At 38.9% G+C, this 72,089-nt stretch overlaps 3 protein-coding genes and 1 long non-coding RNA gene across 4 annotated transcripts; 1 reads left to right on the top strand and 3 right to left on the bottom strand.

Moving 5' to 3' along the window:
• Positions 1 to 42,064: 42,064 nt before the first annotated feature.
• Positions 42,065 to 46,190, bottom strand: LOC135074713 (chaoptin-like). Its single transcript, XM_063969080.1, has 6 exons — positions 46,016 to 46,190; positions 45,661 to 45,796; positions 45,475 to 45,585; positions 43,897 to 45,394; positions 42,432 to 43,617; positions 42,065 to 42,342 (listed from the first exon to the last, which is right to left on the bottom strand). The coding sequence occupies exons 1-6, from the start codon at positions 46,188 to 46,190 to the stop codon at positions 42,065 to 42,067; spliced, it is 3,384 nt and encodes a 1,127-aa protein (XP_063825150.1).
• A 6,824-nt stretch (positions 46,191 to 53,014) lies between these two features.
• LOC135074881 (uncharacterized) lies at positions 53,015 to 53,931 on the bottom strand. Its single transcript, XR_010257896.1, has 2 exons — positions 53,699 to 53,931; positions 53,015 to 53,177 (listed from the first exon to the last, which is right to left on the bottom strand). It is a non-coding gene; the product is annotated as an uncharacterized LOC135074881 (long non-coding RNA).
• A 5,499-nt stretch (positions 53,932 to 59,430) lies between these two features.
• On the bottom strand, positions 59,431 to 61,293 carry LOC135074880 (large ribosomal subunit protein eL38). Its single transcript, XM_063969260.1, has 5 exons — positions 61,225 to 61,293; positions 61,028 to 61,064; positions 60,872 to 60,932; positions 60,439 to 60,561; positions 59,431 to 59,496 (listed from the first exon to the last, which is right to left on the bottom strand). Exons 2-5 carry the CDS (start codon positions 61,028 to 61,030, stop codon positions 59,471 to 59,473), a joined length of 213 nt encoding a protein of 70 aa, XP_063825330.1. The 5' UTR covers positions 61,031 to 61,064; positions 61,225 to 61,293; the 3' UTR covers positions 59,431 to 59,470.
• Positions 61,294 to 63,227: 1,934 nt separating this feature from the next.
• Positions 63,228 to 66,546, top strand: LOC135074779 (NAD-dependent protein deacetylase sirtuin-7). Its single transcript, XM_063969161.1, has 4 exons — positions 63,228 to 63,680; positions 63,795 to 63,892; positions 64,902 to 65,787; positions 65,869 to 66,546. The coding sequence occupies exons 1-4, from the start codon at positions 63,438 to 63,440 to the stop codon at positions 66,544 to 66,546; spliced, it is 1,905 nt and encodes a 634-aa protein (XP_063825231.1). The 5' UTR covers positions 63,228 to 63,437.
• The last annotated feature ends 5,543 nt before the right edge of the window (positions 66,547 to 72,089 follow it).

Raw genomic sequence — 72,089 nt, 5'->3', positions numbered from 1 at the left:
TAGAGCCGCAATGCAAACAAACGCGAATCGGTTGAATGAATTCCTATTGTACTGCGGATGTGCGAGCCAACATGACTAATGTTGATTCAGAACTGTGACGAAACTAAATAGTTTACAATTTTGTAGGTACCTACTATTGACTACTATTTATAATACCTTTATCAAATGTATTTAGGTACTAACTATTTATTCGGCTGTGACTTTAGTGCAAATAATTGTTCATTGTGTTATGTTACAGGGTTGGCCTAAAATTTTTGCAAATAGCAACGATTGATTTCTCGAAAAAGTTCTCGAAGACGGCAGGGACGCATGGGTGATGGGAAACTGTGAATATATGAATGTTTAGTCACTATGGAGAGGGTAAAAGGTATTCTTTTTCCTGTTTTGTAATTTCATCTGATTTACTGGACCTACCGACGCAGTATTTTTAGAAAGCTATGAAAGATGCAATGTATAAATGACGCCCGCAGCAGGCGAGTGCAATTACCTCGCGACTTCTCATCGTCCTGCGCTAATTTACTTGAATAAGTGCCTTCAACGCGAACACCAAGCGGGCAGCGCTTGTAGAACTAGGTATTAAAACTTTCAAAAGTAATCCAAATAATATAAGTAAAATTTTAATTCTCATCTCGTGATGGGTCTATCTAAAACTAATAGTTTGCAACTTTATATAGCATCTTTATTGTATATGTTATACACTCAAAACTCATAATCGGTCATAAAATTATCATAATTATGTGGCGGTCAGGAAGAGAAAATCTGATATTCTTAAAGAAAACATAAACTGAAAAGTGGAACATTCTGATGTAAAAAGGAAAACTTGTTTAAAAAACTTCCAACCAAAAAAAAAAATATCCACAAACTACGTTGCAACTACTTATACTGTAACTCAACGGTAACCTCAGGTAAAAATGAAAGTTACTCCCTTAGTTTTAGCAGCTTTTTTCAAATAGAGCTGCTTATGCGCAACTTAAGCACTTGCTTAGGCTTTGTAGTTCTCATTAAAACGGCAATTTAGATATGCGCGGTTTGTTTTTAATTTATTTTAGTTGTGAGACCAACATTATGCTAATGTATGGTAATCCTAGTTTGCCGAGTTGTAGCGCTCCCCGCGAGATCCCTCTAGTTTGCCTGCAGTCTCACGGCGCGGCCTACGCGGCAGGCAAGGGGACACGTTAGTTAAAAGGTAATTGCAACTATGTATTACTCGGGGTACCTGGATGCGGGCAGCGCAGGACCGGTCGTTTTAGAAATCCTTGGGGGAGGCCTTTGTCCAGCAGAGGACGTCATTTTCTAAAACGAACGATTACGATTTAGGTAGGTACTTCGAAAGTAAGACTCATTCTTTACCGCTTACTACATGGTTTCCGATAATATTAGTTATGATGCTATATTATTATCGAAATCTTATCCGTTTTACGTGTACTTTAGAGTCTATACTATAACGTCAGTGTGAGTGTCAGCAACTCTGAAGCTAACACAGATAAATCCATCCACAGGATCAGTGTCAGTTTCGATTGCGGCGCTGAGAGTGCGGAGTGCGGGAGCCCGCGCCCCGACGTGATCGGATTGCACTACATCCCGATACCAACCAACATGATGAGTGAACGGAAGTAGAGAAGATTCGTTTATTTTTAGTGATTTGGCCTTTTAATTAACACAATATAATAGTTATCCTCCAAAACCATATTACATAACTGCCTGCATCTTATGCCCTGAATCTCAATTGCCAAGTTTTCTGGTTGTGCGTCTTCGTCTTGATTAGTGAGTTGCATTTCCGCGCCCCCACTTCAGCATAAGTCGTCGCCCTTGCCAGGGTAGTCAGGGATCCACTTTGTAGAGCAACTTCGATATGGCGGTACCCGTTTATTTGCTTTTTAGAAAATAGTGATTCTCTTAAATTATTTTAATTCTTGACAATTTGGATTCTTTTTTAATTCAATACATAATTTGTACTTTTTCCGTACACCTATCGTACGCTTCAGCCTCTCTATTAAGTATACTCGTATGTACTCGTACAAATCTCAACGTAGGTACGAGTAAGTAGGTGATATTTTTACTAGCTTTCCGCCCGCGGCTTCGCCCGCGTGGAATTTTGTCTGTCACAGAAAAACTTTATCGCGCGCGTCCCTGTTTCAAAAACCGGGATAAAAACTATCCTATGTTCTTTCCCGGGACTCAAACTATCTCTATGCCAAATTTCATCAAAATCGGTTGCGAGGTTTAAGCGGGAAAGCGTAACAGACAGACAGACAGACAGAGTTACTTTCGCATTTATAATATTAGTTGGGATGATAAAAGAAAACTAGTTTTAGCGAGTCTAACTATACTTTACATTGCTCCCTCCTATCTACCTTTCGCTTATTAGTGGTATGAAAATAAAGCAATACCTGTCTTAAATTTCATAGGTATAAAGTGAATCAAACTATAGGTATCTGATGCGGAATATTATCAATGAAAAACCGATAGTAATTAGCGAGTTTTTTGCGAGGCTTGGTAAACACGAGTGCCTCATCCCGCGCGGGGTAAAAATACATAAAACAAACTGCAATTTGAATCAGCGCGGAGGTGGAGCTGCCGCCACTCGTGAATATTCGCCGCGGTGTCGATAAATATTAATTACATCAAGCGTTATTTGTGTTGCAGCCCACGCTAAATAGACCTATTTAGCACTTAATTAACATTACACATAATTATACTATGTATTTATTTTAACATGAAATCGTGAATCTAGTAATATTTAGGTATCTACTTTGATATTATGAAGTAGTTTTGTTTCACAGCCCAGTATCGCACGACAGTAGCAGCATCATCCCTGCGGACTATCTCGGAGACGGTTTAAGTCATCACCTCATTTAGAAGCCTGGTTTGTAACTTGCGAAGTGTTCGAAGGAGTTGTAAATATGTACTATCAAATGAATAAATTTTGATAGGTACAAGTTACGTATTTTTGCAGTTGGTAAACTAATCGCGACCTTTTGTCGGCGGGCTTGTTGTGTAGAGTTTAGAGTCCTTATGGGGATAATATCATACTCATAAGTTTGTGTAGAACCCTCGGAGCGTACGCGAGTCCGACTCAAACTTGACCGGTTTTTTTATAAACAAGTGGCAAATGTGCATGTGGGTATTTCTCATCGCCACGGTGGTCATCGTCACCTTCGTGGCGTTATTTCTAACTTATTTCAACTTTTTCTATACAAAAATTGTAGCGCTTGATGTGAAGATTGTATTCTCAGTAAATCAGTCAAATAGTGAGTCTCGTTTGGAAGCTTTAACGTTTTGAATTTTTTGATGCCACGAAAGTGATTCTGTACTTCACAGCAATAATTTTTTCAAACTTTATTACTGTAAATGACTCATAAGTGTTTATAAAACATATATTTTGTCTTATTTTCATAGATAAATAGCAATAACATAGTATAAATAGGTACCTACTTAAATACAAGATAAAATTTTACCGATTACGTCACCTATTAAGTTACAAGATTCTACGCAATTGGTTTTAAGGTGATACTGGTGGCATTCTGAAATGCTAAAGAAGCAAAAAACGGATTATCAGTACCTCAATAAAAAGAACTCTAACTGATTATCAGTCCCTCAACAAAAATATTTTTTTTATTTAGGCCAGAGGGCCTCGTATTTTTGTTGTACAACTTTTAACTCAAACTTCAGATTAAATTTATCTTACAAACAGATACACAGTCACATATACAGACATACATACAGTCATACAGACAGATAACAAAAATACCCTTATTTATTTATTGATGTACTGATCTCTATTTACCACGTATAATTTATTAGTTATTAAAATATTGTAAAAACATAAACACCAGTCACTATATTTTAAAATAAACCAAAGCAAGAAATCACTTTCGTGGCCTAAAACCACCTTCGTGTATAAAACACCACGAAGGTGATGCCACGAAGGTGACGAAAATTTTAGTTTTTTATGAATTATCCTTAAATTTGAATTTAACGGTTCAAGTCGAATACTACACAAATAAATCTAATATGTTAAGTTTTCAATGGCAAAGTTTCAATTAAATTGTTTAAATTTTAGAGGTAGAAAATATTGTTCAAGCAAGCGACGGTATGTCTATGGATAATCACAAAAAGTTACGTATTTTTTTTCCGGAGCGACGATCGACCTATCTTACCTCCCCAATGGCCAGAGCGCGACTAACGTTAACCGAATAGAACACTGTGATTGGTTGCTGGTGTTCAGTTTAACGGCAATCTTGTATTATTACTCAAAATTTTAGGTACCTAAAATCGTGTGACCAACGTATTTCGCTTTCTCAATTCAAAATAATTATAAGAAGATATTTTTTTGACTATTGTGTGGAAAGTATATTTAATTACGATAATTTTAGTATATGCTACACACAAATTGAATGAAAATTGTGAATGCAGTAACCAAATGTTTCATTGCAACCGAAGGTGTGACACGATGAGAACGCGAAAAATCACCCCGTTTTTTATCGTTTCATGTGATGTTTTCGTATTATTTTTGCTTCTATTACGATAAAATTTATATTGTATGTAGCTAAATAGATATTTTATCATCTGATTTCAAAGTTATTGTTCTAACTTATACCGTTTATGAACTGTTATTGTGTGACCATCAAAGGACAATGTTCGTTCTCCATACATTGTTCGCCTAAAGAACCAACAATTTTGACATATTACTACCCGAAAGCGAAATAATACGATTCTGTGTGTAAGAACAATGATTCCTGATGGACACTTGCCATAAAATTAATGATTAAGAATATTAAATCACAGCGATTTTATAATAGGTATGTCGTTTATGACAACATGGCGTCTAATGTATTGTGTGAATGTATGAACACCGATTCGCGAAAAATGTTTTGTATTGTCGTCACGCCGAGTCGCAGCCAAATAGTATAAAATAATAGAACAAGTTTTAGAAATACAACTCGGCATTCCACTTTTACAATATGCCCACATATTGCACGTAAATAAACAACATGAATCGTAGGTTGTTTCCACCCTTGTCATCTGACACATGAAATAAACTCCTATTGTATTATAGATATCGAAGCCGAATCGTATATAATAATAGAATGGGTTTTGGAGATCACTCGGGGTTCCACTTTTATAAAATACCTACATATTACATAAAAATACCACGAATCATGAGTTTTCTTTTCACCATTTACATCTGACACGAGATAACAAACTCCTATCTCCATGACTACCATCGTAGTCTATGCCAAAGACTACAATATTTTAAGCAAGAAGTTTCAAACCTTAGCGGCTACGGTAACCCCTGGGCCACATACATCATGATAACATTCGGTCGACACCGGAACGAAGTCTTGCGATTATGCAAAAAAGCATCGTATTCTAGTGCGGCTATATCACGTTCAACCGGGGTTTTAATTCGACTAAAGTCCTGACTAAAGACTGGAAGAAAATACGCCGCATTGTATGAGCACTTCGTGTTCGTTAAAGCGGCTTCAGATCTAGAGCCCACATAGTTTTCTTTCCAATAATATCCGCAAGTAGCGCTGCATGATCTTTACAACAAAAACGGCAATAGTTATTAAGGTGCCAAAATTATATGATTACTTTGGCACGGTATTATACACGTGCGAAGATTTGTCATTTTCATTCATTTCTTCATCATCATCATCATTTCAGCCACAGGACGTCCACTACTGAACATAGGCCTCCCCCAATGACTTCCACATCGCACGGTTGGTAGCGGCCTGCATCCAGCGCCTTCCCGCTACCTTTATCAGGTCGTCGGTCCACCTTGTGGTGGGTTGACATTGCAGAATATGACTTTTGATAGGTTCATCATAGAATTCGGCGGGGATATCCTCACGGAGGAAGTTCGTAAAAGGGCGGAACAAGATCTTATAATAATGCAAGGCCGAAGCTGTTACGCGCGTGCTCCTACGTGTAATCCGGCGAGTATGCAATAAATAGTAATTTCTGGTAAATAGTGGTAATACGTATCGTTCGTTCGTTCGTTTCAGCCGAAAAGACGTCCACTGCTGGACAAAGGCCTCCCCCAAGGATTTCCACGAAGACCGATCCTGCACCGCTCGCATACAGGCACCTCCCGCGACCTTCACCAGATCGTCGGTCCACCTAGTGGGAGGCCTGCCCACGCTACGTCTTTCGGCTCGTGGTCGCCATTCAAGAACTTTCCTGCCCCAGCGGCCATCAGCTCTACGAGCTATGTGCCCCGCCCAGTCTATGTCTGTATGCGCTACGATTACAGGGTATCATTTTGCATAGTCGCAAGACATCACTCCGCTGCTGTCAAATCAATGTCGCATAATGTTATCGCAATGTGTGTGGCCCTTGGCCAAATCACAGAAGCCTATGCGAAGAAAGAGCACTTGAATGACAATAAAAATCAGGGTTACCATTTTATAAGATTTCCTCACTATTGAGGGTAACAAAGTAACATTAATAATCTAGCCATTAATTACATTTATTACCTATACGAGAAAGTAAAGCAACATGCGGTTTTATTTTAATTTGTAAAATATTAAACCCCTCATATTTGTAACAGTTTGTTCCAAGTTTAGTTTTACTGTTTTGTTAACAGTATTGCTGTTTCAGCTGTCACTGTGAAGCTTTGGGAAAATAAATAAATAGAAAAAATATTAACATAAATATTTATTTAAGTTTTTATGTTCATTATCATAATATGCCAATTTAAGTTACACTGTGTGACAGTCTTTGACACTAAACAAACTCTTCAGCTTAATAATACCTACCTACAGGGCGTTTTTATAGTTACTCTTGCTGATGAAACAAGAAGGGTTGATTCTACTACTGAAATACAACTACTTTTCTTACAGGACCAATATCAAATTCTCAAAAAAATTCACATCCTCGTGATGGTGATAATTTCTATGGAGAGGTTTTTTTTATATTCGGTCTCTTGGGATAAGTTATTCCATTTGAGCAGTAGAATTAATCCTTTTTATTCGATCACATATAAAAACAACACAAGTGTTTAGGAAAACTTCTTCTTTGGTATGGTATCACTACGGAGTTATAATGTCGGCAACTCTGTATCACTGACTTGTAACTTTCAAACAGCATGAATAATAAGGGCACCACATTGGTTTTCTTTCTGAAAAAAGGCTTTCAGTTTTAGTACTAACCCTTTAGCACTATTTCATTGAAATAAAAATACAATAAACGCACAGAAGACTGAAATTGAGTCAACTGACGTGACATTTATAATTTGTTGACATTATGACAGTTTGACAAGACTAGGGATTGAAAAAGTTTTAATTGAAAAAGTAAAATGACAATTTATTAAAACGATTCACATGGATATAATCGATTAAAAATATTTATAAAATGTTCTGATACTTGCCTGTAGCGATTATCCAATCCTGGTTTCTACTGAAAAACTACCTCGTGGCAAGATTTTAATAAAATAATAAAATCTTTATCTTCTCTTTCACAATCTATAAAAGTTCATTTGGTCTATTATTATACATGTGCTATGAATGAGGGTTTTCGCGATTGAAAAATCCGCGAGATGGCAATACGTAGACGCGAGGTCCAAATGCTGCATGATTGGTGGATATCTGTCAATGTCATGTCAAAAATAACCAATCATGCAGCATTTGGACCTCACGTCTACGTATTGCCATCTGGCGGATTTTTCAATCGCGAAAACCCTCATTGGCATAGATTATGAGAGACTGGCAACTATACTAGGTTGATATCAGGTGATCCGTCTGCTCATTTGCCTCCTGTCACATAAAAAAAAAATATATATGTTTCTCACACTTCAACTGGCATTGGATTCAACATCGGATTCTGACACTTTTACAGTTATGATACCATGAATATCAGTTTATGGTCCTAATTATTTTTATTTTATTTACGACCTTCGACCAGTTGGACACTTTAGATATCTTCTTGTAATAGTGTCAAACTGTCAATATCTTTTTAGCTTTTAACGCAAATCTAGTCTTCAAAGCAGTTTAATCGATTTATTTTATTTTCAAAATCGATATTTTATTGTCTATGATGGCCGCAGGAACATCACTATACATGGACTCCCAGCAATAAAGTACGGTAATGCCTCGTACAGATTTTATCGGCAAAAATTATGGAACTTGATAGGTTTTAGACCATGCCACGCACCAAAACGTCCGGAAGTTGTAATAGTATTATAGAATAAACGTTAAAAGACTTATTTATTTAATTTTTCAATGCTTAAGTGTCCATTAGAATGAAAGGGTGCTTAATGTATTAAAAAAAATAGAAAATAATTATGATGGGTTAATGTTTTTGGGCGGTTTTTTAGGCGGTTTCTGACAATGTCCTTTGAGTGTAAATGAGAAGTACCCATGTACCCTCTTATATTAGCCAAAGTGGCCTGCCGTAACAAAATGTTAAGTGTGGTAATAATTTATAAGAACATAAAGGCTGGGTTGCACCATTGGATCTCGCGACATTAACAAACGTCAAAAATCTGTCCAACTCCATACAAAAAACACCGGTCACTGTTATAGTTACGGTCAAAGTAAGGTGGTGCAACTCAGCCTAGAGCAGTTAGTTAATCTTAACACGATCCATCGTCTTCTTCATTTCCCTAACCCTTATCTCATTATTTTTGGTCGGCTGAGTCGGCTCTCCTTGTTCTGAGGCGCCAGGACAGTCTGTCCTGGGTTGTCGAAATATTTGTCTGGGCACGCTCTAAGTTCTTGGCCACCGTACATAACACGATCCATAGCTTCTTAATTATTTTGTGTTGGTGGAACTGGTAGAGAAGCCTCCTGTAGGCCTAAGATGCGCGCCGTGATAACTTTTATCGACGTCAATTTGTATGGGCAAAATCGATAAAATAGCGTGATAACGGCCTATCACGGCGCGCATCTTAGGCCTACTGGTGTTGAGCCCATGCACCAATTTTGACATATTTTTGATGCAATCACGAATAGGTAAAATAAAAATAATTATTGTGTAACATTGCCCAACATTAACATTTTTAAGTTTTCAGTGTTTTTATTAAACTAGCCAATCTACAGCATATTGTAGAAAATTGAATTTAATAAAAATAGAATTGAAAAATCCTTGTAAGGAACTATTAAAAGTTTAGATTGTCCGCCGCTCAAATAGAACTAATTTCACAGCTCAGTGGCGCCCGGTGGGACGACGTGACTTCGTCAGCGCGGCTTACGGCGCGGATGCTGACTCAGCACCGCAATATGATACGATATTTCAAGAGTAGGTACATTAGAGTCCCGCAGCTTAAGCTGGAGCGCTGCAATCGATCGCGGGCGCGCTACAGCCGCCGAGCTAAATAGTCAAACCTGCGATTTCATTATTTTTATACTAACATACGATACGCCATGTATTATTTATTTTATCCATTACACCTAATAAGATCCATGCTTCAGCTGAAAAGGTTGGTAGATATTGCTAAGGTAATTAATTATCACATTGCTCCTGAAATAATACGACAAAAGTACCAATGAATGTAGAGCGTATAATACATACAGAATACCAATGTGATTTCCAGGCGATGCGTCTGTCAGTGTCCCGTGGAGTTGTGGCGCGATAACAAGTTGCGGCAGATAAGGCACATAAATCTGCGTAGGCGCGGGTAGTAGTCTGTCTTCAGTCTCAGTTGTGTGTGACAGGACATATTATTATCATTGCTCAAAAATGTTATTTATCATGAGTTTAAATTGATTCTCAATAGGATTTAAAAGATTTTACATTTGTCAAAAGTTGTACGGTTTTATTTTTTATTAATGATTAAACGAACTTAAAAAGTGAAGTTCTATCATAATTATGCGAGGGCTTTGTCCGAAGAGATTAGAAATAAGAAATATGTAGTATCATGTACGGTGATGCCAGTTTACGCACTGTTAGTTGAGGATATTTTTTTGTGGGTATCTCACTTTACATCTTATTTGACATTGGCACCCGATTTTATATTTATCAAAAGTTGTACGGAACAATAAAAAAATCCGACTCAAGGACTTGAATAATGCGGCAGTTTTTGAAATATTTGGGAACCAACCAGTATACATACTCGTAGGTAACTCCTGTGATCACATCGCGCGACTGGAAGCGCGTCACGTCCCGGCGATCCGATTAGCGCGGCCATTACAAACTTCAATTTGTCGGCTTTCAATTTCGGCGCGAATAAAATTGGCTGCCAATCTAAACAAAATATCAGCGAGCGTTGCGCAGCGACAGCGACAAATTAGCGACGGCGCGCGCGATTGTTACGGGTTTGTAGTTTTTGCAGTTCACTGTTTGATGGATTTTTCAATCAGTAAAATATTTAATGGCCAGATCTGGGAGTTTGTTGTGTAAACTACATACATAATATCTAGGTAATTAATCCAAAAATTTTAATTGGAACTAAGTAGCTGTCGCGGTGTCAAATATCCAATGATATTTATTCCTGAGAATGATATTACCTCTATTTGTCTGTGACATTTGTCATTCTGCTTCATTTTTTTATCATTCTATTATAGAAAAGTTTTATTTAGGAGTCTAGTTTAAACAGCAGCAAAGTTCGTGAAGGTAGTACTGCTGAATTTGACAGGCACTTTAGTTGTTCCAAGTATCCGACACAATTCGGCGCGCCCGGCCGCGCTCCCGCGCCGAACCTCATTAATTCCCACAATCGCCCCATCACGCGGCAGACGCGGCTAAACACTGCCCGTTGTTTGTGTACCCTACGAGTATGAAGCTTTAACAAGTTTGAGCTAAGTCAACTGTTTGAATAATTACACGCGTTGAAATACGGGCGAGGGAAAATGGCTCATAAATTGTACAATAAAGTGTTACCTACTACTACTGTGACAAAAGTTTCTTAATGTATCTGCGTAGTATGCAGAATACGTCAAAGTAGTGTTGTTAACGCATTTATTTGTAGTGATTTGGGTGGCACGCCTCGATGGCCCTGGGCCCTGGGCGGGCCGCGGGAAGCGCCCAGATGAGCGCCGGCGCCGGACGCGGACTCGCAGACGACCGCCCCTCGCGCGTGATTTACGGGCGTTGATCGTCCTCACTTAAGTCAATTATTTGCATATTACTTACGAGTCGGTAACCGTTGAGATACTAGCTTCGAAAACTTAACAATTTATGTGTTCTGTAACAAGGACTCTAACTTTCTTTAAAACAACTATAAGGTTGTGCTTTCGCCGCTGTGATTTAGTGAACCTCCATTAAACTTGACGCCCTTTAGGATTTAATTCTTTTAAATAAATAAATATCCTTGGACATTTTACACTGCGCTTCTAGTCCCAAACTAAGCAAAGCTTGTACTATGGGGACTAGACAACGGATATAAACATACTTAAATACTTATACACACACTTTTATTTGTGAAACCGGCAGTTCTGTCAAACAAACAAAATCTACAATGGCAACCCACTAGACTACTTTTACCTACTTATTATTGTTTCAAAGTTTAATTTACTACACTATGTTTGTCATGAATCAAATGCATTTTATTATTGTTGTAGGTACATTATACGTCATAAAATAAAAAATGATACGTAATCGCATCTACTCCACGTGCGCTAAAAATAAAGAGAGAAATGTCGCAGCAGGAAAAACGCGCGCCTCAAATGTTATGCACATTTTATTTAAATGATCACGTGCGAGGCGCTGCATTTGAATACACGATGAAATGGTTTCATATTTTTACTATCGTGTACGCAAATAGCGCCATGTTTATTAAATTTCGTTTCAGGAATTTCAACGCATCTCTCATGTCAGGGCTCTACTGAATCGCGACTTCGTTACACACGAAGTACATATGTGTAACAAATGTGGAATCATTTTTAACGGGAAGGTTACTTTGAGCTTTTATGAAAATAGAATGGCTGTTGTGTAGCAGTCCTATAATTTCGCTGGAGAATTGACACATTTCTACGTAACAATGTTATTAACGCTCGAGCATCAACATTGATGTGTATTGGAAAAATATAAACGAGGGTTGTTACCGCGGTAAATAAGTTAACTTCGGTTGTCAATAACGAGGCGGCCGCAATCACAGCGCAGCGAAAATAAGAGCGCTTTAATTAGCGGCCAATGAGGCGGAGCGGCTGATCCGCGGGGCGCAGCACCAGCCACCGTTGGCCGGGCGCCCCGGCCGCGCGCCCTCGCGCCGGGGCTCAGGCGCGCTGGCCGCTTGCGCGAGCTGGAAGCCTCGGCAGCCGATGATCGAGAGCCCCATCCCCGTAACTGACATCCGGGGACAAAGGTCCGAGTCGCTGGTCAACTACATAAGCTCGAGCGACCGATTGGCAAGATCCCTCGCAGCAAGATTACTAGGTGGCTGTGAGGATCATCGTGACTGGACGCTTTGCTGACACAGCACAGTTCCGTTCCCGCCGCACTATGTCATACTTATTGCTTGCCACTGGGACAGAGGTCTGTGCTCAGTCGTTCAGCGAAAATTATCGACACAAAATGAGTTGATCAAATAACAAACTTTAGCAATGAAAATCTAAGGTGCAACTAAACGTACTTACTAAGCTGTTACTTGCTTAATGATATTATTATGTATCATTATAGACTGCATCTCACTTAACATCACGTGTCGCGATGTAAGCCGGGCTATTTGCTAAAACTTTCGCTACTATATACTATAGCTGTTTCTCTCTATGACCTGATAGTGAGTGGAAGAATCTTAGAGAGCTGGCTGTATTGACTGTGCAGAGCAAACTGCCAGCTCGACTACTTACTCAGGCGCGTCCCAGGACCGGCGGGTTCGTGTGACGTATCCAAATCACTAAAGCGACAAAAGCCCAATAGTGTGAACCAGATTAAAGTTTTTAACCTGGCATGAAATACGAGAGAAAAAAGCAGTGGTTATTAGTCTGTTATTGTTTCACTGTATGTTTTCCGAACAAAATAAAATGACTTCGACAATATTTCTAAACAAGAACGCACCATTCTTACTTCTATCAAACATATTTTTACGCGGCCTTGTTGTTGCCTTGATTGAACAGTGTTACTTTGATTGAGTGCTACCTCCCTACAATCTCCCGGCGCAGGCAGGTAGCGGGGGTGCACACGGCTCCTAATTGTTATTTTATCGCGAGTGGGCCCGCTGCACGAGCTTTCAAGCTCCCCGTAAGAGCGAGGCGCAGTCTACAGACAAATTCGTCTTTCAAGGGTATGATGTAGCAACAAGCAAACTCGTTGGGCACGTAACGACTTAGGAACTTGATAACAGTACAATAGAATAAGTAGTGTTTTTTGGGTACAAATAAATAATTAATATTGCATTGTATTGTTTAACTTTTGAATTTCATCCTTTTACCACGTAACCGATGTACACTCAAAGAAAAATGACAAAATCGCTTTAAAGGCAGAGTCCGTCATGGCTGTTTGACGAAACAAAACAAGATAAAATGTTCAGTAAGTAAGCGGAGCGCGCCGACGCGGCGCAAACTGTAACAAACGGCGTGACGACACGCGCTGGCTCCCGCAGACCGCCGCTCCGCAGACGCCGCGCCCACGCTGTCTGTGCCTTCTTCCCTCTTCATAACACAAGCCTCAACAGCATTCACTTTCGAAATTCGCAAAAAAATGAACTTGCTTATTTATCACAGCAATGACACGATTTTAATGTACTACACTAAGAAATGGTGCTTAAATGTACGCTTAAGGTGCTTCTATGTGTACTGCAGTCTATGCGAATGAAGAGTAAATCGTCCAGTGCATAGCGCGCCGCTCCTCGCAAATAAATCGGGATGGCCGCGAGCCCGAGACTCCATCGAAGCGAAACGGTTAATTTGCGAATCACTGTTGGTTGCTGATCGATTTCACGCTGTAATAGCCATTATAGAACTGGTTAGTAAACTGTACACACTAGTTGTATAGGCCCTTCTGGCGTTATGGTGTATGGAGACAGTTATATCAAGCTAATTGCTAAAAACAGAAAAAAGAAACACTAGAAAAATCCTAAAGTAGTGCTTTACAATTTCCTAGATACGGGCAGCGCAGGCGTAATCAAATTTCTTGTGCACAATAATATCATCATCCTACATGGCTACTGTGTAAATTTTAATTACGTACAGTGTCTTGTTAAATAAGTCTCTAGGCACCAGTGTCAGTTACTGGAGACAATTAAATTTACAAACTCGTGCAGGCTTTGAAAGCATACATATTATTTGTTTTAGAACAAGGTACTAAGTTGTTCGCGAAAGCCGGCTGCCCCCCGGCTCCACTTTGACTGCATATCTTATATATATAAAAATGAAACCCGTTTCGCGTTGTCACGGCATCACGTGTGAACGGCTGAACCGATTTCGATAATTCTTTTTTTTAAATGTTTGTGGAAGTCCAAGGATGGTTCTTACGGAAAAAAATATTAAGAAAATCTCTACGCTAAGGCGTTACGAAGTTCGCCGGGTCAGCTAGTTCTAAATAAATTAGGTGCACAAACGCTTCTGATCTTTTTTATATGATTAAAATTTAATGAAATTGACAAATGTCGAGATACTGGCCACTAACTGCGAAATGCTCAATGAGCTAAGCACGAAACTCAAAACTAAATAATTGAGTATTTATTGCATCCATAACTGCGATGTCTCTACTGTTGTGTAATGTGGTTACCGACACCACAATTTCCGAAGAACTGTTTTTTGATTTCGATTTGGAACCAAATCACTGAGTTCGTACCTACTCTTAATCAGCCTGTGGCCTCTCCACCACTTCTTCTCAGCACAAGCTGTTGTCCCGAAGTGGTGGTAGGGGAAGCTATATTTAGGACGTGTAAAAGCGCTTTTTGAAAGCCTACTTGTAAAAAGTAAATGTGTTTGTGAGTTTCATTCTTAATAATAAGGTGCTAGGTTGCCAATTGAATTTCATATTTCCACTTTCGAGAGTGCTTCTTTTCGTTGCGCTGTGGCGTGGCGCGCTGTGGAGAATAATGCATGCTTCGATGGGCCTCAAAATGAGCTATAAAATTTTAATTTATGTCCTTTGTGCCGGTCTAATGAACTCCTGCAATTGTACAGCGTTTACATTAATAACAACTTAATTTTCATTGCTCATAATGCCTTTTCCGTAACTATACCTATAATTGAAATAACGTCATCAGGTTTAAGTAGGTATTTTATTAGCGTTATTCGTATACTTGTATGAAACAAGTTGTTATCTAAAATATTTATTTTACTCAAGTAAATAAACATCTCTCTAAAATCGCTTAGGTTTAGTAACTTGATGCAAGCCCAAGTCCTATAATTATTTTTTTACTATGCTTTTTTTATCTAAGTAATAAAATCGAATAGTGGATGTAAAGTGATTTGAGTGAACTAATTTTAGGGTTCCGTACCTCAAAAGGAAAAGCATCTGTTCTAACAAAGAAAACCTCTAAGCAACTGGAGGTGAGAGGACTGAGGATTGGAGGTCCCCTCGAAGACGGAGTGGCTCGCTTGCGGATGAATATCCAACTCGCGGCTCTAATTTCTCGACGTAAAAAAGGTGGTTTTTTGAACGGTAGAAAATAAGTATGATCGAAAAAAATATCTGATATCACAACCTTCTTTTTGACTTAGCAGTGGTCGGTCAAAAAGGACATAATTCACACTCTTTCTACTTCACTGCCCAAAAAATGGGAAAATTTATGTTGGCTCAGCGAAATAATAACCGACGAATGGTGGGCCGGCGTATACTCGTGCCATTCGTAAAGTAAATGTGCAGGAAGGCAGGTGCGAGCTGAGGCCGCCGCGGCCGCTGATTTATCGCGCGCCGCGAATATTAAAAAAGTTGCCGCGACGCGCGTGACGCGATGCTCACTTATTTGTTCAATGTTATTACCATAATTCTATTACAGCTATCGCTTCTCGGCCTTTTGGCTAAGATCAAAGTGTGTTCTTTAACATCTCCTTGATTTTGTAGATTAAAGCAATTGGAACTCTAGAACTCTAGAAACCACTAAACAATTTTAAAAACATAAACTCATGGACCAATTGTATTCTGATCTAATAAAATATGATTTTGAAATTTGAATAACTTCTCAAAACGAACATTGATTCTGTACCTCTAGCATGAACAACTTTCGTCTTCGAATCGTTTGCGTTTCCACAAAATTCGATACTCAACCTAACGTGACAATTTTTATTCTCAAAATAAGTTTCATACAACCACATCTCATACTAAATTCACTTTACGACACGTTCACAAGGCCGCTGTTGTAGTTTTTGTACTAAATCTTTTGATGGCGATTCGAATACGCAAACGATTCGAAGTCGAAAGTTTTTCGTGCTAGAGGTACTGTACCTAGAAACACGATTAGTTTTCATGATTCGTTTTGACTGGTTATGAGTTTTGACTGTAACATAATATGCAAGAACAGCAAACATCACTGGACGAGTAAGAAAATAAATTCTCATCTGTTTCTGACTCTATATTCTAAGATTATGCCTACCTAAGAGTATACCTACATTACCTACTTTGTTATGTATTGTAAAATAAACTACCAAATAATTGATTTTAAAATAATTTAACGTTTAGTGTCTTACAAACTGTACCTTCTTTCAGTTAATATTGTGATCATCACTTAAAATTGGTCAACATATTTTGTTTATACGAAGCGCACCTGCCGTTGAGAGTGGACTACTATTTACTTTTAATGCAGGAACAGATAAAAATTAAATTCTTTTGTGCCTCGTGCAGATTGAATTAAAATGGCATTGGTAATGGCTTTTAACAATATAATCTTATACAGTAGAATTGCATGCGCTTCTCGTTAATTTAAATTCGGTGGAGCGTATCGTCATTAAGTTCGGGGCGGTGCGTGGCTGGCTCGGCCTCTTTATTTTCGGGGAGCTAACCAATTAAGCATATTTGATAATCAGATTTCAATGTAATGAATTCTTGATATCTTAATTAGGTACACTAATAGTGATAGCGTAGTGAGCAAGTTGGGGTTGTTAGGAACTCGCCTATATTAAGTAAACTGATTGCGTCACCGCAACATCGTTTGTAGTCCTCCTCATGAACCCAAACACGTGCACAGCGATATCAAAGGCCAGTCCAGTCTGACAGCCAGTTAAAGTTTGTACATTCAATTCGCAGTTACACCCTTAAGTATAGTGTGACACACAGTTACACGCCGCTAGGTGGCTCCGGCTCCGCGCCACATTTCGTTGACAAAATATGTGGCTATTTCCTCTGCTGCAGCAGTCGGCAAAGGAAATAACTACATACATCTTCTACTGGAGCACCTCGCTCGTGTAATAACTGGCTATCGAGCAACACATTAGCCATGTACACTTGCAGCTACATTAACTTGTGGTAACACTATTTGTGCATACGTTCTGGTAAAGTTTACTATGACGTAATGTTTTTGCTGACATTGTGCTCGATGAGAATTAAGAAACTTGAAGATATCAATTCATGAGGGATCTTAAACACCGATTGGAATGCAAAAGCCGCGCAGCGCGGGAGTTGGGACACGCTAATTAATTCTCAAACAAATTAATTAAGCTGCCAATTACGAGTGCGAGGTGTTTTGTCTTCGTTGTTTCAAAACTTTGTTATGGCTCCGTGGAGAGTTCTCATGTTTGTTCCGCCAGCTAGTTAAAGCCATCCATGCGGATATGTTTTGTACTTAACATTTATAATTACACTGGTTTATTTATTTATTTATTATAAGAATTTATAAAGAAATATTCCAAGAGCGCGGTCGCGGTCGAAAGGGTGAAAAAAGATGCCTCTATTGTAATTTTATGTTTATGGTAGTTACTAATAATAACTATAAATTTTATTTCTTTAAAAAAATACACTAGATACCTATTAAGTCTACGTTTTTAAGGTTGTTTTAGGGTATTTACATAAACTGAAGTTAAAAAACTTAACCTTAACCAGACATTAAACACGTCATCAGCCATAAAATAAAAAACAAAAAGTTTTTGCGCATCTTTGTCTTTGAGAAACGCACCTTCGCGGCACGGCCTTCGGATTTCATTGTGTTTTCAACAAGGTGTCAAGATTCTTTGGTGTCAAGTGTCAACAATCATACTTTATTGACATATCGATGTCAATATGAATGCATCTGGCTGACAGCTAAATAACTCAGATGAAGGTTTCAAACTTTTAATTTTAATTTGTTATGCATATTTTCACTGATGTACTTTTAAAATTAAAAAGATTCCCATCTAAACCTCGTCGCGTAAGGGTGACAAACTTAATATTCTGTTTATGTCTCCTGACGGGGCTGTGGCTGTGCTGGGTCGCCGAGGACCCCGGCTACGTCCCTCGGCACCTGCGCAGGTATTTGCAGTTTCCAGAAGACTACGAGATTGCAGAGAAGAAGTTAAGCGAAGACAACCTCAAGAATTTAATCCTCAAAGTGGAGCGATTAAATGCGCAGGCCGATGTGGTGAACTGGGACGCGCGCGCGCCCACCGACGCCATGGTCGTGGTGCTCGTGCACAGGGACGTCGAGCGATTGCAGCACCTCATCATATCTCTGGGACAGGTGCGCTTCATCGATCGAGTACTACTCATATTCTCCCACCGCTATTTCGATGAAGAAATTAACACCCTCGTAAGAAGCATTCACTTCTGCCGTGTTCTGCAATATTTTTATCCCTACTCCTTGCAATTGTATCCGAATACATTCCCCGGCGTAGACCCTGACGACTGCAATGCGTCGTTGTCCGCGAGCCCCGCGACGCGAGAGCCCTGCTTCGTGCGTGACGCGCGCCGCATCCAGCCCAAGCTGCACTGGTGGTGGACTGCCAACTATGTGTTCGAAAGCGAGTGGAGATCGGACAAATGCTTGACCATCTTTTTGGAGGAGGACAGCTACGTTTTGCCGGATTTGCTGCACATGTTGAAACTCTCGAACCGCGTGCTGCCTTACTTCCCGAGTGTGCAGGTGCTAGCTTTCGGCGGCCCGTACACACAGGCGCCCGAATACGACCTCCTGACGATAGATGCGTGGTCGCCGCCGTACGATAACGGGTTGGCGTTAAGCCTGAACACGTGGCGGAAGATTTCTGCAAAGTCTTCATTCTTCTGCTTCTTCGAGGATTGCAGGTGGAGTCAGTCGCTCGCATCCGTGTTTGGTAACTTTTCAGGTGGATTCGTAGACATGGTGGTGAGCTCGGCTCCGCGCGTGCTCCGGACGCGCGCGTTCCCGAGCGCGCGGCGCGCGGCGCACGAGGCGTGGCGCGAGGCGCGGCGCGCGCGCCTGTTCCCCCGGCACGTGCGCGCCGCGCTCACGGTGCGCGCGCAGCCCCGCGGCCGCGAGGGGCGCGGCGAGGGCGGCTGCAGCGACTTGCGCGACCAGGTTCTTTGCCTCGACCCGCTGATGACAACCACCACCGACGTCACAACTGACACTACCCTGTACCCTATTTATGAAATTAAAAATATTTCTCGCTCCAGATAAATTTTGTATTAAGTATTTTATAAATAGGTACATAACGTTCTTGATATTCGTGTTTGCTCTGGTAGACGACAATATTGCATTCAGAATGCATTTGATAGCCTGGGCTGCATGCAGGTGGGCGGCTGGGCGCGCCCGCAGTCGTTTAACATTTGCATCGCACACGCCGCGGCCGCGCTGGCCGCGCGCCAGCCCCAGCCCTCGCTCGGATGGTCCTGTAGATGCCGACTGAATGCTTACGTTGCTGATAAATCATGTCAATGTGCGCTATTCGACAAATTAATATACATCGTCAACTACATTACATCTTATTTTTGTTACGATAGATACCTACGCACTTTTTGCTACAGACAGAAACTGTGTAACTTTCACTATACAAAGTCTCCAAACTGATGATGCAAGTAGAGGACGCGGGTGACAGCGGCGCAATAGATGGGCCAATAGACTGAAATTGTTACGAGTGAAATGAAACACTCTTGTAGGTTGTTCTAACTTGTATTTCAGCACCACTGATTTACACAATTCCGACATTATGACGTCATCTTAATAGTACCTCTTGCTTTGAACGCTCAAATCGAACTGACTGTCCAGCGGCATGCCAGCGATAAGGTAACTTCCCCTTCCATCAGTGAAAGTCGACCGGTTCAAAACGACTTATCGACGACATGCTCCGGAACTAGTCAAATGCAATACTTATTTCATAATTAGCTGTTTTCTTAATTTTTAAAATACTAAAATGTATACAATAAAAATCTAAAATAATTAAATTAAATAATAAATATGAAATAATTGGATTTAATACAAAATAAATTCTAAAATCATTCCAATGTCTGCAAAATGCTTAGGAAGTAATCAAATAAAGTATTTTAATTTAATAATGGGTTTTTGGGTTCTTCTAAAATACAATACAAATACTAAAATTGTTGCAATAACTATTTAAAAGTAACCAATAATCGTATAAAATACAATATAAATTCTAAAATCATTACATTCGGCCATCCGACACCGTGATGCCTCCCGGCATTCACGTCTAATAAGGATTTATTCTAAAATCATTAATATTACTTTTCAAACAATATTACAATATGAAGCATATATATAGTAGAATGATAAACAATTCTATGACAACTTGTTAACAAGTGTTTTAACATTAATAATGCATTTTAGAAACTATTCTTCATATTAAACCAGTAACAAATGTTAAGGGAGAAAAATCTTGTAGGCACTTATACACACTATACATTTTCACCTAATCTATATTATTCGTAATGACTTATTTTATAACCAATAACGGATATTTGCATGAAATTCAGATATTAATCGTTTTACTTTATAATTTTCTCAAAACTACCATAATTATCGAATATATTGGAAACTTCTCTTTTTAAATCCAAATTTTTATTTCACATAAATACACGTCCATTAGATGTTAGTACATAATCAATTTAATTACAGTGTATCTTGCCATGACTGCTATGTGAAAGTTATTAAGTTTATAAGAACATGTCAAAACGTTAATATTAAGTATATCCAATTATATCCATTTGTAACCGTAATCTGGCAAATAATGAATTGTGGTCACGATTTATGATTAACACTAAAGGCACTTTCGTCAGAATTATGTATTCCTAAGGCCTTAACATAATTTTCTTCTTTACAAATTTTCCAAGTTTTTGAAACCAATAGGTACAATTACAGTGTCCTTATATTATGTGTTTCTGAATGTCTGTGATGCTCGATTTCATCACGATAAGCGCAACATATTTGCCATCTAGCTGTACGTGGGACCACTAAAAATAATTTGATAACCTTACTGTATCTGCTATTTGAAGAGATTACGATGTTTGGATGGGTTGTCGTCAGATTCTATGCTGAATTTTGGTATTTGGACTATTCGCGGAACTAAATTTCTTCTCCTTTTTTTTTAACGTGGTTCTTAAGGCAGCATAACCAGTAGAAACTTTTAAGTCGTAAAAGACATACCTTTTTTTTTTAGCACACACACCACAGCTAGTGTCTCTAACTCATAGAAGTTGTCTTTCATTGAAGATGTCTTTCCTCAGGGGTCGTCTGTCTGTGGGTCGACTAAAGTAAGCGACTGCTACAGAACTTTGAAGACTTTTCTCTTTATCATCAAGATCTGACTTAAATATGATTTAGAATCCTGAATAATATTGATAATCATAGCATTGGATCAAGTTAGTCATCTATGGTTTTCTGAACCCTTTTCCCTTTTGTAATGAGATAAGTGGTAATGGTGGTATTTGCACATTCTTTTTCATCCTGACATCAAAGACTGCACGTGTACGTCCTATCTCAGTCAGATTTATAGCAATACAATCGCGATAATTTCACAAAAGAGTATAAAGCTTATCTAACTAACCAGAACATGTCGGAACTAAGTCCGGGCTTAGTCATAATATCAGCTCTATCGAGAGTATCCATAGCTGAGGGGTCTTTTACAATTCGATTTACATGACATATTGGACATGCTCCAAAATGCATTGAAGTAGCTATTAAAATATTTGCTTTAAGTGTTATTGGACTAGGAGACAAATTACCAAAAACGATTTCACCTTTGCCGTTGTGAATTAAAAAGGCTCTTTTAAACACCCGGTACTTGGCCCCCTGTTTAATTTACATACATAACATACAAAACAAACAACTGTGACAAACAAAATTCCACGCGGAAGAACCCTCGGCGGAAAGCTATTCGCATTATAAAATATCACTTGAAAATATAGAACCGCCTAAGGCGGGAATCGAACCCACGGCCTTAAGCTCGCCAGGTGTCAAGTTATTTTAAAAATTTAAATCGAAAGGCAACTGTAAACGCCAGAAACTATCCTCTGTAAAACTAGAAATTTATGTTAACTGGTATTCACTTGTGTCCGTCATTTTCGTGGCTCTCGAAAATATTCTGACCAGGAATTTTATAGAATGTCAGTATTCAAAACCGTGAGAAATTGCAGTTGCGTGAAGTTTTGACCAATAGACGTGTTGACACCGCCAGTTAATTGACGTACTTTTAAAAACTGTTAAATCAAACTCCCATAGATTTCGTATGGCACGACAAGCAAGTGACGTCGCTATTTTGTGAATTTAATCAAACTACTTTTCTTAATTACAATCCGACCAAAAATGATAATTAACAGATTAATTAAGCTTTCAAGATCAGAATGTCTTTAATAAATTGTAATATCGAATCAATATCGGTGTCAAATCGTCCATTGTCAGTGAAGTCTGCTATACATCATCAATCACTAACACTTCTGTAACAGCGTCAATCTCATCAACATTTTTGTTTATATTAGCTCTATACTTAGAGGAATGACTGATGATTGACCACAACTTTTACAATTGGAATTGATATTGAAATGATCTGCCAAACTATACTTAGTTTCAGCATCGGTTTTGCGTCAACAAGTGCACTCACTACCAACACTTAAAAGGATTTTTCATTTACCAAAACAGTCTCATAGATTTTTTTGTCATAAAAATAATTACGTAAACTGTTCATCCTTTCAAGTAGCAGGATTCAAAATTTCCTCTAACAGACGTCCGTAGTTCTCTTAGCTAAGCCAATTAACTTTTGTAATGTCTAAGTCAAAGACAAAATTCTCTTATTTGCATTAGCTATTATAATAGCGCTCACAAAATTGTCATAAAATGAAAGACTACTAAAAGAAAAACTTTAAACTTCTGCTCATTATGGAACCTTGACGTTTCATATCTTTTGCTCTACCAAAAAAATGACTAACCTAACCTATGAAACCTTGGTACAGGTACTAAGTTCTTTTTATAGTTACAAATTGCATGACTTTTTTTTTATGACTTCTTACAGTAATATAATACCTATTGTGTTTATTTGAGCTCGCTAACTGATGTAGTTCTTTGAGAAAACTAAATTAGAAGAAAAAGCTTAATTCAACTAGAAACTACCTATCTAGGTCAGACTAATGTAATCAGAGGTCAGAATAATTCGAAACATATTTTTGAAGTGGAATTATAGATCTATAGACAAGATATTGTACTTGGCAAAAGAACCTACCGAAAGTCCGAACCGACGACAATTTTAAAATAAACGAATCATTAATTAATTCACTTTACTTGTGTAAAAATATTTAAAAAAATATTATTTTTTTTAGCACATTTACTTTAACGTTAATTTAAACGTTATAATCGAATACTTTATCATTACCTTTAATTATTACTATTAAAGATTTACTACATAAGCTAATATTGCCATTTTACTGTAGGTATGCGTAATATTTCATAATGTGTGCGCAATAAAAAAAAACTACCAATAAAAAAATAGGCACTTTTCTTCACTAGAGTCTACCAGAAATTTTACGAACCTCATGTGGCACTGCTCTTTCAGTAGAGCTGGAAGAAGATGAGCTCCTTCGCGTATTTTTCTTCAACCTTGGCCCCATAGAAGACGATCGTGGTGGCGCCTTCTTACTGGACGACGACGACAACTTCGTCCGCTTAGCACGCTTATTTCATCGTCAGCTGACGGGTGTCCCTGGCGGCATACGAGCTCCATCTTCAGTAGTCGTTGTACTCAACTGTGAAATAAAGTACTCGTCGAAATAAACTGTGTCTGACCAGCATCAACTCAACATCATATGGAAGCTATGTTCATGTTATATTAAGCAAAAGTTTGATTTGTGTCTTTTCCAAAAATCTAAATCTCAAAAAATAAATCTAAAAAATCTTTTGTTTGACAATTAATATTATGCTCCCTGAGCAAAGTGTAGTAAAATACCATTGTGACATGTTTCTATTATACATAATTATGCATCACAAATAAAGATTTTGTATTTATCGTTCGTTTCAGCCAAATGACGTCCACTGCTGGACAAAGGCCTCCTCCAAGGTTTTCCACAATGCACGGTCCTGCGCTGCCCGCATCCAGGCTCTTCCCGCGACCTTTACGAGATCGTCGGTCCACCTAGTAGGAGGCCTGCCCACGCTACGTCTTCCAGCCCGTGGTCGCCACTCGAGAACTTTTCTGCCCCAACGGATTTGTATTTATACTTGTATTTTATTCAGTGCGACCTTCACACACAACTCATGTGACAACTGGACGGCTTGCTTGTTATGTCAGTAATAGAAGGCTTTTCATTCTAGAGACTATCCTAAACAATGGGGCCCTTAAGGCGCATCTAGCCTGATAAACTGGAGGCGCGTCTAGCCTCGTCATACTCAGTCATAGTCCAAGGCGCATGTAGCCTGATGAAACTGGAGGCACGTCTAGCCTCGTTATACTAAGTCACAGTCATAGTCCAAGGCACATCTAGCCTAATAAACTGGAGGCGCGTCTAGCCTCGTTATATTTAGTCATATTCAAAAGTGCATCTAGCCTGATAAACTGGAGGAGTGTCTAGCCTCGTTATACTAAGTCATAGTCATAGTCATAGTTATATTCAAAGTCAAAGTCAAAGCCAAAGTCAAAATATCTTTATTTGTTTAGTAGACTAATTAATAGCACTTACAAATCGTCAAATATTTTGCTCATAAGGAGCCTCTACATGTCTCATACTTAGTCATAGTCAATGGGGCATCTAGCCTGATAAACTGGAGGCACGTCTAGCCTCGTTATACTAAGTCATAGCCATAGTCTAAGGCGCATCTAGCCTTATAACCTGGAGGCGCGTCTAGCCTCGATATACTAAGTCAGTCATGGTCATAGTCATAGTCTAAGGCGCATCTAGCCTTGTTATACTTAGTCATAGTCAAAGGCGCATCTAGCCTATTAAACTGGAGGCGCGTCTAGCCTCGTTATACTAAGTCTTAGTCATGGTCAAAGTCATAGTCATAGTCTAAGGCGCATCTAGCCTATTAAACTGGAGGCGCGTCTAGCCTCGTTGTACTGAGTCATAGTCAAAGGCGCATCTAACCTCGTTGTACTGAGTCATAGTCAAAGGCGCATCTAGCCTTGTAATACTTAGTCATAGTCAAAGGCGCACCTAGCCTTGTTATACTTAGTCATAGTCAAAGGCGCATCTAGCCTTGTTATACTAAGTCTTAGTCATGGTCAAAGTCATAGTCATAGTCTAAGGCGCATCTAGCCTATTAAACTGGAGGCGCGTCTAGCCTCGTTGTACTGAGTCATAGTCCAAGGCGCATCTAGCCTTGTAATACTTAGTCATAGTCTAAGGCGCATCTAGCCTATTAAACTGGAGGCGCGTCTAGCCTCGTTGTACTGAGTCATAGTCCAAGGCGCATCTAGCCTTGTAATACTTAGTCATAATCAAAGGCGCATCTAGCCTGATAAACTGGAGGTGCGTCTAACCTTGTTATACTAAGTCTTAGTCATGGTCATAGTCATGGTCATAGTCATGGTCATAGTCATAGTCATAGTCTTAGTCATAGTCTAAGGCGCATCTAGCCTGATAAACTGAAGGCGCGTCTAGCCTCGTTTTTAAAAATAACTATTTCATGCATTAAACGAAATATTCATACGTTTTTCTACTTGAACTTTTAAAATCAATTACTTTTTAACCAAATAAATAAAAACGTACCTTATGAGCTGTAGATCACGTACCACTTCTGAGTTGAAATGAAACACTCTTGTAGGTTGTTCTAACTTGTATTTCAGCACCACTGATTTACACAATTCCGACATTATGACGTCATCTTAATAGTACCTCTTGCTTTGAACGCTCAAATCGAACTGACTGTCCAGCGGCATGCCAGCGATAAGGTAACTTCCCCTTCCATCAGTGAAAGTCGACCGGTTCAAAACGACTTATCGACGACATGCTCCGGAACTAGTCAAATGCAATACTTATTTCATAATTAGCTGTTTTCTTAATTTTTAAAATACTAAAATGTATACAATAAAAATCTAAAATAATTAAATTAAATAATAAATATGAAATAATTGGATTTAATACAAAATAAATTCTAAAATCATTCCAATGTCTGCAAAATGCCTAGGAAGTAATCAAATAAAGTATTTTAATTTAATAATGGGTTTTTGGGTTCTTCTAAAATACAATACAAATACTAAAATTGTTGCAATAACTATTTAAAAGTAACCAATAATCGTATAAAATACAATATAAATTCTAAAATCATTACACGAGTATGTACCATATTACTACTTACAATGTTACATAGTTAAATTCACCCGCTGACCTATCTCTCCTAGAGTATCTGTGAAACATTCGATTCAGACCGACATTGCTGAGCTTTTTTGTGTATTATAATAATTGCCATAAAAATCAAAATTGCCATAAAATAATTGCCATAAAAAAATCTCCGGGGATTATGATGAGACACGTGCTACAAGTTGCGGATTTGTAAGAAAAAACGAGATTTTATTATAGAATAGTTACTGACACGTTTTACAGAAGGTTTAATCAAATAGTCTAACAACACAAAAATTGATCTTGCTTGTAATTCCCTGGTCAGTTCAAAGCAGCAGATGCAACGCACACTTCGGAGCAGTCTTGGAGGTTGTTTGGCGTAATGGCGTCGCTCCTGAACTCGCAACTTTGCTCAATTTACATTATGAATTTATGCTCGTTTCTGTGCCACCCTTCAAGCTCAAAGCTTTGAAAATCATAACATCATAGGTAGTCACTTGGTCAGTAGACAAATCAGTCTAACTTCACCTGGAAGTTGTTCATCCACCAACGTAATGTGTACAAACAGTCGCTACAACAACTTTTATTTGGTGCTCTAAGTCACAGGCAATCTTCGCCTACATTAGACACCAGTCTTTCACAATCTTAGTTGTAATATAATGATATAATCTAGTTGTACCAAATACACCTTTGTACTATGATATTGTGATGAGAAAAGAAACTTATTTATTATTATTATTTGTAAGTTCCTTAATTGTCTGCTCTTTGACAGCTCTTTGGTCTATTTGCATCTAGACTTCCATATGCGATTACCTTTAAATAGCTAAGTAGATATAATTTAAGTTTTCATTATTTTATTGGTTGCTCTTGGTAGGTATTCCGAACAAAATAAAATAAAATAAAAAATAAATTCGACGTGTTCAACACGAACTCGCAAACGATGCTTGCTTAAGTGAAGCAGTAAATCGAACGCACAGCATTGAATAAAGCTTTGTGATTGGTTCTTGTGTCACCCTGTGCGTCCACGCGCACTGTGAGACCTCATAGTAATATTTGTGAATACGGGCTGTAGGTCTTATACTTATTATTGCCTCGCAAAGATCAACATGAGCGGCGCCCGCGCAGCAATCACCCCGACACGGCCGCCCGGCCCTCGCCGCCCGCCCGGCGCTCACCGCCCAGCCCTGGCCGCGCGCCAGCGACTAATTACGGCCGTTTCGACTAATTAGGCTGGAACTTGCATATTTAGGTATTTCTCATCTCTATGCAATCAGTTATACTTACTATAGCGACCGCCAGCGACTTCGTACGCGTGGATCCCGTTTTAACCCCTTCATTTATCTTACGCGGTTTAGATTTTTTCATACAGTGTGAGTCACGTTAAAGTGTACATATGAAAATAGATGAAACTAGACCTATTTTTATCGACAAAAAAGAGGTCAAAATTTTTTTGAGATTTTTTTTTAATTTTTTATAGAATTTTTTTTCTTCCAATTACTTATTGTAAAGAAAACGTAATAACTTTTAAACTAAGCGGTATATCCTGATAAAATAAAAAAAGTAATAATGCTAAATAACAGGCGATACTAAAAAAATACATAAAATACACAAAAAATGCCAACAAATAATAAAAAATGATACTTTTTGAAAAAAATCTGCTTTTAAATTCGTGTTTTTTTGGTTATTTGATAAATTTCTCCAAAAAATGCCCCTATAACAGGTGATTTTTATTACTTTGTATTATTCTCTATCGTATTATCTTTGTAAAACCAAAAATCGCATGTCTCTATCCCTATCACAACATTTGCTATGACCGTTTGAACAAAGGCCTGCCACAACATTATTCTCCGCTACAGGTAGAGACAATTTAAATTTTAACTAAAATGCTTATTTTACTTCGAAATCTTTTGTTTTTATTTGAAATCTAACTTGTCTTTATCAAAATTACAAATCTGGAGCCATTTTCAGTTTCGTTGTTAATGAAGCGTTGAATGACGCGCCCGGAGAGGCTTAGTTTAAACGATCATTGCAAACGTTTTGATAGGGATAGAGACATGCAATTTTTGGTTTTACAAAGATAATACGATAGAGAATAATAAAAAGTAATAAAAACCACCTGTTATAGGGGCATTTTTTGGAGAAATTTATCAAATAACCAAAAAAACACGAATTTAAAAGCAGATTTTTTTCAAAAAGTATCTCATTTTATTATTTGTTAGCATTTTTTGCGTATTTTATGTATTTTTTAGTATCGCCTGTTATTTAGCATTATTACTGTTTTTATTTTATCAGGATATACCGCTTAGTTTAAAAGTTATTACGTTTTCTTTACAATAAGTAATTGGTAGAAAAAAAAATCTATAAAAAATAAAAAAAAAATCTCAAAAAAATTTTGACCTCTTTTTTGTCGATAAAAATAGGTCTATTTTCATTTATTTTCATATGTACACTTTAACGTGACTTACACTGTATAAATGTTTTTTCCCGCTAACTCCCGTTCCCGTGGGAATTTTGCAATATCCTGTTGTAACTAAGCCTTAAGTTTACTAAGGTACCTGCATGCCAAATTTCAAGCGTCTATCTTACGCGGTTTAGATTTTTTCATACAAATGTTTTTTCCCGCTAACTCCCGTTCCCGTAAGAATTTTGCAATATCGTGTTGTACCTAAGCTTTAAGTTTATTAAGGTACCTGCATGCCAAATTTCAAGTCAAGCGTCTAACTTAAGCGGTTTAGATTTTTCATACAAAAGGATTTTCCCGCTAATTCCCGTTCCCATGGGAATTCTTAAGTATACTATAACCTGTCCAGGTGTATGATAAATATTTTTACTAAGTTTCGTTAAAATCCGTCGAGTAGTTTTTGTTTCTAAAGGAACATACAGACAGACAGACAAAAAATTTACTGATTGCATTTTTGGCATCAGTATCGATTACTAATCACACCCTGATAGTTATTTTGAAAATATATTTCATGTACAGAATTGACCTCTCTACAGATTTATTATTTATTTATTTATTTATTTATTTAATTAGGACAACCAACAAGACAGACACAAATTCAAGCAAAGGGGTTTACATAAATAATTTTGTCTTAGGACTAGGTGCTATCTTAATTACAGGCTGCCACGGCATGCAAAAGTGGACTTCGACATAATGTGAAACTTAAACGTACAGCTGATTTTGACACAATATTCAATTTAATTTAATCTATTTCTATTTAGAACAATTTTAAACCTCAAATTTAACTGGCAGATCTTGGCTAAACGGACACATGTGCAAATGAGAGTTGTATTTTTTTCTTAAATTTAATTAAGAGTAATTTAATTATAAGTATAGAATAGATGACAGAACCGGCTTCATTATTATGAGGGACACATTCAACAGGCTATAAAAATTACATCTAAGTAACGTTAAGTTTTATTGCTGTGTAAATTGATATTGTGATTTCTGAACTTTGTGTCTATATCAATCTCATTGTGTAATGTACTAATTATATTGCGGACCCTCAAAATTATAGCGGAACCACTTTCTTTGTAGTGAAATGGTTTGGACGTAGATACATATTTCACATGAAATACTTAGTAGTAAAAATCTGGTGTGGTCTCGTCATTTTGACGTTTACATAACTGTTGGCGTAAGGTAAAGATCGAGACAAGTGGGTGTAGATAGATACCAAAGATTTTGGCTTTAACATTGATGGTTGTTTCCCTGGCCGTGATCCACGACACGAGGCGCGCCGCTGGCCGGCCGCCAGCGTGGGCGCAGTGCCTTCTGCCCCGCACTAGTTGAAACGTGATTGCGTAACGAGCTTAGTGAATACCAAATGTGAAATTTTTGTTACGTACCAACCTACAGCGCCGAGGATTTCAGTTTGCATTTCAAATTGTGACTAAACTTTATGTAAATTTTCATCAAACGATACTTTTGCATTTATGGAGATCTCTCCCGTATTTGACTTATAATATGAGATACTAGTACAAATTAAAAGCCATTCCTTTTTAACATTTCATCTTAAGATGTTTGTAAACTCTGTAATATGTACCTATAAGCTATAAGTACTTAATAGTACCTACTCAAGTTTACTTTTTTAACATACTCCCAAATTAGCGCCTAAACTCTATAGCAGCTGGTAAGAGTTGTCTCGTACGTACAAACAGCTTTTTGTATTGTTTTCTTTTGTAAAATGCAAGAAATCACAGAACAAGCAGTCAATGGATCCACCAACTCTCTCCCACCACAAACAACGTAGATAGCCTCGCCTGACACACGTTGAATTGATATTTCATTTTTTATTATAACAGAATCGGTAAACGTGATTAGAGGCCGGCCCGGCCTCGGAATATTGACGGCACGCGACAGCTCTACAAACAGCGCTTACGCGATGAATTATGAATGAGAGCCGGTGGCCTGGTGGCGCTTAGGAGCAGAGTACCTGGTTCGAGTCCCATCCCACCTTAACTACGCGAGTGATACCTGTTTATTAGTGTTTATAGGTGTCGATCTTCAAAGCATCTTAAACTGTGAACTTGTTTTTGTTGTGAGAGTGATAATTAGTGCATAAAAATTCTAAAATATATTTCTTTCTTTCAAGTTACGAGACGATTAATACATATGCCGTCCGACAAGCCAGATTAATGTATGTGAGCCGCACGCAAGTTCCGGGTCGCGCGGGCAGACGCGGCGCGCCGGACGCCGGGCCCCAGACGTTGGCCCACAAGACTTGTTGCTTCCTGGCAAAACGACACGGTTACACTACACCTGACCTGACCTACAGAAATAAAATTTATTATTATGCATCAAATAATATTATCACCATTGCATTCAATTATGACAATTAGTTAGAGTAGGTACATATAATTGTAAAATTTACTTTTGTCTATATTCTGCAGCACTTTCAAATAATTTCTTTTGATTTTTCCTTTACTTTAAATTTATTCGCAATATCGAACAACGGTATACCGCGTAACTGTCCTCACGTTCGAAGCACATTGTCATTATAGATTGCGTCCGATGTGGATCGTCAGCAAATGCCACAAGGCGTCATTAACATTTGCAAAAGGGCAGCGGCCGCGGAGCCTGCAGCGCCGCGCCCGGATTGCCCTTTGGTTCGCACTTCACACTATACAAGTGATTGCGTAATTCAAAACCAGAATTTATAATGTAAATAGGTACTCATATTAATCACTAACCACAATATGACTATGTACTCGTATAGTATGAGTGAGTAATTCAGGGATACAAGTGAGTAGGTCCTGTCATGGTGTACCTTGACTTCGAAAGTTAGCTTGAATCTGTGTATGGACCATGGAATGAGGAAACCCCACACGACGCCGAGACGGCTGCTTAGCTCGCAGTGCACGAACCGCTGAATGCTGCGCTACATGTCCGGATTGATCTGGGATTGACCCGGATTGATCCGCCTTTTAGAACGTGTCTTGCAACGCGATCACCCCAAAACATGCGCCATATTTGGTATAGCCGCGTTATAAATTCAGGGTCATAACAGAAGGAGGCTGACAGGCATCGCTCCATAATGCAATCTAACTCGGGTATGAATAGAGTAATCGTATTATTCAAATCCAGCTCATTAAACTGAAATGAAGAAATAACCAGTTTTACTAATAATAACAATCATAATTTCAGCTACAGGACTTCACATCTGCGAAAACATGTAAATGGTTTAGGTATAGTTTCTTAAGCAGTGGTTATTAGTCTGTTTTTGTTTCTCTGTATGTTTTCCGAACAAAATAAAATAAAATAAAAAATAGAGTTAAAAGTGCAAAGATTAAAATTGGAGAGATCGTTTAGTTATTACTTAAGAACTTAAAAATTGTTTATTTATTTATTTATTTATTTATTTATAATCTGCTTGAAGGCTTACAGAAAGTCCAACCTTTGTTAACCTTTTGTCTGGTGGCGTGGTCAGGACTTTGATAAAGTTAATTAAAACTTCTTTATCTACGCCAAGACTCTTAAACAATCTGTTAATTAATACTGAAAATGATGTAATCTCGCATAATTTGCATAAAAAACAATCGACTTATTATGATAAGTAACTACCTAGTAGCTGTAGCTAACAAGTACGAGTTGAAACTGACAGGTAAATATTTTGATTAAATGTTTATCGCATCCTATGCTACTTAATACAATGTACTGAACTGACTGACTGACTGAACGAATTTTGATAAAACTTTACAGTAAGCATTATTATTTATGCATAAGAATAACAAGGCGTTAATTTAACTATGATCTGTGACATACTGAATCTCACGCGGCTGAATCCGCGGACTAAAAGAAGTTTCTATAATGGTATAATAATCTAACGGTCTTATTCATAATAAAATGCTAATATAGGTTTAAAACCTACATTAGCTAAAACGTTTGATAGGCTTAAAACACTCTTATAAACCTCTGATAAAAAACGTTATTCATAATCGTTTATAAACCTTTGATAGCTAAAACAGAGTTTAATATTTTCTTTCCACAGACTATACAAAAAGAATGAACGAAAACAGCTTTTTTGGTGATTTAACTTGATGGACCATGTAAAATCATAGACAAATCGCAGAAAAAAAAAACAAAAAATTGGCAGCTGTGACGTTTTACTTACTGACATTGACATTTGGCACGAAAATTTAATAAAGTTTTCGGTTTTTTCGATCAACTCCCAAGTTTTATCAAACTTTTATAAAACTTGGGATTGTATGTTCTGGATTCTGTACCTCTTACCCTGTACTCTGCAATAAGCTCTTACGACGACCCGGCTAGTTACATCGGATACTAATTATGTCCATGACGAAGGAGAACAGACCGCCTAAAAGGCAACGATCAGAAAACTGGTTGGAGGAAGATAAGGTAGTACTTATTTTTAGCCTGATAAAGTGCCTACTAATTTTTGTAGCATGGTTTTATTTATGTTTGACGCCTAGTGTTTGCTTTTCAGTATTTGCTGAAAGAGTTGGTGAAAGAAAGAGTAAATGCAATCGAAAATAAAAATACAGACACTAACACGAATAAACGGAAGGTTGCGGCTTGGGCTGATTTACAAACAACGTTGGTACATCTTTTGATTTCTGCCTTCAATATAAAATTTTGCCTTTACCTGTAATTCAAAATCCTGTCATTTCTTTTTCAGGTTTAATTCAATGTGCGCTGGTATGAACCGCTCCATTACCCAGTTAAAATCGCAATGGAGCCTCATAAAAATCAGTGCGAAGAAAGACAAGACCATTGCTAGGCAGGCTCAAATTAAAACTGGCGGTGGTCCACCATTATCAGTGCCTGACGATAGGGCTGATGATATAGCATCTTGGTTGCCCAATGAATTTGTAGTCGATGTTAACAGATTTGACTCGGACTCAAATAAAAGTGAATTAATTAACATTCAAGAGGAGGAATCAACTCAAAATACGCAAGATCAGGAATTGATAAATAATGAAGAAATCCAATATGAATTGGTGGTACTTGATGAAGAAATAGAAGATACACATGCTTGTACTACTAGAGGCATATTGGAAGATAAAGAAAATAAAAAAGTAGAGGCAAAAGAAAATAAAGCAAAACCTAATTTTAAAGCACCAGCAATCAAAAAAAAAAGGAAACTGTTAAACAAAGAAGGCTTAATTGATTTAAGCAAAGTTAGGATTTCCGAAATTGCAGAAACAGAATCAAAATGCCGGATTGAACTGCATGAAGTTCAAATGGAAAACGAACGGAAGAAAGGGAGAAACTTGGATCTTGAGCATCAATTATTACAGGAAAAACTTAAATATTACACTCACATTAATAAAGAATAATAAGTCTTTTGATGTTAAAGTTTTTCAAGTACTAACAGATTCTAAATAATAAGTTAGTTCCTCCCTTACTTCTGTTTGTTTTTAATTTGTATTTTATGCAGTTCCAATCCGCATTTTGATTGTGTTTCTGCAATATATTTAGACGGCTATGAATATGTTTACTAGTCATAACTTAATAAGAGTTTGAGATTACTATTAACTAGCTGTTGCCCACGACTCCGCCTGCGTAGACTACTATTTCTGTAACCTACAGGATCTGTGCATTTTTCCAGGATAAAAAGAAGCCTATATGTTATTCGAGACTATATAATCTATCTGTTTTAGCAATTTATTTGTTTATAAGAATTGAACTGTGATTTTTAGTAAGTAAGTTTAATAATTGTACTTAAATTAGTGATATAAAGTAAATACACATATGCCTAGTCACAAACATTCGCCTTTATAATAATAGTGTAAATTATGGTTATTTTGTTTTAAATGTAGAAGGTTGATAACCTCCGAATAGAAACGTTTATACTTAAGCAATTTCTTTGTTTTAAAGAATTGAACTGTGATTTTTAATAAGTAAGTTTGTTGAAACTAATTGTACTTAAATTAGTGATATAAAGTAATTTGTTTTGAATTTTTGCAGAATAATTGCTTTTTTAAAGAGAACTACAGGTTTTGTTTTTGTGATAGTAACAAATTGGACTGAAAATTGAAATACAGGTATTTTTCAATCAAATATTCTTTTTATTTTCATTAAGATGCCAGGAACAGTATCTGAAAAATTAAAATACAACATTTTCATGAACTCAAATGACATTACATAAAAGTAAATCGTTGGAATTTATCAAAATGTATTTTAGTACCATTCAAAAATGTTGATTTATAAAATTTTGTAGTATCAACTGCGACCTACGCCTCAACAATGAAGGTCGGTTGTCGTGAACACTGTTCTCCGTCGAAAGTTGCGGAGTTACAGGGACCTGCTCCATATGTTGTTCTGAAAAATATTATGAATTTGTCAACATTTTGTCATAAAGATTTGTATTCCTTATGTACAGTCAAATTGATAACATTTACCTAACAATGTGTCATTCATATCAATGGCTATATTATGTAATACAGCCAATGCTATGATCACAGCTTTTCCATTTTGGAGGCTTACTGGTAAGCCATGGAGTAGGCATTGGAACCGCTGCTTCCACACCCCAAAACACCTTTCAACAGTGTTCCTAGTTGAGATGTGAGCATTATTGTATGCTTCTTCTTCTGGACGACTAGGCCTTAAAATAGGTGTAAATAGATATGGCAGAAGAGGGTAGCCCGAATCGCCAATAAGGCGTCCTCTAAACTGCCTATCCTCAAATCGTTGTTTTATATTGCTCTCCATAAAAATTCGACTGTCATGTGTACTGCCTCGCCATCTAGCCACTATATCCATTATTTTGAGGTCAGCATCACAGACAACCTAAAATAAAAAAAACAGTATCCTGTAGGTAATCCATCCAATAATATAGTGTTGAATGTTGCTAAAATTTAGATCATACAAAGTAAAAATTATAGACATTATTAAAACAAATCTTTCTCTGTTGTAAACTGTATAAAATCAAAATATATTTTACCTGAACATTCAGGGAATAATAGCCTTTTCTATTAATATAGTACTGGGCCATGTCACCTCCGGTTTTTTTAATTTTAATGTGGGTGCAATCTATGGCTCCTATCACCCCAGGAAAATTTTTAATTGCTCTAAATTTGGCACTAATTCTTTCCTGCTCTCCTATAGTGATAGGCATTTTGATGAAGGAATTTGCCTTATTCGCGATTGCATGCGCGACTCTGGCGCATATCCGGCTCACTGTCGGCTGACTTAGGCCATGGAGGTCACCAGCATCATCTTGTACCTGAAAATGTATGAAAATAATTATAGCAGCCACGACAAAGGGATAAAATAAAACACTTTTTTGTGCTTACCTCACGACGTCCCCAACATCTTATGGCCACTAAAACTTGCAGTTCAGGACACGTGCCACCACCTCTAGCGCTCTGAACCAGATCATCTTCCACCAAATCTATGATGGTGCGCACTGTGTCCTTATTGAACCTATATTTTATTTTAAAATTTAGGTCCCGCAAATCGAATGGGTTGCTTCGTTGGCGGTAGAGCTTTCTACGTCGCGCTGGGTCGGCATTATTGGCTAAATGCACAATTGCATTTATAGCATTCATTTTCACAAGCAAGGATCACAGCAAGGATATTTTGAATAAATAAACCAACGAAGTGACATTCATATGAAATGACATTTATAAAAGTTAGGTTAAAATAGGTTTATTAGAGCTTTAAACAAGGCCCGAGCTCTCGATAACTTATCACACAGTTATAAGAGGATTTTAGCGCTAAATGACGATTATGAATAACAATTTTTATCAAACGTTTTATAAACCTCTAATAAGCATTTGATAAAATGTGAAAAATGATTATGAATAAGACCGTAAGTAATAATTCAATTTACATACTTCAAAGCTGATTTGAATTAAATACATTATGTACTACAAACCTTACCTAAATAATTTATTACACATTGTGTCAACACTGTCAACTTTGTCATTATAAGTTAAACCGGATAAATGAAAACATTACGCATGTGTCTCTGGTGGAGCGTCTTCAAAAGGACATTGTCAGAAACCGCCTAAAAAACCGCCCAAAAACATTAACCCATCATAATTATTTTCTATTTTTTTTAATACATTAAGCACCCTTTCATTCTAATGGACACTTAAGCATTGAAAAATTAAATAAATAAGTCTTTTAACGTTTATTCTATAATACTATTACAACTTCCGGACGTTTTGGTGCGTGGCATGGTCTAAAACCTATCAAGTTCCATAATTTTTGCCGATAAAATCTGTACGAGGCATTACCGTACTTTATTGCTGGGAGTCCATGTATAGTGATGTTCCTGCGGCCATCATAGACAATAAAATATCGATTTTGAAAATAAAATAAATCGATTAAACTGCTTTGAAGACTAGATTTGCGTTAAAAGCTAAAAAGATATTGACAGTTTGACACTATTACAAGAAGATATCTAAAGTGTCCAACTGGTCGAAGGTCGTAAATAAAATAAAAATAATTAGGACCATAAACTGATATTCATGGTATCATAACTGTAAAAGTGTCAGAATCCGATGTTGAATCCAATGCCAGTTGAAGTGTGAGAAACATATATTATTTTTTTTTATGTGACAGGAGGCAAATGAGCAGACGGATCACCTGATATCAACCTAGTATAGTTGCCAGTCTCTCATAATCTATGCCAATGAGGGTTTTCGCGATTGAAAAATCCGCCAGATGGCAATACGTAGACGTGAGGTCCAAATGCTGCATGATTGGTTATTTTTGACATGACATTGACAGATATCCACCAATCATGCAGCATTTGGACCTCGCGTCTACGTATTGCCATCTCGCGGATTTTTCAATCGCGAAAACCCTCATTCATAGCACATGTATAATAATAGACCAAATGAACTGTTATAGATTGTGAAAGAGAAGATAAAGATTTTATTATTTTATTAAAATCTTGCCACGAGGTAGTTTTTCAGTAGAAACCAGGATTGGATAATCGCTACAGGCAAGTATCAGAACATTTTATAAATATTTTTAATCGATTATATCCATGTGAATCGTTTTAATAAATTGTCATTTTACTTTTTCAATTAAAACTTTTTCAATCCCTAGTCTTGTCAAACTGTCATAATGTCAACAAATTATAAATGTCACGTCAGTTGACTCAATTTCAGTCTTCTGTGCGTTTATTGTATTTTTATTTCAATGAAATAGTGCTAAAGGGTTAGTACTAAAACTGAAAGCCTTTTTTCAGAAAGAAAACCAATGTGGTGCCCTTATTATTCATGCTGTTTGAAAGTTACAAGTCAGTGATACAGAGTTGCCGACATTATAACTCCGTAGTGATACCATACCAAAGAAGAAGTTTTCCTAAACACTTGTGTTGTTTTTATATGTGATCGAATAAAAAGGATTAATTCTACTGCTCAAATGGAATAACTTATCCCAAGAGACCGAATATAAAAAAAACCTCTCCATAGAAATTATCACCATCACGAGGATGTGAATTTTTTTGAGAATTTGATATTGGTCCTGTAAGAAAAGTAGTTGTATTTCAGTAGTAGAATCAACCCTTCTTGTTTCATCAGCAAGAGTAACTATAAAAACGCCCTGTAGGTAGGTATTATTAAGCTGAAGAGTTTGTTTAGTGTCAAAGACTGTCACACAGTGTAACTTAAATTGGCATATTATGATAATGAACATAAAAACTTAAATAAATATTTATGTTAATATTTTTTCTATTTATTTATTTTCCCAAAGCTTCACAGTGACAGCTGAAACAGCAATACTGTTAACAAAACAGTAAAACTAAACTTGGAACAAACTGTTACAAATATGAGGGGTTTAATATTTTACAAATTAAAATAAAACCGCATGTTGCTTTACTTTCTCGTATAGGTAATAAATGTAATTAATGGCTAGATTATTAATGTTACTTTGTTACCCTCAATAGTGAGGAAATCTTATAAAATGGTAACCCTGATTTTTATTGTCATTCAAGTGCTCTTTCTTCGCATAGGCTTCTGTGATTTGGCCAAGGGCCACACACATTGCGATAACATTATGCGACATTGATTTGACAGCAGCGGAGTGAAGTCTTGCGACTATGCAAAATGATACCCTGTAATCGTAGCGCATACAGACATAGACGGGGCGGGGCACATAGCTCGTAGAGCTGATGGCCGCTGGGGCAGGAAAGTTCTTGAGTGGCGACCACGAGCCGAAAGACGTAGCGTGGGCAGGCCTCCCACTAGGTGGACCGACGATCTGGTGAAGGTCGCGGGAGGTGCCTGTATGCGAGCGGTGCAGGATCGGTCTTCGTGGAAATCCTTGGGGGAGGCCTTTGTCCAGCAGTGGACGTCTTTTCGGCTGAAACGAACGAACGAACGATACGTATTACCACTATTTACCAGACATTACTATTTATTGCATACTCGCCGGATTACACGTAGGAGCACGCGCGTAACAGCTTCGGCCTTGCATTATTATAAGATCTTGTTCCGCCCTTTTACGAACTTCCTCCGTGAGGATATCCCCGCCGAATTCTATGATGAACCTATCAAAAGTCATATTCTGCAATGTCAACCCACCACAAGGTGGACCGACGACCTGATAAAGGTAGCGGGAAGGCGCTGGATGCAGGCCGCTACCAACCGTGCGATGTGGAAGTCATTGGGGGAGGCCTATGTTCAGTAGTGGACGTCCTGTGGCTGAAATGATGATGATGATGAAGAAATGAATGAAAATGACAAATCTTCGAACGTGTATAATACCGTGCCAAAGTAATCATATAATTTTGGCACCTTAATAACTATTGCCGTTTTTGTTGTAAAGATCATGCAGCGCTACTTGCGGATATTATTGGAAAGAAAACTATGTGGGCTCTAGATCTGAAGCCGCTTTAACGAACACGAAGTGCTCATACAATGCGGCGTATTTTCTTCCAGTCTTTAGTCAGGACTTTAGTCGAATTAAAACCCCGGTTGAACGTGATATAGCCGCACTAGAATACGATGCTTTTTTGCATAATCGCAAGACTTCGTTCCGGTGTCGACCGAATGTTATCATGATGTATGTGGCCCAGGGGTTACCGTAGCCGCTAAGGTTTGAAACTTCTTGCTTAAAATATTGTAGTCTTTGGCATAGACTACGACGGTAGTCATGGAGATAGGAGTTTGTTATCTCGTGTCAGATGTAAATGGTGAAAAGAAAACTCATGATTCGTGTTATTTTTATGCAATATGTAGGTATTTTATAAAAGTGGAACCCCGAGTGATCTCCAAAACCCATTCTATTATTATATACGATTCGGCTTCGATATCTATAATACAATAGGAGTTTATTTCATGTGTCAGATGACAAGGGTGGAAACAACCTACGATTCATGTTGTTTATTTACGTGCAATATGTGGGCATATTGTAAAAGTGGAATGCCGAGTTGTATTTCTAAAACTTGTTCTATTATTTTATACTATTTGGCTGCGACTCGGCGTGACGACAATACAAAACATTTTTCGCGAATCGGTGTTCATACATTCACACAATACATTAGACGCCATGTTGTCATAAACGACATATTATAAAATCGCTGTGATTTAATATTCTTAATCATTAATTTTATGGCAAGTGTCCATCAGGAATCATTGTTCTTACACACAGAATCGTATTATTTCGCTTTCGGGTAGTAATATGTCAAAATTGTTGGTTCTTTAGGCGAACAATGTATGGAGAACGAACATTGTCCTTTGTAATTAATGTCTGTATCCCTGTGGAAGTTCGCGCACAAGGGGTGCCACTCGGAGTGGTTGTAAGTTGAAATTAGATTTGAGCGCGTACACACTTACAGAAGCAGCACAAGACGTCTCCAACTTTTCTCATGGCAGCTGTAGCTACGGCGTAATATCGTAGCTACGAACATACGTAGCAGCTGCTAATGCTACGAGTACACTACGCCGCCGTAGCTTTGAATGACACACTTGTATTTACCTACGTATGTATTGGTGTTTTTTTTTCATGACAAGGCATTTTATTTGACCGCAATCGCACCTTGTTAAGCGTACCTCGTATGGCTATAGAATATGCGCCACGATAAAATTTTATCGATTTTAAACGATAAGCATACCATATTTATTATATTTACTCACCAACGCTAGCCTAGTCCAGTCATTTGGTAGTTTTACCTCGAAAGTTTTCCGGGAGTAATGAAAATTGGTACTTTATAGATTTCGATGTGCTCTTTACAAATTTCAACTTTGCGACCTCGTATGGTTGCCGCTCGCGCCGCCATATTGGAAAACTTTCCAGGTAAAGCCATATTTTGTACCAAATGACTAGACTACGCGTCAAGTACCCAATTAGAGATTCAAATGACACCATCAATAATAGATTACAGTAGTCATAGTGAATTTGAAAATTATTTATAGTTACAGGTCGCATAACGAGAGTTGAGGCCATCTCGCAAGCAAAGATTGACCTGTATGTATACGTTTGTTGAGTGATCAATACCAAATAATGAAAATGAATAAACATTTTGTATTTATAAAAAATATTTATTTAATGTCAATACTGCCTCACATCACATTCTCAAATAGGTATAATAAAGTACGCAGGTATTTATTATTTACAACCATTTACAAATATCTGATGAGAGAATTTAGAACACAAGGAATATCGCTTGTCCTGCTTTTGTAATTTAAAATTAATAACTTATAATTCGTTGTTTTATACCTATTTTGATACAGAAAGTTAAAACCTTGAACTTAATAACAGTGATAAAAACAATGGACAGTGTATTGGACGAAACAGGGCACAAGCACCATCAATAAATCTTTACAATATTGCAGAACATAAGAATACACTAATGTTGTAAGTTCCAATCAACATTATTATTGATGTCGTTTGCAGGCAGGTAACAAATTTAAAAAAATCTATTTCATATTCCATTAATAATCATGTTTATTTTAAATTTAAAAACACTATTTCTTTAAAGTAAATACATTTTTTACACTAAGACTTGGCAAATCTTTTCAAGAGACCGTCAAAACAGTAATATTCGTAAAATCTTGTCAGATCACTCACGTAAAACATAGGTACCTAACATTTACTTTATAGCTCAAGTTGTGAACTCTACCACCGCACGCCACTCGAAACCGGTCACTAACTGACAGAATGAAGAAGCACGATCCAGAAGAAGGCGGGCGGCGCCAGCGCACGCGCGTCGCTGGACAGCGCGCTGGCGTGGCACTCCGCCTCGTCCGCGTCCAGCGCCAGCAGCGCGCGCCGCCCGCCCGCCGCCACGCACTCGCTGCGCACCGCCGCCGCGCGCGCGCCCGCCGCGCCGCCGCCCGCCTCCGCCGCCCAGCGCCGCAGCCACGCGCCCACCCACGACACGCTGCACCCGCAGCGCAGCGGGTTGCCCGCCACCACCAACCCACCTGAGAAACGTACGCTTTCGTTCATTTCTTTCGACCGGTCGGGACTTAGAACCTACGTAGGTATTTTACTGCGGTGGATGTTGAGTTACCCGAAGCGAGTTTGGTGGCGAATCGGTTCCAGCCCGTCAGGTTCGGGTACAACGTCGCCGGGCCGAACGCGACCAGCCGGTTGTCGCTGAAGTCCAGCGCGAGGTGCGGCACTCGCGCCAGCGGCCGCACCAGCCCCGCCGGCAGCGCGGTCACGCCCGTGCCGCTCAGCCGCAGCGCCAGCGCGCGCTGCCGGCCCAGCGACGCGAACGCGTGCGCCGACACGCGCCGCAGCGCGCCTCCCCGCACTTCCAGCGCGCGGAGCTTGGGCGCCCGCAGCCCGTGCAACTGCTCGTCGAGCGCGCTCGATCTCACGTGTAGCACGATCGACTCGAGACCTGGAACGTAGCTGGCCACCGCCGCGATAGATACGCCTCCAGTCGGAGATTCTATAGCCACCGACCGCAGGGATGCGAGTGACAAAAATGCGCGCGGTTCGATTGCATCCAGATGCCACAGATGTTCCATCCTAAGATGCATCAATTTATCTAGACCCTCGAATGATCCTCTTGTCACTCGAACCAATGGATTATGTGATACATCTAAACTAGACAATCTAGGGAGACCCGTCCACATCGATGGATGGAGCGATGTCAGTTTGTTGAATGATATGTCAAGTGAACGTAAGTTTGTGAGTCGGCGGACATCTGTTTCGCGAAAAGAAGCAATCTGATTTACGCTCAGATCGAGATGGGTCAGATTAGCGAGTGGTAGATGGGGGATAACCTTCAGTCCAGAGCCGGCCAGTGCCAGCTTTCTGAGTCTGGGCAGGTTGTGAAAGAGCTCCTTAAAGTTGGTTTTTATAGAATTATGGGAAAGGTCGAGCCGAGCGAGTCGAGAGAGGCCGGCGAAAGTGTTGTCCGAGAGCACCGTGAGAGCATTGCTCGCGAGCCCCAGCTCGTGCAGGAAGGAGGTGGCGTGCAGCATGGCGGCGTCCAGGTACTCCAGGCGGTTGCGCGCGAGCTCCAGGCGGCGCAGCGTGAAGCCCACGTGCGCCAGCGCGCTGCCGGGGAACAGCCCGAGCCGGTTGTCGCTGAGGTCCAGGTGCTCCAGCACCGTGTTCTTGAAGCAGTCCCGCGGCAGCGCGCGCAGCTCGTTGGCGGCCAGCCGCAGGTGGCGCAGGCACCGCATGTTGTGGAACTGCTCGATAGACAACTGCCCTAGTCTGTTATGGGAAAGATCGAGTATCTGCAACGAAGACAAATCAGAAAATGATCGTTTTTTCACTGAACTAATATTGTTATTGTTTAAACTTAAAATTTGTAATTTTGGTAGGTTGCTGAAACTGTAGTTATCAATGTGCAATAGTCTGTTATGCGATAAAAGTATTTGTCTAATGCTTGCACCCAAGGAATCAAAGAAACTTTTGGGCAAAGTTTCGATCGAGTTGTAAGATAAATCCAAAATACTGATATAAACGGCGGGCCCCCCGGTGAGTGTTGATATTTGGTTGTGGCTAACGTTTACGGCTAAGTCTTTTTCTTCACTAGATACGTTCTCAAAATATTCAGTAGAGAACTCGATCAAGCGGTTCTGCTGCAGGTCGAGAGCTTCTAGTCTTGGTAGATCACTGAACGCTCTATCGGCCACGAACTCTACGAGGTTTCCGGCTAAACTTAAATAAACCAAGTTCCGTAAACTCGCAAAGCTATGCTCGCTGATATTGAGCATACGATTGTACGACAAATCTATGCTTTGCAATTCGGACAAATTCATAAGAAACTTTGAGTTCACTTTGCTTATGTAGTTGTATGACAGTCTCAGTTCCTTAAGCCGAGAAGCACTGTTCGTTTCATTCATTTCACTAGGAAACTCTACTATCTTATTAAAATCTAAATTAAGAAATTCCAAAGACGGAAAATTATAGATATCGTCCGACGACACTCGATGAATATTATTATTATCTAAAGTGAGCCACGTCAAGTTCGTCAACAGTGATTCCAGAGGGAACTCTCCGCTGAAGAGCGTAGAGGATAACTCCAACACGTGTAACTCGGTGAGGTCAGCGAACGCGGCGGGGTCGACGTAGTACAGGTCGTTGAAGCTCAGCGCCAGCTCGCGCAGCGGCAGCGCCGGGAGCGCGCCGGCCGGCAGCTGCGCGATGCGGTTCCCGCGCAGCCCCAGCGCGGCCAGCGCGCGCGCCCACGCGCCGAACGCCTCCGGCGCCACGCTCGCGATGCGGTTGTACCCCAGCTCCAGCCGCGTCAGCGCGCCCGGCGCCAGCCCGCTCAGCCCCGCCGGGAACGCGCTCAAGTAGTTGCCCGCCGCCGACAGCGAGTACAGGTTCGGCGGCAGGTCCTCCAACTCTTCCAGCCTGTTGTAGGCGACCGACAGATACCTCAGCCGCGTCAACTCCCTGACGCTGCTCGGTAAAGTTGCCAAGTCGTTGTGGTCCAAGTCGAGGCGTTCCAAATCGCGTTTCAACGCATGTACAGCCGCATCCGAAACGACCGCTATTCGATTGTGCGAGATTGACAGTTTTACGAGACGCATATTGTCCAGCGGCAGGGAAGGTATGGTCGTGAAATCGTTCATATCCAAGATGAGTTGCTTGAGCTGCAATTTGGCAAGAAATTCGAAGTCGTAATAATCATCGAGCTCGTTGTGGCTGAGATCGAGAGAGTCTATCCTGGAGCGCTCGAGGCGGCAGGAGTGGTTGGCGGCGGCGCGCAGCAGGTTGTCGCGCAGCTGCAGGTGGCGCAGGCGCGGCAAGCGCGCGGCGGCGCAGGGCAGGCGCGGCAGCAGGTTGTCGGCCAGCCGCAGCAGCGCCAGCGCCGGCGGCAGCGCGCCCGGCGCCAGCGCGTGCAGCCGGTTGCCGTCCAGCTCCAGCGCCGCCAGCCGACGCAGCGGCGCCAGCGCGCCCGAGCTCAGCGCGCACAGGTGGTTGTTGCTCAGGGAGAGTGTGCTCAGAGATTCGACCAGAAACCCCCAGTCCATCTTCGGGTCGATTTCGCTTATGAAGTTGCTGCAAACGAGGAGTCTCACTTTAGATAAGATTAGATTGTTTTTCATTAACACTTACGTACCTAAACGTAACATACTCACTTCTGCAAATTGAGCCAGTTTAACACTTTCAGTTCGTGTAACGCTTCTATCGGTACCTCTGTAAATTCATTGTATCCTAGATCCAACGAGGCCAGCGTGTTTGCCATGGACCTGCAAGTGTGATATGGTGAGTGACGGGTGGCTACGTGCTATGTGCGCGACGGTGCTGCGGGCGAGGGCACGTACGCGAGCGCGCGCGGCTCGATGTGGTGCAGCTGCGAGGCCACGAGCACGAGCGTGCGCAGGCGCCGCGCGTCCAGCGCCGCCTCGCCCAGCGCGCCCAGCCGCGCCTGCGACACCGACACATGCCACACCGAAGCGTCTGAACACAAACGATAAATATTACCTACAACATAACTCCCAAGACTTTCTCTGGAAAAATCATAGCTTTTTTCGTAAATTATATTTGGAGGCACAAGCTTCAATACATGGACGAATAAACTACAGGTGTGTCTTGTTTTGTATGCAAAATCTGAATCAAGGCGTTGCGTTGGTGGTAATTAATAACAAAAAAGTTAAAATATTGTTATAATAATGTAACCTGTATCAGGAAACCTGTGGAAGGGCACGAGGCTGCAGGCGAGGTGGTCGTCGCGGCACAGGCACAGCGCGTCGGCGCGGCACGCGCGCGGCGGCTCCGCGGCCGGCCGGGGCAGCGCCGCCGCCAGCAGCGCCGCCACGTGCAGCACGCGGCCCGCTCGCCACGCGCGCCGCATCCCGCGCGCGCTGCAACAACCGCGCCGCGTCAGCCGCGCTGCCCATACACCCGGCCGCACACTGGATCGAGCCCATACAAAGCGTTGGACATCGCTTCCTTACTCAGTGTTTTTAAAATAAAATGAGATTGCGTCAACGTAGTAACTTCAAATTTTTACAGTGTAAGGTTGACAAGTTTATCTTTCTAATGTGATAGATTTTACTTATTAGATGGCAATTAATATAAGTGAAAAAAATTCTTAAAATATAGTGATGAAAATCTTGTATTTATTGTTCAATTAAAAGCAAATACTCACTCATTTTGGTCTGTTTCCATATTTAAAGAGTAACATAGTCTAACAATACTCTAAATTTATTCTCATTAAGTGTTAAAATTATTAAAGAAATATTTTTGTAAACGCCTGATTTTTCATTGCACACAATCACTTTGTTCGATTTTGTCGAGCTTGATTTCATATTCTGTTAACTGTTAGATACATAATCTAACAATACTCTAAATTTATTCTCATTAAGTGTTAAAATTATGAAAGAAATGTTTTTGCAAACGCCTGATTTTTCATTGCACACAATCACTTTGTTCGATTTTGTCGAGCTTGATTTTATATTCTGTTAGCTGTTAGATACATACTAATGCAATTTTATAGGGACTTAGCGGACTACAAAACTGACTCCAATCAACAGATTGCCTAAGCCAATCTACGTTTGTAGCTAAAAACTGGTTCTCATTATAATGACACTACTTCTTCTTGCGACAAACAGTGTCAATGAAATTATTGTTTTTTTTTTATAGTTATCTGATAAATAAAATGTGTAACTCAATACCTACCTAACACAATCATAAATTAAGAAAAAAATACATACAAAATGTATGTATGGTATGTACTAAATTCAACGACAATCTTTTGAGATGATGACAATATGATTTTTTTACTATATCTGTTTTATAGTATTTCTTTATGTTCATAAAGTACCTATTAACTACGTTAGTACTTACCTGTGTTTATCTGAAGAGAGTGTATGCGAAAACAGCTCTAGTATCCTAGCTAAAGAACTAGCGCGATCTTTCATCGTGGTTTTTAATAATGCATACAAATCTCTATTTGACTTGAGGTTTTTCATTTTAATGAGTATTTTTACTGAATTGCACATGATAAACAACTCATAAACCAAAATAAACATCTTTGGTTTACCTGACATTATTTTAGTGTAACGAATTTTACCTAAGTTAATTTTGCTATGCGGAAAAATGAGGCGCTTTTATTTAGTTTTTTGTGATTTTCTCGAAAATAGGGATGAATAAGGGTCTAAAAACTGAGTAATAATATCGCCCACGTTGTCATCTATCATCTCTCATTCATGGTTTGTTAAAGATCGCCCAAGATGTCAACTAAAACACGCAGTTTTCATTTAAAAAAATACCTTTTAAAAATACGTCAAAATAGCCAAGCTAGAAGTTTTTTAGGCACTCATTTTAACACACAGATTAAGATAAAGGTATAAGCTAATACATTAATAAGTAATAACATAAAACCAGTGAACGAAATTGGATAAATTGACAATACAAACAGAAGTCAGAAAATCCATGATTTTGACTTTGTTCACTTTACGGTCGCACCACATAACTATGATAGTAGATCATGACTTGATATTAGTGATATTTGATAGAATGAAGTCTCATCTTTCAATTTATATGCAAATCAATCTTGTTTTAAGTAGTTGCATTTAAAGCACCATGTCCAACACCTTGTATGGGCTCGATCCACCGTGGGCCGGCTGCGTGTGTCGCTCTAATCGGTGCAGCTACAACAAGCTTTACCCTAACTGAACTGCGAGTCCTGGCAAAATCGAAAGACGTCACTGTTCGTCTTTGATGCGCGTAAAAATCTAAGGAGGCGGGATCTCGCCCGCATTGCTGTTCCCAAAATTTGTATGAGCAGCGCACGCGTTTGCATTTCCATACGTTAACGGAAGCCCTAAGACATCGCCGAGTGGCTATGTGGAGCATCGAAATCACATAAACGCCTGATTCTATTATCACAACGTCACCATGCAATTACCAACATTACCTAAATTAAGCACCTACATGTTTAATGGATGAAAAATGTTTTAAATTAATTTTAGTAGGTATTTATGTTAAAAAATATATTACTCATATTATTATATCCCGACCAAACCTAAACAACACAATTTAAAAAAAATGCCCCACATATCCCACCGGGATCCCTGGACCGGATTTTTCTGGTTCTTCTGATTCTGATTTTTCTTGACTGACCGTCATTTATGGTCAAATTAAACTGTCAAAAAAGGTAATTTTCGGTCAATTTGATTTCAGTAATAGTTTAGTACTTTTTAGTTTTTTCTTAGATTATGTGATTGATAAAAGTCTACAACATCTTAAATTGAAATAAATAAGTGGTTTGTAATGATTTATTATAGTTAAATAAGTATTTTACAGTGAGTCTACAACTTCTAAATTAAAACAATATGTGTTTTTTAATTCAAATTTAAATTCAAACGTTTCATTTTAATTGATTTTAATGATTTATTGTGCTCTCTTTCCCTATGCCTTTACACCGCACCCCGTTCACGTGCATTACCTATAGGTGAAATGGCAATGTCGCATCGCCGCGCACGTCAACTTTGATGACGTCTAATTCTCTCTTTATAATACAAAATACCTAACGTAAATTCATTTTAAATTGCATATAAATTGGGGGTACCTAAATAAATAAATTATTCTTTGGGAGCACAGTAATATTTGATTCTACTGAATTTGACAGTATGTACAAAGTTTCATCAACATTAACGCATTAATTTAAAATACTTTACTATAATATACTGAATATTATTTTTTATACTTGGAGTCCACATTTTTAAAATGGACGTTAATTCATCGTCAAAAAAGCGTCCACCGCCTGTTTCGAGAAATCAGATTACGAGTACGAGTATTATGCCATTCTGGCCCGCTGTTGTGCCCTAACGTAAAGCAGGCGCGAGTAAAAATAAAACGTATCTAACGAAATTGTCCTAATTTACATTTGTCCAAATGAAATTAATTACGTATGTCGGGATGCTCCGCTCTCGCCGCGAACGCAACCTGACGCAATGGTGGTTGGTGCTGTGTAAGTAGGTACCTACTCAATGACTGTTCAGTTATTGTTATTGTCTCTGAATCTGAACTTAGAGGATTGCGAATATTAATTAGTTATAAGAAAATCAAAAACATGTACGGGTGCATCCGATATACCACTTTAGTTAAGCGATTACAGAAAATTGGCCTAAGTAAGTAAGTAGGTATATATTTTTTGTATTAATTATGAATAAGTTTTTTGTTTTGTCAAAGTTGAATGTTTGGGTAACTGCAAAGTTTTTCAAATTATTTATATAGGCTCGATTCGACCTAACTTTTATCCGAGAATACCTAACTCCTGTGGGTCTAGACAAAGTGCAAATTATAATCGCAAACCAGTCGAAAAGTGGTCAAAAAGCCCCTTTTTTGTATGGAGTTTTGACGGATTCGATTTTCGATTCGATCAAAAAGTGCGTTTTGTCTAGGGGGGCTGGTATAACTGGCACATTGACAGTTTCAGTAGTCAAATTGGTCGAATCCACCCTTAGGAGCTATGGAAGTTGTTTTTAATTTATTCCAATCGAACTATCCCCTCGTTACTGTTATCTGTCTACAGGCACAGGCTTGACTCATTAGGTACAGCAAAACCATATACCTATCTATTATAAAAATTAGCTTTTATGGTGTAACATAAGTAGATTTACAGTTCAATGAATAAACAGTAAAAGCTATAGCTTATAAATGACAATTAGGTACGCGATCACCTGAGGTAACAGATTTTGTAATAATTGCAAAATTAGTGCAATAAATAACCTATACTAAGTTCTTATGTTGTAGGTAGGTATTTACTACATTAATTTGCTGTAAGTGTAGTAAAAGGCCCAATGTCTCCAACAAACACGTTTAACAAACATAGGTTGCCATGGCAAATAATTGCTTGCTGTCATAACAGAAAATATTAAAAAACACTAGATATGGTGTTTTATATGCAAATTAATACGAGTAACATAATTATTTTCTCTAATCTGTTGCTGTGGCAATTTTTTTATTACAGCTTAATTAATTTACATGAATTTAGGTCTTAGTCAATATGTAATTTAAAATACTGTTATAACAATAAGCTTGTATAAGGATCTCTTTCTCTAAGCCTTTGTAGGTACAGTTACAGGTTACATTGAGTCTCCTCCAACCTTTTCTCAATTCATGAATTCAGTCACGTTTGCTGCCTTTAGTCCTAAATCAATTTGTTAATTTGGAATGTAATTATTCGTTAATACATATTACCAATAGGACTGGACTGGATTGTCCAAGTTCGCACAAATTAAATGTTTGTGTATGAGATGTGGTCACACTCTTGCTGCCTCTTAGTGTACATCTTACTCGGAATGGGTATTATTAAACTTAGTTGCTGGAGTGTGTACACGTATGTAGGTACCTACCTATTTCTAGCCTATAATCCCATGTAAGTAAGTGTCCTTCGCGCTAATGTATACTCAGTAACTATATTTCGTCTGTAGTTTGGGACTAGATCAGATGGTGCAGTGTAAAATGGCCAAGATTTTCTAAACAAAAGCTGAACTTGTGTACCACCTCGCACAGACAAAAATCACCACATTACTCTAATTAAAATTATCTGGGGGCACGGCAGTGCCCCCACCAAGTCGAGCAAAAAAGCGGCACGGCCGTACCATCCTTTTCTCGAAGCAATTCAAGCCATTTTCGACCCCCTGTAACTTCGTTGTGGATAAAACTAGAAGACTGAATTTTCAGTATCCATGCAGGCATTGTAAAGACACGGTATATTTCAAATTTCATTCAATTTGAACCAGTAGTTTAAGAATTATAACGGGTCAAAGTTTCTTAATTTTGTCACTCACTGACTGACTGACTGACTGACTGACTCACCGATCATCAAAATTCTAAGGCACTTCTAGCAGACCTAGAAGCTTCAAATTTGGAATATAAGTAGTGTTTGGTGTATGAATCAAGGAAAAACTAAAATATTTGGGGGCACGGTAGTGCAACCGCTAAGTCTAGCAACATTTTTCAATTTCAGTCCAGTTTTATAAATTTTTAACTACTTTCTTAAACTTACTTAAATAACTTTGTAATACCATATAAATATAAAGGCGCACGGTAGTGTCCCCGCCAAGTCGAGTAAAATTTTTAAAGGACAATGACCAAAAGTGGTCCAAATGTCCACCACTAATGAGACCTATATTGGCTTATAGTCCATTAAATAGAGATTAACTTTCAGTATGGGACGAAAAAAAATAAGCTGTCAGTAAAAAGTTATGACTGTATGAAAAATTGTAGTAGTTTACGCGCTAATCTCAGGAGCTACTGGTCCGATTTGAAAAAATATATTTGTTATGGATGGCCCATTTATCAAGGATGGTTTTAGGTTATACAGGGTGTTAGGTAAATGGGTATATGAGCCGACACTAGCCCATGTTAACATGGTGATATAAATGGTATGGTGAAGTCAGAAAATTGATATCTTCATTTTAATTATTTTAATTTTCATACAAATCGGATTTTATAAAATTTATTTTGTATGAAAATTAAAAAAAATAAAATGATGATATCAAATTTCTGACTTCGCCATACCATTTATATGGCCATGTTAACATGGGCTAGTGTCGGCTCATATACCCATTTACCTAACACCCTGTATAACATCACCCTACAACCAATAGGGGCGGAGCAGCGACCACCCGACCATAATTCCAATATTGTTGTCTTTCTTCTGAGTTTATTTTTTTTTCTTTTAGCGAGAATCTAACACGGCACACTAAGTGACATGACATAACATGCATAGATTAATCCAAAATGTACGATGGATAGAATGATATCAAGAACATTTTTCAGATGAAAAGGTAAAAACTTGACTTTTCATTCAGTCATAACTTTTTACTGACAGCATATTTTTGATTGCGGTTTGGTTATAATGAATCAGTATTTAGTAGACTATTTTACTACATAGGTCTCGTTAGTGGTGGACATTTGGACCACACTCCATACATTTTTGGTCATTGTCCTTTCGGTTCAGTTTTCTAGATACATAACTGCTGTCTACAAAATACAAAAAGAAATGAGATCCCATCAAAAACAATACTTGTCAAAAAAACCAAGTCTCGCAACTCAGTTGTTCTACGGTAAAAAGTTGTGAGATCCATGTAATACCAAGTCCAGGCCAGGAAATCTTTAACGTTTTACATAAATTTATTGACCTGGCCATCGCACTAAATAATTTAATTTACACGTGTTTTCATGCGATGGCCAAGTCAATATATTTATGTAAATCGCTCAGAATACAGAACAAACCAGAAGGAGTGTTCGATAACATTTCTACGCGGCAACTTGTGTCCAAAATACTTCCCCTCCCGCGCCCCTCTACCCCCTTTAGTGTTACTAGCGCCGTGTGACACCCCCATTTTCGGGGTAAAATTATGTAATTTTTTAATGAGATGTTAAACAAGTAAAAAATAAGTAAGTGAAATAAGTACACACGGCCACAGTATTAACTATCCATTTCCGTTTTTGCTCTCGCTCTCATCAAATGGTGATTCTTTGCGATAGAACGAGACGACATGACTGGCCATAGGCATAGATAGTACCTACCTACCTATGAATTTAATTTTTACTCCGAAGTAAAATAGTGTAATATACTACATGTAGGTATAATATGTTATTTAAAAGTCAATTACAAAAGTCGAATATAAATTTTAGAATGCCAAGTAAAACAAAAAAGAAACTTAAGGTTCTTTATTATGTAAACATATCGACAACAAAACATTTGTTTACGGCGCAGTAGTGCTTTTAGTTTAACTTTTCTTGGAGTCAAAAACAGAATCCAAATCAAAAACATCACCAATACTTAAATTTGATTGCGAGGCAACTCTGGCTGTGTATCCTGAAAGAAAATCAGAGTAAGTATGTAAACAATAATTAATTACTTAAAATTATTATTAAATATACAAATATTGCTGCTGCTGATCTGTTGATACCAATGCCTTACTTTTGAATAAATGGGAAAGTATGAAATTCACGATAGTAATTTATTATCTCCTCATTATTTAGGGAGTACCTAATATTATAAATTAATTCAAATATTAAAATCAAATCAAAATCAAAAATATTTATTCAGTTTAGACCACAAGTGGCACTTCTAATTTAATTAATCAGGTTGTCATATTGTCATGGATGAAAATACACTAAAAACTAATTAAAACAAAAAGGATGGGGAAAATATTCCATTATTCTGTGGTAACGCTAACAAAATTAACGCGTGAATTTTTTATAGACAAATGTAATTCAATATAAAAAAGTAGGGTAAAATATTCCGTTGACCTGTGGCAACACTTACAAAATACAACCGTGATTTTTTTTTTAAATTATTATTTAATTAAAATGAATTGGAAATGTGCTACTTACGGATAAAACATGATCCCATGCACTTTCTTCGTAATTCCAGTAGCATTCTTACATGTTGGAACGGCACAAGACGGCATAATTTAATTATAAAGTGTCAATCTGACGGATATGTAAACAATGCGCGCGCCGGCCATTGACTAATTGCTCTAAAGTCAAATTAGTGCGTTTTGGAGTAATTTATATGAATACACATTTACGCCCGTTGACGGTTTCTGGTTTGTTCCGTATTCTGAGGTAAATCGTTAAAGATTTCCTGGCCTGGACTTGGTATTACATGGATCTCACAACTTTTTACCGTAGAACAACTGAGTTGCGAGACTTGGTTTTTTTGACAAGTATTGTTTTTGATGGGATGTAATTTACTCGCAAGATGAAGTCACCGCACCCACGATAAAACATTACTATTCAATGTAGTACCTTCGAGACTACAAGTACGCGCTACGATGTCTACGGCGACGACTACGGGCTACGGAGGTAGCCGGCGTAGTTTGCCGCGCTACGGCAGCTACAATGAATCTTGCTCTCGTTGGCTGGTGCACGTAATTTGTGGGCTTTGTGGCAGTAGGTAAGTAGTCATATTAAGGGAAGAAAACGGCTTCTCTGCTAAGAAGAGTGAGAGATAGTCACAACAGCATTCTAAAAAAACAGTAGCGGAGAGATACGACAATTTTTTTCCTAACTTTATTGTTTACTAACCCTAAGTAGTTTATAAGTAATGTATTAACTGTGACTGTTACTTACTAACACAAATATGGATTATGTACCTAAGTACTTTTTTGGAGTCAGTTTAATTTTTAAAGTCGGTTTTTTGTTTAAGTATACCTACTCGTACTACTAAGGCTGAGTTGCACCACCTAACTTTGACCGTAACTATGACGATAACCGGTGTTTTTTGTATGGATCTTGACAGATTTTTGACGTTTGTCAAAGTTAAAGTAAGATGGTGCAACCCAACCTTAATAACTACTACAGACTACTTATGCCAAAAGAAGTTTATAGGACAGTTAGTTAATTAAGCCATCTTCGGGCACACCAGCGCCGCCAAGACAACTAGGAGTCGGAGTGGTCGCCATGGCCGAAACTGGTAGGATGGATCATCATCAATTAAGGGAGATAATAAATCATGATGGCCTATGCTCGAGAAAAATGTTCGTACTATTTTTACCTGATGATGACTGTCGCAGATACTGAAAGACTCTCTCTACAGGTATGGAGCACTAACTCCTCCGGGATCTTCACATTTGACGTGCATTTCCACCACTTCTCAAAATCAACTAATAAAAACTTTATTTTATATTCACTGCTAAACCTTGCAATATAAATATTGCAAGCAGGTTCGTTGCATTTAGATGTGCCTCTTAATTTCCTAATGTTAATGCATGTCCGTTACTTACTTATGAAAGTTTAACGAAAGTCACAATACGTCATAATATTATCGCGCAGACCGGTGGCGCAGCATCGCGTAAGGCGCCGACCGTCGCCGCCGCCGGTCGCAGGCGGACTGCGGCTGATGGAATTACTTGCTCAGAGGCTGATGGCGGGCTGGCTGGCTGTCTGGCGCGCGCGTGGTCTCTGGCGATCTTCCTGTTCCCAGAACCATGTCACTGGCCTTCGGACAACGGGATTTGAAACTAAGCTGGTTGGGTACGAACTTATACTTAGAAGGTATTAAACATGTCGGCATGAATGCAGTAGCAAAATTCTCACGCCACTGACTCCTTAAAATTTAGCACGTGTTTAAGGTGTGTCGCTAAGTATGCAAGGCGATGAGGTGACATCAAAGTTAGGTAATGTTGTGGTGTGGTGGGGTGGGACTTTCGTTGAATTGGCCACATCGTGATATGCCTGGGCACATTGCATGTAGGCACCTACTACTATTGCAGTCACAACAACAACAGCTCAAGTTACTTACCATGAATTTTATAAATAGAGGTTAAGACACAAATTTTTATATGCTAATTCATGACAGGAATTTTATTCATACAGTATTGTAGGACGAATAATGCAAAATAATATTTTTTTATTTAAGGCACAGCTACAGATAAAACATTTAGATTGAAATTCGTATGATAATGTGAATAACAGAATGCTTGGCAGGCAATCGCGGAGGAGCACGGGGTCGCGGCGCGCGAGCTGCCGAAGTCGTTACGGATACGGACGCGGACGGTAACGGCCCCGCGACTAAAATGAAACGAAATAAAATGTCCATTTATGAGATGCGTAGTTATGATGCAGAAGAGATAATAACAACTGATTGCCGCTCAACGCGTGGAGGTGATCGAGTTGAAAAATAATATTATAGGTACCACTTATTTGATTGACTCTAATTAAGTAACTTATGAATTAAAAGGGTACTAAAAATTAATCCTAATACAATAGTAGGTACGAGACAGGGTTGGAAAAAAACAGTTTTATTTAAATTATACAGGGTGTTAGGTAAATGGGTATATGAGCCGACACTAGCCCATGTTAACATGGGCATATAAATGGTATGGTGAAGTCAGAAAATTAATATCTTTATTTTTAATTATTTTAATTTTCATACAAATCGGATTTTATAAAATTTATTTTGTATGAAAATTAAAAAAGTTAAAATGATGATATCAAATTTCTGACTTCACCATACCATTTATATGCCCATGTTAACATGGGCTAGTGTCGGCTCATATACCCATTTACCTAACACCCTGTATAAAACAAACTGTTCCAAATGTCTTAAACATGTGTTTTTGTTGTTTTTTTTACTTCTTTATAGGTCCTAGGCCATTAATTTCAAATCAATTAGACCCTTTTGAGGGTTCCGTAGTCCTGAGAAGGTTTCGATACGAACCCATAGTTTCGATATATTATGTCTGTCTGTCCGAGGTTTTGCTTGGAAACTATTGGCACTAGGGAGCTGTAATTTTGTGGAGGTATGTATAATAATCACGCTGACAAAACGGTAAAATAAAATTTTGAAAAAGAAAAAAATTTTTTTTAGCGTAGGTACATTTTATTAATCTACATAGGTAAGGGTATGTAATAAACTGGGGATGATTTTTTTTTAATCTTTAACCCCATCGTGTGGGGTATCGTTGGATAGGTCTTTTAAAATGGCTTAGGGGTTTCTAAGACTTGCCAATTTTTGTTCAAGTAGGGCGTCCCCTACTCTAAAAACTAAACTGTTGGCTTGAAAAATCTGGAAAAATTCGTACTGCTTTTCATGAACTTTCAAGGAAAACTATAACGGTTAAGATAGTTACTTCAGTTAGCTTAAGAGTAATAGCAGTAATAGTCATTATTTGACTCAAGTATTATAAAATTTCTTAACCTGTAAAAAACCCTTAGAAGAAAATATGAAGTAACTTAAGCTGAAAATAACAATGTGTTCCGGCATTTGGAGGTAGGAAGCCATAGTTCCTCTGTAGTTGAAGTTTTCTTCCACCTTCGGCCTGATCATCAGTTTCCAACAGATGTGATGAAGGGCAAAAGCTTCCTCGTTGAGAATAAAAACATGTTCCGTCCAGTTATTGTCTCTAAATCTGTTCTACGTAATGTAAACTGAGGGGATTCCCAATATTTATTCACTCTAAGAAAGTCAAAAACATGTAACGGAATCTCCGACTTACCACTTTAGTGGAGCGATTACAGGAAATAGTGGCCTATTAAGTAGGTTGTTTTTTTGTATTATTATGAATGTTCAGGAAACTGCGCAGTTTTTAAAATGGTTTTGGACCTATGGAAATTCTTTTTTTATTTAAACTTTTAAGTTGATTTGATAGTGTTCTGCTAAAAACATAATTTTAATGTTTCTAGCAAAACTTTTGTATCTTGCATCAAAGATATGAAGGTGATTATTTTTTCAAACATCTGCATCTGTCAAAAAATAAATCTAAGAAAAGTCGACTCGAATACATGGGGGTGATTGAGATACAACTTGATGTAAGGAATCTAACGCCCGTATTCACAAACATTACTATAGGTGTACCAGAATCTCATGGCAAATAGGGAAAATAAACTTTGTTGAGAGCAATACTGGGGAAATTGGAATAAACGATCTTGATACTGTTTAATTTTTTACTTTTATGACTAATATTAATGAACATGAAGTACGAATATACATTTTAGGTAGGTATGTGTGGTGGAAGAATGTTGTTATACATCAGGTTTTTAACATAGGAAAATGTCTTGGAAATTAAATAAATCGTCTGTGAGAAAAGAAATGTCTGAGAAATTAATTATTTAAATTACCTACATATTTTCGCGTGGAACTGAAACATAGGCGGTGCCGTTCTTTTTGTATATGGCCAGGTCTGGGTTATTTAAAAAAAAAGGTTACATTTTATTAAGAAAGAATCTTGAGTGACCCTAGCTGAAAAATTAAAAACTGCTAGATTTAAAAAAAAATGAACTGGCTGGATCAGGGGTGATTTACTATTTGTACTCCGAATGACTGTGTGAATACACCGATCAAAATGGCGTGAATAGTTATGCGCAACTTTAGGGCCCTGTAACTTATTTATTTGTAGAGATATTTTCATGATTATTTCACAATTATTATTAGTTCTACTTATATTTATTTCAAGTTTATTTCAAAGAAAAAAATTGGAAACTTCTCCATTATTCAATCTTGCTTTATGAAATCTTTTTCAATTTTCTTTACATGGTCATAACATCTGCACCAATTTGTGAGATATACCTGAAAACCCCGATAAAGCAGCTATTAAGTAAGAATAATATAAAAAAACACAACCCTCCTTCTGACACAGTTGGGTAATAAACTAAATGTATCAAAACATTTCAGTCCAACTTACTGTCAACTCGACGACGCGCTTTAGAATCAAAGATCGACTTTGAATTATGCCTTATTTTACAATTCACATTGAAAACAATATGCCTTGCTTGAACTTTTTCGACTTTTTCACAAAAATAACAAATAGTCAAGAAGAGATTACAAAAATTTTGCAGCGGCTGACAGATTTCATAATTTTCTTTGACAGGTGACAATTAAACCATAGACAATTGCCATATGAAAAACACACTTTTCCAATATTTTTGTTTGCCATGAGATTCTGGTACACCTATATGAGGTCTGACAGTGCGCGTGGACGCACAGGGTGACACTCGAACCAATCACAGAGCTCTAATCAACGCTGTGCATTCGATTTGCTGCTTCACATAAGCAAGCATTGTTTGTGAATACGAGCGGAAATGTACCTTTTAGACCACCCTGTATAGTTTCGTCATGTCCGTCTGAGGTTTTGCCTAGAAACTATTGGCACTAGAGATGTGCTAGAGAGCTGTGTAATTTTGTGGAGGTATGTATATTAATCACGCCGATACAAAATGGTAGAATAAAATTTTGAATTTTTTTTTTATAGGGTAGCTTCCCTACTTGTAGTGGTGATGAATTTTTTTTTCGCGTTCTACCCCATCGTGTGGGGTATCGTTGGACAGGTCTTTTTAAATGGCTTAGGGGTTCTAAAGAGTAATAGCACAGGTAAGTCTCGTTTAAATGTCATACCCAATAAAAATTGCTTAGAAAATATTCAAAGTGACTTTAGATGAAGTATCTAATCATGCTTCTGAAATTATATTCTGGTAACGATGGACAACTACGGAACCCTGCACTGCGCGTGACACGACACGCACTTAGCAAATTTTTACCAATATTATTTATCTTGCTTTTTAATCAGCAAAAGTGAAAATAATTAATTTTTGCATACTCATCACTATAAATAATACACAAGAAATGGATTTTAGTTTTTTATTGGAATATTATGCCTAGTCACATCATTTAACTTCCTTAACCTGGAGACCTGCAACAAACAATATGAACATAAATTGAAATGTAAATTCTTATCAACAAATATCCTGACCCCAGAGCCTAATTAGGGTAGGGTGTATGTATATTGTTTATTAGATCATACATTGAATGTTTAACAATCAAACACAATTCCATCAATAAATTAATAATTACTGATTACATTTTAGCATTAAACCATAAATAATATATCATATTTATGGTATTTATTTTATAACCATTCTTCCTAGGAAGATATTTGCAAACAAAGGCATGAAATCAGGAATATGCCAAATCTCTTGACAACAACTTTATTAAAGGAAAGCCACGATAGCCGAACGGTGACAGGGGCGGACTGGCCAACTCGTGATCCAGGGAACGCGGGTTCAATCCCCGCCGCCGCTCGACTATTGTGGTGAACTCAATCGTGACACAAGCATATTTAGCTTAGTACAAGAAGCTAACAGGAGTATTAGTATTTGTTTAATAATAAATCTTACTAATATTATTATAAATGCGAAAGTTTGATGTCTGGATGGATGTATGTTTGTTACTCTTTCACACAAAAACTACTGAACGGATTTTGATGAAACTTTAGTTTTATTGTTTACAACCCAGAATAACATATAGGCTATAATTTATGATGATCTGTGACAAGCCAAATTTCACGCGGGCGATGCCACAGGCAAAAGCTAGTTATTAATAATATTAAAAAAAAAGTGCCATTGCACAGTTTCTCCCAACTAAAGTCCAAAGTTGGGACTCTCAACTCATTTTAGCCAAATGACAGCCACTGCTGGACAGAGGCCTACCCCAAGACGTTAGTCCTGACAAAATTAGTTCTCTTGAAAGAAAAATATAATTACTACATGTGAACTTTTAAACATAAGTTACTTAATATTTTTTAGGTTCTTGTGTCAAATTAACCACAAGATGGAACTTTTAGATGGATACATACCCGGAGGTAAGCTCTGCTTAAGCTTCTCCGCCTTCTCCTTGTCAGTGATGACGAGTGTGTACAAGAACCGTGAGCAGCGAACCTTGAACTTCACATTTTCAGGGTTCTTCTTTATTTTGACAGCTAAAATTAAAAGTAACATTAAATTAAATATAGGCCATAATCTCATATGAATTTCATGTCAGTGTTTATAACAAAACTCCTCCAACAGCTCGACTGATTCTTAGTATGAGAATAAGAGGTGAACTTGGGGTTTTAAATGCGTTACGAAGTCGCGAGCACAGCTAGTTTCTAAATAAAAATCACTAACGACGATAAATCTGGTCTTAACATTATAGTTCAAGCTAATGCATTACACTTTACTGAAAAAAAAAACTCAAACATTGGATTTTAGTGGCTATGCTTACAGGTTATAAACATTACATTTACTTACATTTGGCATCTTTCCTGCGCGCCTTCAGCAGAAAATCTTTTATATCCTTGATTTCACGCGGCTGTAATAACAAATTTAACCATTTTACAAGAATATTTGTATATGATATTTAAAGTAATATGGAATTACTTCTAATTTCTGTAAACAAAAACTTACCATGTTGAATGGCTGGAGACAGTAACGAAAACCGACACTGAAAACGATAATAGAAACTTATTAAACGAAATATTGTGTTATTTAGATAAATACTAAATTATGCTTTACAATGAAAAAGTAAAATACACAAATCGATTATCTTGTACAAAGATTATTATGGATTTTTTAAGATTATTTCTAAAATCCACAACATTTACCTGTCAAATTTATTAAAAGAGGAATTCTGACATTTGTGTGACAGTGACAGCAGGTCGTTCACCTCCCCCCCCCCCCCTCCCGATCATCCCTTTTAAAGCAAAGATCACAATGATTATACGGTTAATTTTTTTTAATAACATTAACGGTGAATATAGTAAAAAATTAAGTGGACAAAATTTAATTCTTTTTTTTTACAAAGTGGAGAAGCCCAATAAAATTATTGATCTATACAAAAAAGAGAATTACAATTTTAAGATCTCACATTTTTAAATAACAGCAAGAAAGCAAGGAAATAAAGTTTAGTAAAGTTTTACTTTAAACTGTAATACCTATTAATCCTATCATAAGTTTGTCTGGATATCAACATGTTTGTTATAGATGACCCACGCTGAACTGTCCCACCAAACTCAATGACAGGGGGGCGCTACCATCGTTCAACTATATGGTTTCCAACATGGCAAAAATCTGAACCAGCGATCCGGTATTGACGGTGGCGCCCCACTGTCAATGTCATCGACAGGACAGTCCAGTATTTTGGAACTATACTTTTTCACGCAACTATAGAATGATGACCCACGCTGAACTGTCCTGCCAAACGCAATGACAGGGGGGCGCTACCATCGTTCAACTATATGGTTTCCAACATGGCAAAAATCGGAACTAGCGATCCGGTATTGACGGTGGCGCCCCACTGTCAATGTCATACATAGAACAGTTCAGAGCCCCGATTACGGTAATTTTTAACGTCTCCAATCCAGACACGCTTCTCGATTCTGCGATACGATTGGTCGTTCAACAGCGTACGTCAGCTGTTTTGACCAATCGTATCGCAGAATCGATGAAGCGCGTCTGGATTGGAAACGTTAAAAGTTACCGTAATCGGGGCTCAGTATTTTGGAACTATACTGAACTGTCCCTTGTCAAAATCGAGCAGTCTAGAATGCATTTTCTCAGCGATCGCTTGTTTTTTATACTTAATACACAGATGGTCCACGCCCTCTTTAAAGGTCTTTGCGCCTAACTTGGGGGGCGTGCCCCCACTTTGGGAACCCCTAGGACCTATCCCTACGACTCCTTGGTATACTAGGCTGTATAGCGTAATGCCCTTGCCTTGTCCTGAAAAGGAAAGAATCAAACAAATTAATGACCATGAAGCTAAAGATAAAAATGGAGGCCACACTTGGAACAAAAACTTGAGTCAAATACCTACTTATCTCTATCTCGTTCTCTGTGGGCCGACCTCTCTTTTTAGTGTGGACTGTAGTATTGCTATCTCCTTATTTAAATCTCCAAGTAAATTCTTCGAAATAGCCAATTCACTAACCAAATCAGGAAGTTAAACAAATAAATAATAATTAAATATTTGAACTACGATTACCTAGTTAAATTAAAAATTACAAAATTGTCGGCCGTTTAGGCTAAATGTGTTGGCGAATCAGCGAATTTCAATCCCAATTCCTGGGGAATCGGTACCATGTGGCAACATCGGCCCAATCCGGCCCATTATGGCGGTTGTTTACTATTTTGTTTACTATGCAGTTAATTTCGTTTGAGATTTTTTACAGGACCTAATCATTGTTTTATCACAAAAAATGGTGGAAAATTTTGTAGTGCGTGGTTGCGGTAGTACGTGGTGTCCTGGATGGAAGTGACTTAAGATTCCACGCGTAAGTGTTTATTTCGTAATTTACGACATTGGATCATTGTAAACATATTTCTTTGTATTGTCACAGTAATTTCTTCCTAAAACGTTTTACCAGTATTAACACTTATTATTTAATGATACCTATGTCAAGAAATAAAGATTTTACATTGAGTTTCATTGACATTGAGCAAATTTATATTTTTTGTTTATTTAGAAAGAGAGAGTCTGCCCACAGAGAGCGAGATAGTGATACATTATAGGTTGTGCTTCAAGTAGGTATTCGGAGTGTGGCCTCCATTTTTATCTATAGCTTCATGTAAATGACATGACATTGTTGACGTAACTGATTGACAGCGTCGGTTCGTTTCGTTTTTTATCTGTCTTGTCTGTTTCCTTCGCCGAGTGGTTTTGCAAAGAAAGGCTCGTTTTGATTATATTTTGTTTGTTTGCGCAAAATTAATAAGATACTTGCACTCTAACGCTATGTGCAAACTGCAGCTATTGGAAGTTTCCGGAGGAATCCAAACAAGGACGCCGAGGCGCGGACCTGAGCAATAGCCAGGAGGCATGGAAGCTCGAGGCGGAGTACGCAGCAGCGCCAGGCTCAGCGGCGAGGCGGCCCGCAGCGGCGGCAGCGGGAGCAGCGGCAATGGCCGGCCGGCGGAGGTGGCGGCGGCGGCGGCGGCGGCGGCGGCGCTGCGGCGCGAGCGCGCGGCCGAGCGAGCGCGGGAGGTGGAGGACAGCCCGCGGGTGCTGCGCGACAAGTGCCGCCGACTAGCGCGCGCGCTGCGCAACGCCAAGCACCTTGTGGTGAGTGCGGTCCATTTCATAATCAATAATTTAAGTGTTTAATTGATTTTTAAATGAGTGAACTATGTTGGATGTCTGTATTGTGTTTTCATGAATGAAAACTTGTTGTTGCAGGTGTACACTGGAGCGGGCATCAGCACAGCGGCGGACATCCCTGACTACCGAGGGCCGCATGGGGTTTGGACGCGACTGCAGCGTGGAGAAACTGTAGGGTGAGTGTTAATGTATTTTCTGCATAATATTTCTTACAAAGAAACATTATTATAAAGTGCTTAATCAAATTTACTTTAATCCATTTTTTACCCTCATAAAATGTATGAAGCTTGTCTGTTTTCTACTTCTACTATTATATAATTTTTATAATAGATAAGTTTTTGAAGAGTGAGGTGAAGGTGGGTCAACAAGCCCCAGATTTAGTTTGTCACAGATCGTCATAAATTATAGCCTATATTATGTTAATCTGGGTTATAAACAATAATACTGTTAAGTTTCACCAAAATCTGTTCAGCAGTTTTTGCGTGAAAGAGTAACAAACATCCAGACAGCCAAACTTTTGCATTTATAATATTAGTAGGATGAATTCCTGTTCGTTAATTTCGCTAAAACTTGCTGATTTTGGTTTTGAAATGATTGTTGTAGTCCAGGGAAAGTTGAAAACATGGGAAAAATTACAATTTGATTTTCAGGCATATGAATTCACGGGCACAGCTAGTCTTGATATGTACATTTATCCTCGAACCCTACAACTACTACAGTTATAAATGGATTATCCAACTGAGAGTAAGAACAGAGTTTATAACTTTAATGAATGCACAGCAGATATTATAGTCTATTTTAGCAACATTCAAGTAGCAGCCCACAGACGGCTTTGACAATTTTCCCAAGGATCTTTAACAGCAAAACAGCAATTGGTAACTAATTAACAGTATTTTTAGAAAATTTTTAGCTTCGAAACTGAGGTGAAATTTAGAAAACCTATGTTGACTTATCTTGACTGAATGCTCAAATACTAAACTAATCGAAATATATTCTGTATTAACCGGTACTTAGTAGGATGCCTATGATTTACAATTCACCACACACAAGATACATATTTGTAATATCACTGGTTAATAGCAATTATTAACTGGTTTGAAAAGTATTTGAGTTAAATTGCGCATGAAGGGTGTAAACGCTCTCGACAAGCGGGAACTGACGTGTGCGCTCTGTGTGTGTGTGCAGGCGCGTGGAGGTGTCGCGCGCGCAGCCCACCTTCACGCACATGGCGCTCACGGCGCTGTGGGCGCGCGGCGCGCTCAAGTTCGTGGTCTCGCAGAACTGCGACGGCCTGCACCTGCGCGCCGGCCTGCCGCGCCGCGCGCTCGCCGAGCTGCACGGCGACATGTTCGCCGAGCACTGCGCCGCCTGCCGCCGCGTCTACCTGCGCGCCTTCGACACCACCGAGCGCACGGCGCGCCACGCGCACGGCACGCGCCGCCTGTGCCACGCCTGCGGCGCCGAGCTGCGCGACTCCATCGTGCACTTCGGCGAGCGCGGCCGCGCCGCCTGGCCGCTCAACTGGGCCGGCGCGCTGCGCCACGCGGCCCGCGCCGACGTCGTGCTGTGCCTCGGCTCCAGCCTCAAGGTGCTGCGCCGCTACCCGCGCCTGTGGCGCATGCACGCCGCGCCGCGCGCGCGCCCCGCGCTCTACATCGTCAACCTGCAGTGGACGCCCAAGGACTCGGTGGCCGCGCTCAAGATCAACGCGCGCTGCGACGCCGTCATGCGCCAGGTGGCGCGCCGCCTGCGCCTGCGCGTGCCGCGCTACCGCGCCGAGCGCGACCCGCTGCTGGCGCACGCCGAGCCGCTGGCCGAGCCCGAGGCGCACACCACGCGCCGGCCGCTGCTGCGCGCGCCGCCCGCGCCCGCCGCGCCCTCCTCCGACGACCCGTCCTCGCCCTCCGCCTCCGACTCCGACGAGGAGCTGCCGCTGCTGCGCCTGGCCGAGCGCCTGCGCGGGCCCGCCGAGCCCGAGCCGCCCGAGCCCGCGCGGTCCCCGCAGCCGCCGCCGCCGCCGCGTCCGCCCGAGCCGCGATCTCAACCGCCGGATTTGCTGCGCGCCTTCCAGGTATCGTCGTTTTTCTCGCTGAGCGATCGCCCCCCCCGTCGATCCGCCGACGTAGTGAAGTCTACCTCACGATTCTCGCAGGTGAGCATGCGGTCGGGGCACGCGACGATCCTGCTGCGAGCCGAGCACGCGCCGTGCGCGCGGCCGCCGCCGCCGGAGCCGCCGCCGGGCTCGCTGCGCAGCTTCCGCATGGCGCGGCCGCGCGCCGCCGCGCCCCCGCCGCCGGCCGCGCTCGCCCCGCTCAAGGTCGAGAAGGAGGAGGCCGGCGACCCGGAGCCGCCGAACGGGCTCAGCTCGCGGCTGCGCCGGTTGCTGGAGTGCGAGCCGCGGCTCGGCGCCGACGCGAAGCCGAAGCCGGAGCCGAAGCCGGAGCCGAAGGACGAGTCGTCGTCGTCGTCGTCGTCGGAGGACGGCGGCGGCGCGGGCGCGCTGGCGGCGGCCATCATCGCGCGCGCCGTGCTGGTGTGCCGCGCGTCGCTGTACCCGGGGCTGCACACCATCATCGCGCCGCCGCCGCCGCCGCCGCCGCCGCGCGCCGAGTGCGCCTGGTGCCTGCGGCGGCACGCGGCGCGGCGCTGCCTGTGGTACGGGCCGGCGCGCGGCACGCCGCTGGAGGCGCGCGCGTGGCGGCGCGTGCGCGGGCGCCGCGTGCTGTGCGCGTGCTGCACGGAGGCCGCGCCGGCCGCCGCGCCGCCGGCGGAGGACGGGGGCGGCTGGTACGGCAAGGGGTACCGCAAGGGCCGGCGCCGGCGCAGGTAGCGCGAGGCGGGCGCGGCCGAGGGCCCCGCGGGCCCCGCCGGCGCGCGCCCCGCCCCCGCCCCGGGGGACGCCGGAGCTCCGCCCGATCTCGAGACTGAAATCGATCGAGTCTCGTGAAGTTGGTTACCCTATCTTTGAGACGGAGCCCCCACCGATTGAGGAAGTGCGACTCCCGAGTGCGCTTCCGAAGTGATCCGCGCCGACCTGACGTCGCGCCGGCCCGCGGTCGGTTGAGACTGTAACGTTCTGACTGAACTGATGTGCGAGCGTGTCGTCGTCCGAGACGGCCGTCGCATGATGTATTTATTTTTTTACAAAGATTAGGCTATAGCTACGAACAAAATAGATAGGGTAAACCACCCAATTATTGGCACTTTAAGCAGCTACTTCACAAAACCGGTAAAATTTACATGTAAAAATATGTTTTATCAAAGATAAAAACATTTATATTGGTCTTTTAATCTTTGCAGAATATTATAAAGTACTTATCATTAATAAATTTAATCATTTATTCAATATAGTGTACCTTTTAAAAAAATACCTCAAAATACCAGTTGTTGGCATAGCCAAACCTTTTATTGGCAGTGATAATTACCTATTATTGGCACTGCTCTCGCAAGACTGAAAAATAGCTGCTAGGTCTTATGTAGAGGTTTTAAAGAGATTCATGATAGAAATAAACAAAATAAAATCCTTTGTTAAAAGAAAAGTAACATTTTTTTTGTATAGGAACATACCATATCAGTTCAAACGCTTATATTTAAATATGGTTTTAAACTTTCCATAACCACTTTTATCAAATCTTCTTTTCTCTTCGGAAATCCTTTTTAGCTACTGATTTTTATTTTATCCAGTCAACAAAAAGCTGTTCTTCCTCGTCAGTTAAAACTGTGAACGGACTGGTCTTAGAGCGATGATCAAGATGTTGCAATCTGAATTGTATAGTAGACCGTGGCACCACTTTCAAAGCTTTTCACAGGCTTATTCCACTAATCCCCGTGGGGATTAGTGAACTTTTTATTCATTAATCCCCGCTAACGTTAATGGAGCTTATAATGGGGATTAATGAACTAAAAAGTTCATTAATTAGTTCAGTAATTTAAGCCTGATTACAAAGCTATTAATTTACACAATTTTTATCTTGTTACATTTTGGGCCAAAGTATGTAATCGTTTCCATCTTCTTTTAAATGATACCGATTCAATATCCATAGTGCTTTTGGTTAATCAGGTAAGTGTAATTTTTTGTAAAGTATTGTAGTCAGTCTTAAATTTAATTTTATTTGATAATAAAAATAATAAGTGAGTTCTTATCCAATAATAAATAGAAGGTACCTGATTCTTACATTAGTATTTAATTTTTAACGTACTGGGGATTAATTAACTTTTTAGTTCATTAATCCCCATTATAAACTCCATTGGCGTTAACGGGGATTAATGAACAAAAAGTTCACTAATCCCGTTGACGGGGATTGTCAACGGGGATTAGTGGAATAAGACTTTGAGGCTTTGAAAGTGGCTAAAAAGATAATATTTTTATTGGCACCTTTTTAACCAATGTTTGACACCCGTGCCAATAAATGGATTTTATATAATTGGCAGTGGGCCAACATTTGGATTGGTGTATCCAAAACGTTAGAAAATATTTTAAATGCAATTTAAACTCAATTTTGAGACATACAAGGTATAATTTTTAATAAACTCAAATTATTTTAAATACCCTTTTATTGGCATGTGTGCCAATAAAATGGATAAACAGATTTTATGCATACCAAATGTTGGCATACTACAAATAATTAAAAGTTGGCGGTTAAATTATAAAATAATGTTTTAAAAAGGCAGTTAATATGTTCAATAATAAGACAAAATGATTATGTTTAAGAACAACATAATAGATTTGCATTTTTTTAAAAGATTATGATAGCTCTTACCTTAGTAAAAAACGAATATTTCGATTGTTTTTTTCGCACAAGTCCCGGTTTGTCAAACAAATGGTTGAAGAGCCGCGATGTTTGAAAAAATAAAAAACGTGTGTAGCCAGTTGAGTAATAAATGATATTACTCTTCAATTTCTACTAAAAAATATAAGGTTTGGCTACAAAGAATCTTAATTTTCTTAAAAAACTGGAGCATGCCAATAAATTGGTAGAGTGCCAATGATTGGGTGGTTTACCCTAGGTATTGAATGAATTATAAGTGAGTAGGTACAATTAATAAAATAATATTTCTTCTTTGTGTATATGACCTAATCTAGCTTAAGATTTGTATCTTCATACTGGTATTATTCAATGGTTGTGATACGAGTGCTTAAAACGCCCACTTTAATGATTTTCACACTTGTCACAAACTTGATAAATCATGATTATTATTTATCTGATACACAGAATTGTAAACCTCTTGATTGAATTAATTAATATAACTGATGAATTAATTAATATAATTGATTTAATTAATTAATATAATTTTTACTGAATCAAGAATGTTTCAATTGCATATTTTTAATTAAATTATTATTGGTTCAATTGATTTACCTATAATAATATGCTTTAATTGCACACATGTCGGTAATGTTGGTGTTATTCGAATTTCATTTTTTAATATGCCGCTATGATGAAGTGAAGTGGACCTTATGGGACAGGTTTTATAATTTGTTTAGTACAAACTGCTATGCCATAGAATACGATTTTTCTGGAACAAATGTATTTGTCTTCCTTTATAATTTCATATATTATGCTACAGTTCTCGCGTAATATTTTAAACACCATCATAGACGTCGAGGCAGCTCGTGAGAACATCACAATATAACATTAAGTTAGATAATAATTAAAAGTCATGCTACGGGTGTCTTTGTGAGGTTTTAGCTTCACGGATTTTTTTTTAAAACGTATGGCCATCCTGTTAACGCAATGATTGGCTTAGATTTAACAAGTTGTTTGACCCGAGTGGCGTGTGCTGTCTGTGTACAAGCGACAATTGTTCATTAATTAACGGGTGCCATGTGCCAGAATGTGAAATAAACTTGTGGAACATGATGTTGTGTTTTAATTTTACTTTTACTTTACTTTCCGGTACGTGGCCTCCACTCCAGAACCTTGCTGCTCCAGAAACTAGATGATGACGTGCATTTTAAACATTTTTTTTTAATAATTACTGCCGTCAGCCGGTTGTTGGCTCATTTCATGTCATGTAATCAATAGTTGATGATGAACAAGGTGTTATCTTGATAGTTTGAAACTTACTTTGTCTAATAAAAAATAATAATAATCATAATTTTTCGCCATCATGACAGTTCTCTCTCCGCGCGGACTATCGGTTTACTACAATTAATTAGGTTTATGTAAATGATTAAAAAACAGAACGATTTGTTTTAACGATAGAAAACCATCAATTTGATTCTTATGAGGTTATCGCGTTTATTCCCGATGTCCCCCACTATTTGTCCACCACTGGTGGACATCGAGAAAAAAAGTTGCGATGTCCACCAGTGGGGGACAGAGCTACTGATATCTTCCCGATGGGCCCTACTGGTGGACACCGAGAAGAAATGTGTTGCTCTGTCCCTCAGTGGTGGACATCGAAACCAATAAAGTTCCGTTGTCCCCCACTATTATATTTGTGTTCATGAATACAAACATTTTAAGTAAATCTTATAGTAATAATTATGATACATACATTTTTAAAGCATTTTTATTATAGTTTAAAACAATCCTTAATTTATACTGACGCCCCTAGGAAGTGTGCGTTAATCGGAACGGTTTTTTTTGTCTTTTTTAATTTTCCAAGTATCCACAATGTTCATGTTATCAGAAATTATTGTGTCGGTAATGTTACTATTTTGCACTTATTATCTGTAATAATGTCGGAAATTGCAGGATCTAGTTCACGACAAATTGAGAAATTTTACATAAATGGGTCATTCCACAAAAATATGTCAACTCTTAGTCCGCGCCACATTTCACATGAAATATTTGTTAATATTTTATTCCAAAATTGTTAAATAACAGCTCGCAATGTGCTTTATTCATCACCCATTTATATTTTTTGAAACTATTTTTAAAACATCTTAAATTACTTTTGAATGACCCAAAACGTCATTCCCTAGGCATGTCCGTACTCCAAAAGTTTGTGTTTTGGGACCCATATTAATAAAAACATCAACTTTATCCTTTGTTTTAATTTACGAATAATCTATTTAAATGTATATTACATCAAATTCTATTAATATTTTGCGGTTTCAATAAACCATAATTTGATTTTATTTAGTTGAAAAAGAGTCTACAGCTTTTAGCGTCATTCCCTCGTCACGCACTGATTTTATAATTTTGCGCTATAATATGTATTTAGAGTGAATGACATTTAGTTGAGTTTAAAGTACAATACGAAGTTATCCTCAGACCATACTGGCTTTGCGGTAGCCGTTTTTTGAATTAGTGCAAACGTGCCAGTTGTTGGGGAAACATGTGTTAATCCAGTCACTTCGTCAGTCCCTAGTTGAGTAGCTTTATTGATTACAATAGGAAATTGTATATAATTTAATAGTATTTACGTGTGGTTTTTTGGCTGTTTTCGGCACATCGTATTAAGCATCTTATAATATAAAGTTAATCTGCATTTGTGTTAAGTTTTACTCCAAATCGTCAGTCCCTAGAGCGTCAGGCCCTAGCTTTAAACGGCACTTGGGACTAAATTACTAGTTAGGGAATGATGTTTTTTATATAGTGATAATAACAAAACAACTACATTATGTATATTAACTTATCTATAAATGTTAAGGTTATATGTTTTATACTTTATTAGAAGTCATATAGGAGTAATGTAGTATGAAAAAATTGAAAATTATAATTTCTCCTAAAATAAAGCATAAAGTGACTGGCCCTTTTAGACATAACATAATTAATTAATAACCTATAATTTACACTAATAAAGTATTCAAAAGCATCTTAAAAAAGTTACGGACAAAATGACGTCGAAAATATACAGATTTTTATGGAATGACCCAAATAGGAAAGGTGGGACAGTTCTTTTACTTGCAGGTCATCAATACACTTTAAAATGTTTTTTGTTTTTATTTTAATTACTGTATAATAATACTGCATTTTTTATGAATATTGTTAATATCATTTATATCATATTATTATATATTATTGCTATTAATATCAACGACGAAGGTCAACCTTCATAATTATTATTAAAAAACTGAGAATTTAATTTGATACGAATTAAAAATGTTTATTTTTTAATAATCACGAAAACAAAACAAATAGTGGGGGACAACGGAACTTTTTTGGTTTCGATGTCCACCACTGAGGGACAGAGCAACTCATTTCTTCTTAGTGTCCACCAGTAGGGCCCAACGGGAAGATTTCAGTAGCGCTGTCCCCCACTGGTGGACATTGCAACTTTTTTTCTTGATGTCCACCAGTGGTGGACAAATCGTGGGGGACATCGGGAATAAACGGGTTATCCGGCCTCCCAGTCAGTTTACGTACGCCTATGTTATTGTTTATGTATACCAGTCCCATCATAGGCGTGTGCGCATTTCTG

This window comes from Ostrinia nubilalis, chromosome 9 (genome assembly GCF_963855985.1).
Source record: "Ostrinia nubilalis chromosome 9, ilOstNubi1.1, whole genome shotgun sequence".
NCBI lineage: Eukaryota > Metazoa > Arthropoda > Insecta > Lepidoptera > Crambidae > Ostrinia > Ostrinia nubilalis.
This window is presented reverse-complemented; position numbering and strand designations above follow the sequence as displayed.

Excerpts from the sequence above, each read along its gene's own strand:
- LOC135074713 (XM_063969080.1), bottom strand. The coding sequence starts at position 46,190 with ATGCGGCGCGCGTGGCGAGCGGGCCGCGTGCTGCACGTGGCGGCGCTG. Across the intron at positions 45,586-45,660 it reads ATCGAGCCGCGCGCGCTCGC|GTCCATGGCAAACACGCTGG; the intron begins GTACGTGCCCTC and ends TCACACTTGCAG. Across the intron at positions 42,343-42,431 it reads CGCCACCAAACTCGCTTCGG|GTGGGTTGGTGGTGGCGGGC; the intron begins GTAACTCAACAT and ends TACGTTTCTCAG.
- LOC135074880 (XM_063969260.1), bottom strand. Across the intron at positions 60,562-60,871 it reads GCGCAGGAAAGATGCCAAAT|CTGTCAAAATAAAGAAGAAC; the intron begins GTAAGTAAATGT and ends TTTTAATTTTAG. Across the intron at positions 59,497-60,438 it reads TAAGCAGAGCTTACCTCCGG|GTCTCCAGGTTAAGGAAGTT; the intron begins GTATGTATCCAT and ends TGTTTGTTGCAG.
- LOC135074779 (XM_063969161.1), top strand. The coding sequence starts at position 63,438 with ATGGAAGCTCGAGGCGGAGTACGCAGCAGCGCCAGGCTCAGCGGCGAG. Across the intron at positions 63,893-64,901 it reads CAGCGTGGAGAAACTGTAGG|GCGCGTGGAGGTGTCGCGCG; the intron begins GTGAGTGTTAAT and ends GTGTGTGTGCAG. Across the intron at positions 65,788-65,868 it reads ATTTGCTGCGCGCCTTCCAG|GTGAGCATGCGGTCGGGGCA; the intron begins GTATCGTCGTTT and ends CGATTCTCGCAG.